A 72,089-nucleotide genomic window follows, 5' to 3' on the forward strand; every position below is an offset into this window, starting at 1 on the left:
ACAAAGACTAAGATTAGTTGAGAAAATAGCCTATAAACTTATGAAATGACCCACATACAATATGCAATGAATATGACACAACCTATGGTCAATCTAGGGTCATCCATACCTATTTGTGAGTTGGAACAATTGAAACATCATTTGCTTCAGAACCTTGATTACTTGTGATACGTAAAGCTTGAATTCGATCTCTTGAACTTGAGCTTGAGTTCTTGAGTCTTTAGCGTACAGTAGTTGAATTTCAAACTCGAACTTGAGTTCTTAAGCCTTAGTTCTTGAATTTGAGCTTGAAATCATAAACTTCAACAATCTTCACTTCAACTTGAAAATGTAGGCAAGTTCGACGAAGATCTAGACAACTTTAAAATGCACGAACCTGATCACTTCACAACTCAAAGCATGATACAAATACTAAATGGTTTGACACAAACAAATTTGACAACTCTACGGGTGCTAGATTTACACAATAACATTTACACCGTCTCGCTCATATGCCCTAACTTCATATGCCACATATTAGTGTCATCTATGCAAGATTCTTTGTGTGAGGTGGTAGCGGCCTCACCTATAATCATGCTTCCATCTAACTTGTACAAAATTTCAACATTTTGTCCCTTCATCAACACTATTGCACCTCTAGTGACCTTGATTACACCACCTGTTGCAGTGAATGTGCAATCGTTCGTATTTAAAATCCTTAAGGATATTAATTTTTTTTTCAGATATAGAACATGCATAATATCACCTAGAGTCCGTATGACTCTATCAAACATCGTTACCTTAATGGTTCCTATTCCGATGGCCTTGCATGTATGAAACATTATTCTCTATCAGAACACTTTCATTATCATAGGACTTGTCGAAATTGAACCAAGTCATATTTGGACACATGTGATATGAACATCCTGAATTTAGAATCCATACTTGAAGAGACCGAGAGGTCTCCTTCTAAGCTCTCTTCCGCTACACAAGTTGATTCACCCGTGTTTCCTTTTTTTTTTTTGCTTTCCAGGTCATCATTCCATTTCTGGCAGTCTCTCTTGAAGTGCCTTTTAATGCCATAGTAGAAGCATCCGTCCTTTATCTTGGGCTTCGATATAAACTTTTTCTTCCTATTAGACCGAGATCGCTCCATGGATCGCCTACGTCCCTGACCTCCTTTTGCAACTAGCTCTTTCGCCTGAGAGTCTTCATCACTCAACTTCTTGCTAATCTCGTTAGAAACAAGAGCCACTGTGATCTCTTCTAGCTTCACTGTATTCTTTCCATATAACAGAGTAGTGACGAGATGATCGTATGATGTGGGAAGCGATGCTAGAAGTGTAACACCACTTTGTTTTCTTCATCGACTGTCACTCCGAGCCTTAATAATTCACTACATAACTTTGTAAACAGGTTCATGTGCTCCATGAGATCTGATCATTCCTTCATCTACAACCCGAAGAGTTGTTTCATCAGAGACAACTTATTTGTTAGGGACTTCGACATGTATAGATCTTATAGTTTCTTCCACGTCTTCCGAGGAGATTCCTCATCCAAGACATTGTACATGACCTCATATAATAGATATAAACGAATAGTGCTCATGGCTTTCTCTTCGAGATCATTGCAATCATCATCAGACACATTTCTGGTTTAGTCTCTAACAATGCCTTGATCAACCCTTGTGAGACTAAAATATCATTTACCTTCCGCGGCCACAAATTGAAATTGTTATTCCCATCGAATTTCGACCTTGACATTTTCATCGAATTTTTAAATGTCTTTAAGCCTGACGCTTTGATACCACTTTGTTGGGATTCAGACCCCCAACAAACTCATATCCACTATAATCAAAACCTTAGACTTTCAAGACTCACCTTCTTTGATTATAGATGTACCCATTCTCCCCTTGTGATGTGTAACCCCTTGAGAAACCCTTCCAAAGCCCTTATAAACATTGAAAATCCTCTCACCTTGCAAACCCTTGCATGCAGAGAAAATGTTTGTAATGGTCATTGTGCCCTAATCCTAGATTAGGCATAAATAGCCTGATTTGCACAACTCTACACAACAGATCCGGTGAAACCGGACATAACCTTCGATTAGATCAAATCAACAAGGACAGATTTTTGGTTGAATTGAAATCGACCAAAACATCACATCGAGCAACCTGCGAATTCTCTAATTTTGGTCAAACCAAAAATAGCTTTGGTGTAATCGAACCTGAACTTTTTTGGACAACAAATTTGGCAGAATCAAGGCATCTTACACAATAAATGTCAGCCATATGAATGTTTCAATTGTCATTATACCCACCGATTTTGTGGTGTGCTGCACTTGAGCTTTGGGTATACTTCAATTTTGGGTTCATGCCTAGAATGAGCTGGAAAGGTGGATGGATGGCTCATTGTCATTATCCCCACTGTTTTGTGGTGTGCTCCACTTGAGCTTTAGGTATACTTCAATTTTGGGTTCATGCTTAGAATGAGCTGGAAAAGTGGATGGATGGCATAGATAAAACATAAACATAACGTGGACCATGATATGCTATAACTTGTGAGCTCCTCACCAAACAATCCGCGTCGGCGTCCACGTTCACGTTCACATTCAGCATGCCTGTGTGACCCATTGGAGGAGACAAAATGCATGATCTGGACCTGGGTCTGACATGACGACCAGCTTGGATCCTATACCCATATACCATGTTGTCAAACCGTGAGTGAAGGGTACCGAAAAAAGTCCCTAGATGTAGGACTCGGATTCGGTAGTGACCCCTCCAGTACCCAACTCCATGTTGGTCGGTGCTGGAAAAAACACTGGGCCCCACCATGATGTATGTGTTTTATTCATACTGTCCATCCATTTTTCCAAGTCATTTTATAGCATCACACCAAAAGTGAGACAGATCCAAATCTCAGGTGGGCCACACCACAGAAAACAGCGGTGATTAAATGCCAACCATTAAAAGCTTCTTTGGGGCCAGACAAGTTTTGGATGAAGCTGATATTTCTGTTTTCCCTTCATCCAGGTCCGTGTGACCTAATTAACAGGTTGGATGGCAAATAAACCTTACAGTGGGCCCTAGGAAGTTTTTAATAGCGGGCTTTCAATCAACACTTTCCTGAGGTATGATCCACCTGAGATTTGGATCTACCTCATTTTTAGGCTCATGCCCTAAAATGGGCTGCCAAAATGAATGGACGGTGGATAAGACACATACACCGTGGTGTGGCCCACAACTTTTCCAGTTGGGCTCCAGTAGCAAAGGAGGGTCTCACTTTGTATTGTGTGGCTTGAAAAATCAATAACGATGGTTATGATGATGGATGTAGATGACGTCATGTGTTTAACTTTTATCTTGTGTGTCATGTTTAAAAATGTTTGGGACATCTCAACTATCTATAATTTTATATGTTAAAGGGAGACTTTCAACCCTTGTCCTAGGGAAATGTAAATTTGGATTTATTGGCCTTTGGACAATCTCGTTATACTAAATTTCATTGTTATAGCGGCATGATGCAATTCATGAAAGGTAAAATGGTACACGAGAGAATTAGTGAAGGTTAGGATGGAAGGTCTCCACCATCAGGCTCCAGGGTGAATTGATGTTAATGCCTTACTTAAATAAGAGTGCTAAGTATTCACGGATGCAGGTTCTTGTGTCTCAAGCCTAGCCAAACACTTGTATTCAAGGATTGTATCAAGTCTATGCTCTAAGAAATTCATCATGTTCAAGTCATATCGAATTGATCATGCACTATTTTTGACTAGTCCTTAGACAATGTTGGGATTCCATGGTCTCTGGTCTGAGAGGCTCATCATGCTTAGATCGGATTGACTTGATTATGCATTACCTTTTATTAGTCTATATACTTGAGGCCATGTTGGGAATTCATGGACTTAAGTGTTGTGTGCTTTGCCTCACCTTGTGAGATTACATTAGTGAATGATATACACGTGTGTTTAGGTGTCAATTAGGATTCAATATAAAAAGCCTATTTGCTCCAATATAGGATGCACTGGTTACCTTGAGGGGTTTATTGGTGGTTCAGATCTCAAGTAGTTTTCTAATTGGGCATTAGTGTGATTTTTGGGCCCATGTCCAGATGAAGGCCGCCACATATGATGGTAAGAGTGGATGCCATCGGACAAGTGACTCAATGGAAACATCTTCCCCATAATTTGGGAGAAAACATTGCATTGAATCATTGAAACATTAGTAATGTTTTGTTTGGGCCCAACTTCTAAGCCAATGGCCAAACATGCCAGAGCGCATTAGATGGATAGGTTGAATGTCATCAGCTCATCATGGTAGGGCCCATAAGAAACGTTATCACCGCAATTATGGTGGTAACATTATCATATATATATATATATATATATATATATATATATATATATATATGAGAAATGCTCACACATAAGTAGTTGTATGTCCAACTAATTTTCTAATTTAATGACTAATTAATGTTAATAAATGGTGCCTAGAGAAAAGTTAATTCAAAGAAGAAAAGGAATTGCCGACTTAGGTGGGCCCACCGCGAGGAAAAGGTGGGCAACATCTAATTTATCCAATAAGTTGGACCCACCTTGAGGGTTTTCATATGAAAAAATCAGCCTCATCCACTCATTAAGCGGACCACACTTGTATTTTGTTGTTTATTAATGGATATTATTGGTTTTCTTTATTGTGACCCATCTGATGAGTAGATATGGATTTTTGTACCACATGAACCTAATGGTGTGCCCAACCAATTGGAAGGGTTGGATGTCGTATTCACTTGATAGTTTGGAAATTATCCTTGGGGTGGACCATAACTTGTAGTCCAATTAGTTGGACTTGAGACCTTCTCATATGTGTGTGTGTGTGTGTGTGTGTGTGTGTGTGTGTGTGTGTGTGTACTATATGTGACATGTTGAACTAGAATTTGCAGAATTGAAAAGAATCATGCAATGCATCAGAGATGGAGATCGAAAGAACCCTAATTAAAATTCATACTTGATTGGGATGCCATCGTAGTAGGCTTGATGCCGCAGTCTTCCCCACCTTATACCCTTTTGAGAAGCACCGGGATGAGAATGGAAGCTTCAGTTGTATGTTGGTTTGGGGACCCAGCCCTGCTTTTATAGTTTAAAGGGTTGAGGAGTTTGAAACCTATCGAAATTCGTTTCCCTTAGGCTCCACACGAATTTGACAAACCTAGTCTAATTGGAACACTATGTGTGTGACATAGTTGTAGCATGCCACCCCTTACATGATTTTAGATGAATCACAACTTTGTGGGGTCCACTGGTATCTTCGATCACATCATCTAACCCTTAGGAAAATCCAGACCGTTGACCAATAAGGCCCACCTTTTAAAATTCTTACATTCTCCCACTTGAGCTACATTAATCAATGTCAACGTTTAATTTTAAAGAAAACATCCGAATGGTTAATCGATGCATATGTTGGATAATATAGATAATGCTTTTACAATCCAGTCTATCAAGACTACTAGTATCAGATCGCAATAACCTTTTACAACATTTAATGTAGGCAAAGGGAGGCTAAGCATATTGACAAATACTATAAGTCTTAACGACATATATCAGGAACTAGGAAGTGTGGTATAATGATTACACACTTAGTGTGATCATATGTGTCTATCCTTAAGAAGTCCTAGAACTTTCACGTCTCCAATGAAACATAATTTTAATTTCGCTTACTCAAAAATAAATTGCACATGCATGGAGAGTGTTGATGCAGAAATTTGGTTAGCCCCTTTCAGATCGTCGTATACCTGCACAAGGAACGGACGAGGAAGACCTTGACTCGTGTAGGGGACCCTCCGATGTCAAAGTTAGGAAAAAGATCTGAGTCTAGCCAAGTATTGAAGGTTTATGGCTAAAGATAGTGCATACTTTTCACCATTAGAAGTATCTTTATTTATAGTTTTAGGAGAGGCGGTGGCGCAGAGGAGATTTTCATACTTGGTAGGCGTGTATTGTAGATGGATTCGGATCTCGAACTAGTAGGAGGATCTTCAGAGATCCTTGGCGAAGATCTCGAGGTTCTGAGCATGTCGCAGGTATCCTCGGAAATCTTTGGAGAAGACCTTGGTTGGATCTCTCTTGGATAAGATCTGATTACATGAGACTAGCGGAGACGTGCGATAGGAGGCCGAGATGGCCTTGGCCAACCCGACCTGAGAGTGGTACGCTACTTTGAGCCATGCTAACCTGGGTCACGCCAATGTGGACTATGCCGATCTGTCTCTTTAGTTGAGCAAGGGACGAGATATTCTCGACAAACTCTGGAGATCTTGAAATCATCGGAGGTGGTGCTCTTGTGGGCATGTTCCTTTGTCATGAACTCTGAGTATGAAGTGGGCTCTCGACGGAGCTTCTCGTCGTCGCTTGTTTGGTCGAGTGTATAAGGTTCCGACCTGACCTTCTTCTATGGGTTGATTCCTTTTTTCCCATAACTGAGAGAAGCATAAATTAAATTTATATCAGAATAATCAAAACTTTATAAATGAAATCTCTTTGATGTCTATGAAGATATATGACACTTAACTCCCACTAACTGAATACAATTGTGGAATCGATGACTTCCATGGATTTTACATACTCTTGAAATGGCGTGGTAGGGAGCCCTTTAGTGAGCAGATCCGCAATCATCTACTTAGTGCTGATGAACTTCACAAACATTAGATGACTTTGAAGTCTTTCTTTCACAATAATAAAGGTTAGAGGTGAACCTGATTTAGAACTTTTGAGATCGTGAAATTCAGTACACTCGAGGAGAGTGTGTCCACCCGGAGTAGAGTAGGCAAGTAGCCGAACCACTATATATATATTTGTGTTTACAATTGTCATTTGTGCACACTTCTATTAATGATTATGAGTTTAATTGTTTGAATTATATGAATGATTGAATGGATAGAATGCTAGGCCTTTAATTGATTGCATATGCACACACAAAATATCTATCTCGCACATATACTAGTTGCTCAATTGGTTACATTAATTGTAGTCTATGAGAATTAGACCATTATGGCTTAATTGTCATTAATTGGTAAATTAGTTAATTAAGCAAAGAATTTTTAAGTGGTCATATTTACACACCCCCTCCCTAGGATTTAGCCATAATTCCAAGTTCCTCCATACTTCCACGTGTCGTGGTAGACAATGCACGCAATTTCAAAAGTCATCTGTAAGCCTGGCTTTGTTGAGATTGCAGAAGTAGAACCTTATTGTCCTTCTTTGGCATAGATACAAATGTAATTATTTCAGGCCATGATAATTTTCTCTTGAATCTTCAATATCCACTCTTGTCTCATTCTTCCCAGCTTCTATTCAATAGGCTTGAATTTGGGCTTCTTTGACAGATGATATACAACGAGATCTTTGTTGAGTCCAGACATATCTTTGTAAAAAAAATTAAAGTTAAACAATCGCAATTTTAAGAACTTTACATCTTTTATTTGTTCTCTTGGGATAATGATTTTATGATGCAAACTTTCCTAGGGATTTTGGATGCCCTATATTCATGATTTCAAAATCTTTTGAAATCAGAGTAGCTTTAGTTTTGAACTTTTGAAGAAATCCTCTAGCTCAGGAATCGAATCAACATTCTCTTCATCGTCAACTTTACTCAAACTCACGAGTTCGAAGTCTACCTCAACGTTGAAATCTAAGTGTTGACTTCAAATCCATGCGCACCCACAAGCAATTTTAAAAACATTGTATGTATTTTTAGGGTTTTGCATTTTTTTTTTTCCTCTTCTTCCTTCTTCTTCTTCTTCTTCCTCTTCTTCTTCTTTTTTAAAAAAATATTATTATTTCGAGTTTTGTGGATTTTCTAATGTTTTGGAGTTTTTGCAAATATTTTATTTTTCTGCATATTTTAAAATATCTGATGTTTTTATATTTTCTATAGTACTATAATTTTTTGCATTTTTAGATTTGTCTATTGTTTTAAGGGATATTTGATGTTTTTCTTATGGTTTTGTATTTTTAAGGGCTTAAGCAAGACAACTCTGGTTCACAGGGACCGTCTTAGCCCAACTTAGGGATCCAAAAGCTATTTACATATATCTTTTTTAGGTTGTTATCCTTAGACGATTTATAAGCTAATTCTGCCTCCAGGGAATCATAGTATAGCCATGGTCCTAAACTCCCTTCTCCTCAGGGGGTGTTCGGATTGTAAGTTACTTATGCCATAAGTAGCTCATCTAGGTTTCTATTCAATCAGCAATAAGTATGTTTGATAAATAACATACTTATCATCCAAAAAGTAAACATGTTTTGTTTCATAAGAAATTATCTTGAAAGTTTGTTTGGTCCCCCTCACATCCACCATCCATCATGTGGGGCTAAACTTTGATGTGGATCATTCATTGTGTGGGCCCCACTTTTGATGTGGGCCGCCCATCATTTAGGGCTGACCTTGATTATGGGTCATTCATCATTAGAGGTCGATCTTTAATGTGCATAGTTCATTAGGTAGGGCTCACCTTTTATGTTAGTCATCCATCATGTGGGGCCTATCGTCAATGTTATTACCCATCATGTGGGGCCATCTTCAATATCTATTGCCCATCTTGTGGGACCTACCTTGGTATGGGCCACTCATCATTAGGCTGACCTTTGTTGTGGATTGTCCATTATGTGGGACCTACCTTGATGTGGACCATCCATCATGTGGGGGCCACAATTTTTAATTGCCCATCAACTGGAGCCCACCTTTGATGTGGGTTGCCCATCATACCGGGCTTGCCTTGGATGTGGGTCATTCATAATTAGGGACGGACATTTGATGTGGATCGTCCATCGGGTCGGGCCACCTTGATATTGACCATCATCATGTGGGGCCCACTAGATCATCTGCACATTTATTGGATTATTTTCCAATCTCATGAACTTAGGAGGGGTTCATGGCCACATAGAGCTGTTCCCTTAAATAATTTACTTTGTTGTGTCACCAATAAAAATAAAGAAAATAAGTTACTTTTCGAAGTTAAAAAGTAATAAAAAAAATAACTTTTGAAAATAAATTACTTCTTCAAAATAGCTACTTATTTAGTAGTATCCAAACGAGCGATTAGAGTAAGGTCCAGATCCAGCAAGAGGGTCCTCGGAGTTCTTTAGGTTTGCCCTTGTCTGCTGGGCCTGGACTTTCATTCAGTTAATTGGAGGCAATTCTTGTCCCTTCTCCCAGTTACCCTTTCGTTCACTAGTTCCGAGAGCCTCAGCTCTTACAAGTCCTCCAGGGCGCTCTCCAGCTTCCCATCCCCTAACTTTTTGAATGCCGCGTGGAACACCCAATCGATCTCAATCAGGTTCATTCAATAGTACCATTGAGTGCAAGCCAAGGTACAAGAATCATGCAAATAAGATGATCCTAACCTTCGAACATGGCCCATTTTTTTTGAACCATCTGTTGTTTAAAATCCATAGGTCATCTCGTCAGTATCATCAAACCAAAGTGCTACTTTGTAACCATAAGCAATACACAGTGGGATCTATCAAATAGATGCTTCAAAACGATGATTAGTCTTATTTTGTTTCTCCACTCAATATTGGCTGTCCATTGCCATCTATTGATATGATGTTTAGTATCATCTGATGGATAAGAAAGAGTGAATAGTTCAGATTGATTACTAGACATCCCACGTGTCAATTAGAAGCTGTGGGGACATTGCTAACATCCCCACGAATGTGGAGACATTAGCAAAACCCTATACTCATTAATTTATAAAAATAGTTTTACATTTATTTTATTACTGACTTCCCAATGACATAGCAATAAAAGAAAACATCAAAATCTGAAAAATCTCCCAAGATATTCCCATGCAGAGAAATTGCTGAGATGGAGATTCATAACTAATATGTCACTATGCTACAAACCAAGGTGATGGAGAGATCAGACTTCGATTTTTGACTCTCTTTTTTTCTTCTGCTTCAAATAAGTTTGTCTGGTTTTATTCCAAATAATTCATTTACTTTATTAAAATGGCAAACCAAAACACAACAACTATGCTCTTACTCATGGAAATCAACTAAAATGAGATGAACACATTTTTTACATGATGACTAAACAGGCTGGAAAACTTGCCATAAAATACAAACGACTCGAATTGACTTAACTTTCAGTTTCATCGTGTTGGGTGCCAGAATCCGACCCTTAAATGACTACCACTGCATTCCATATGGGTCCAATGGGAATCCTCTCCATTTACAGAAGTATGGCCCCAGTTAATGCTCCGCGTGCAACCAAGTTATCATCAAAGGTAAAATATTAACACAGCTAAAGGAGAAAATTTCAAACATTTACACCATTACTACATGGTTATACAACTGATTTTTAATCCTTAACATGTGGGGATGAAATGGGCAAAGTCGAACCTCATTGTTAGAATAAAATGAGATGACACCAAACAACAGATGCTGCCCATATTCAAATAAGCAAACTCTGATGTACTGCCGTGCCATAACTTTACCGAAGAAAAAAAGAAAAAAGAAAGGGAAATTAAAAAAAAAAAAGAAAAAGGGCGGGCTTTTACAAAATAGATTTTCTTAGCTGAGTCCTTTCTCGGTGACCTATTCACAAAGTATGAAAGTCGGTGGAGGAACCATGAATCAAAATTTCTTCAAAGCTTCCCCTGGGATGGGTTCTATGGTGGGCCTGGTTGTTTGGCAGACTGCATAAATGTAAGATATGTTATCATAGAAACAGCAAGGCAACCAACAGAAGAAGTGGTTACAGATGCAGCAGCATATTAGTACTTACCATCATTTCATGGTCCCCCATAATCTCTTCCATCACCTCTCCCAGCGGTTTATTTGCACTGTTAGGAACAAGAGCTGCAAAAACAGCTGGTTTCAGCCCTGCACAGAAGGATGGTCAGTACACAGAAATTCAATGGTTTCTATAATGTATCAGTGTGGTAGTGAATGGATCACGCAACATAATCCTTTTTTATAATCTTCCATGTGACTTGATGCATGGCTAAACACCAACGTATACTAGTAATCAGACATGGAGGAATTATATGATCCTTGACTCAAGGATATGAACACAGTATTGTCAGGCTAACAGTTTGTATGAGTGGGGCCTGCAGTTCGCTGATTCACACTTTTTGGCACGCCCTGCAATGGATGGACCATTCCCTAAAATGCTCCCAGATTGGAGGTCGTAGCAATTTAATCATGGCCTTTATTCTGTTGAAAGTTCTATTTGCAAGCCACAAATCATTGGGCTGACGAGATAGTCTCGTCTAGCAGATTTTAGACGATGGTCGATCAGATCATTTTTTTTCCAAACCTCAGGCCCCCAACTTGGAAAAACCAAGGAATCAGGAACACGTGCATATCCACAAGTCGAGGATCATAAAATTCCTCTAAGATTATAATCTTCATTAGATGATTGGCAAGAACAAACAAATATGCTTTGCCATAATAAAAATGCAGCAGGTATATCCTCATATTTAATTTAACTGTAAACATGAAAAGATAGAATGTAGTTTACCAGTTTCTGGAAAAGCATCAATGAACATCATCATTTCCTCCCCAGTTAGACCAGACAAAAAGCAGATCCTGGGCAATGATTTTGCAATCTGCAAACCAATAAATTCTCATTAGACAAACTATAGTGGGGGTTAAAACTAGCAGTTTATGATATTAATTCACTGATATGAGCTCCCTAAAGCAAATACATATTCCAAGATTATATATATATATATAGATAGATGGATAGATAGATAGATAGATAGAAAACTGAAGTGAACTTCATGAAGATGAAGACAGTGGCGGCAGCACGATGATGAAGATGATGGCATGATTAACTCAATCCTGCTCAGAAACCATCTTCAGTTACATGGCGAATGCAGGGAAAGAGAATATAGAGAGAATGAAAGATGAAGGAAAAATGAGGGGAGAGATTTCATACTCCTTTCTTAGGTTCTCTTCTTATTTATTGCATTGCCATTAGCAGCCATTACAATAAAAAGTCAACTCTCATCAAGTAGTAAGAAGACAGCAAGAGAAAAAGTTGAATACCCTTGGTATGTATGGTATATCATACGCCAAAGGGGTAGAACAAGTCTACAACTACTACATTCTTTCTCTACAAGTACTATATAAATACTTTACCTAGTTTTCTTCCTATGTGCTCATTATAATTATTTAGATTATTTCTTTATACTAAAGCCATCACTATTCATCCCCAGCACATGCTTTTCTCAACACAAAAAATCATCAAGTGCACAATTTTGTAATAGAGATATAGGACAATGGAAAGTATGTAAACCACAAAAAAGTTGAAAATTCTAACCTTCACCACTTCTAAATCTGGTTGCTGAGCATGCATTGCTTCCCAAAGTGAGCAGTCAATCATGTCCTCTGTACAATGAATAACCTATGAAAATGGAAATTTTAGAGGCAGTATCCTTTAAAATTACAAGAGGGAACTAGAAAAAATAAAATCCTTGCCAATTCATGTACCGTTTCTCCCACCTGCCATATAGATTGAACCAATGCATAGGAAACTTCTAGGTGAAAATTAGTTAATATGAAAGGTAAGTAATATCAAAAGATATATATCAAAGTAATGAAGGAATTATTGAAATGTGTATAACGAAAATATTCTTAATGGCCATCCTATTAATGGGAACAAGATAAACAACAAGACTTAAATAAACAAATAGACGTTTGTCAGTGTACTATTTTAATGACCTCCAAGAATATAACCAAAAACATCTACACATTGTATGCATGCATATAATGTAAACACATTGACATTTGGTATATTGTTATTTCATCATGTGTTGCAATATTCCTATATATAGATCATCGTATTTCTTCATTGGTCGTCAGTAAATGATATGTGGTAAAAAGCACCAAAAGAAAGTCTGCAAACCATTAAAATCCATCTATGTACTGAAGTAATCTTCAAGGTGGTGGTACATGAGGCTCCACTTAACCATCACCACCTTTGGGTTCATAATGAGTAAAAAAAGGTTTAGAAAATCTTTCCAAATACTATTTCTTTATATAAATAAAATCCTGTCAACTGGTAATGATATTCGATTATTAATGATGACTAAAGATTGGCTTTTCTCGAACTTTGATACGAAAAATCTTGGTGAAGCCAGCTTTATTCTCGGTGCGAAGATCATCCAGGACCAATCTAATAAGTTATTGGGCATAACTCAAGTTACCTATATACAAAAAATCTTAAAATGGTCTAGGATGGAAAACTCGAAACCTATTGGAAACTTTATACAAAAGATGGAAGCCAGATACGAAGTCGTGTCCCCAAACTGACGCTGAGAAATCATTTATATTCTCAGTATCTTATGAAAGTGCAGTAGGTAGATTAATATATGCCATGCTTTGCACTAGACCAAATATTTGTTATGATGTTGGCATAGTTAGCCATTACTAAAGTGACTTGAGATGGTCACATTGGCAAGTTTGTTAAATGTATATTCCACAATCTCAGAGGAACCAAGGATTGATGCTATGTTATGAAGGCTTGAACCTCGAGCTTTAAGGATTCTCTGATACTATTTAGGGTAATGACCACCATTTACTTGGCGAGGGACCCTAAACACCATTAAAAGCCTAAGGACATTGAGATCGACAATCATTATGTTCATGATCAAGTAAGAGATAAAAAGGTTCTCCTTAACTATATTACCACCAAAGAAATATTGGCGGATCCCATGACGAAACCTATAGCTAGACATATTCCCAATTCATGTCAGGCAGATGGGATCAGTGTTTTCAGTAGCGCTAGAGCGTAGCGTACACTATGTACCATATGCAAGTAGCGTAACTCACTGGTAACATAAGCTACAGTGCATGTAACATATGTTACATGTAGCGTAGTGTAGTGTGTAGCGTAGATAGCGTAGGCTACCTGAAATCTCATTTTTTAAATGTTTTTTCTACATTAGTTTAACACCTATTTTAAAATGGTGATGACTTATACCTATGACACGTGGCACTACATTAAACTAATTTGAATCATCCAAATTGTGGTCCATATCGCGGATAGAGCACTTAGATCAATCTCGACCATCCAAATTGTGGCCTATATGATGAATTTGCGACGTTTCAATAAATGAAAAATAAGAAAGAAAAGAGGTCACACTTAGAGATGTCTAAAGACAGAGAGAGAGAGAGAGAGAGAGAGAGAGAGAGAGAGAGAGAGAGAATTTCCATGAAAATAAGTGGATGATGATCCAGATTCGTAGTTCTTTAAATTATGCATTTTGTAAATATGAACATATTTTCTATTATTTTAATTAAAAAATATTAAGGATTGTGTAGCTTACGCTACACGCTACGTGGCTTATGCTATATGTTAGAGGGCCAAACGCTACGCTATACACTACATGCTATTTAAAAGACTGGACAGGATTAAGAGCTTGAGTGATGTAATTGTTTGTTACCTTTATCTTTTATGATGTACCTTTTATCTCTCATTAACAAATGGTCACTTCTGTCTTGTATTGCACAGTATTTTTTATATGTGTAGATTATCAACATTTGTCTAGACATCCTGAGAGATCTCTATCTTTGTCGGCAAGTAAGTGACCCACTCGTATGGGTAGACCAACCCTAAATGTACAAGAGGTACATTTAGTTGCGATGTTCATACATTTAGGTGTAAACCACCCTCTACTGTGAAGAATAGAGGGTGAGGATACTAGTGATGACATGTAGTATCCGCCTTCATCTTAAGAAACTAAAAATGAGACCAATAAAAGTTGAAATAACATAATCACTCCATTGCTCTTCTATGCAATTAATGTTATGAGTTGATTAAAAAGCCAAGTCGTGAGGATATGAGACGAGTCATACCACACATGTGATGAGATACATATTATATTATAGACTCGACATATGCCTAGTATTATCTACTTTACAACTAGGATTGTAGCCATGTCGGTAGACCTATTGCCTACAGAATGCTTTAATTCGATATAATCATTTCATTGCGCGAGTAGTCAGTCTAGTAGATGACTCTTCATGTCATTTAGCTATCCTTATCTTGTGTATAGGAGGATAAGATTGGTGTGGCTACTTTAGTGTAAAATGACAAAGGTCCCTAGATTGGCCAGACTTCGGTTACATTAGGAAGCAGCTTAATCGATTCTGAATTACACATCTATGTGGATCTTGTGACAACTACACCAGGTTTTCAGAACTATAATACAACTTAAAGACTTATCTAAGTAAAAGTATTGAGTTATGATAAGGTTTTACAAACAATATTCTTTTGAAAAGCATATATAGTATACTATATTACCTTAAAAAGGGGTTTTTTTAATTGATGTTTACGAAAAACTGACTTTTCTCCTTCTACTCTTTGATGGGGACATCAGAGGACCTACTCGGGTGTACTAGAGATGGAGAGTGGAGACGACTATCCATATCAGAGCAGCTTTCATTGTGAATGGGAGACGAATTCCAGATGGGGCCCGTTGGTCCATTTTGAAGACTCCACATGCATTGGACATGCATAAGGAAGACCCCACTTTGAGATGATGCATATAGGCTGCTTAGGAGACGATTTTAGTCATGGAATTTTTATTTCGTGTCGATCTGACCATTGAATCTTGTCAATCAAGCCATCGGGCCACCAAATCTTCCAGATCTGGGCTCCTTGGACTCTGATCTTGCTTCCTTTATGCTTTTATTTTTATTTTTTTTAAGGATTTATTTTATGGTTGAGATTGATACTAAATGTTTTAGTTTTCTTATTTTGGATGATGAATTATTTCATTTAAGTGACTGACATAGTTGTAATTATTTTGAATTTTTAATTATAAAATGAAAGGGGGCCACTCTTTCACGTGGTTGTTGCACTACCCACGCTAAATTGGAAATCTCAACTTCTACGTGGGCCATTCTTGAATTATTTTGTATTTTTGTGCACCGCGTATGTAATAACTTAGGACCTTCGTATTACAAATCTGAAATTTGAATCCATTATATGATTATGTTTGATTTTACATGCTGATTGTTTAAATTAATATGTAAATTGATCTCTCATATTGCATCCTAGGGCAGTTTCCATCATCCTACATCACTCTCTTTTCCCACTATTTCCCAGCAACTCCAGCCCCTCTTTCCCATCATTGTCGGACGGGGAGATAATCTCCATGCTTGAATCATACTTCCAGTTATCCTTGTTGAAGCAGGAAACAATTCAATTCACTGTGGTAGCTATGAAAGATGGCAATGAATGTTTAATCCCTCATCAGTTCCATGCAGCCTCATTTTGTTGTTGAAGTTCTAATCAAAGCAGAAAGACATGAAGTTGCATCTCTAGCAGAAGGCTTCCATGGTGTGAATGTTGAAGCTTTTCATAGAGCTGTAAGATCTGAATGGATCCAAATCATAGCAGATGCCATTATTTCCCAAAAGGGCCATCAGTTGCCTATCGATGTTGATTTGGAGCTCATTATAGCTACTTGAACATTGCTTCACTCTTGGAAGGAAGCTCCTTCTCCATCCTTGTCTGCTAGAAACAATGGTGCTTCCCCTTCTCTCTCATCTCTGGTTGAACAGAGCTTGTTGCCAGAAAATAAGGTCTTGACGGAGACCCCTAATGCTCGTTGATTTTGTAGATCTGGAGAACCTGTTGCCTTGTTGACTAGCTCGACATCTCAAGGGGGCAGAAGGAACTTCTCCCAGGCAAGAAATTCCCCTCTTATCGTCATGTCCAACTTTTCCATGCCGACTAGAATGGATGTCATTGAACACACTTCCTCAACAGTTTTGCCGGTTGCTTCATGTCGCTCCAACCCCTAGCAATGACACTTGACATTGCTCCTTCCAGCTAGTGTTCTCCATTGATTTCGGTAACAACAATAAGAAATATGACTATTGGAGGAGAGATTTCAAATAATACAACTTTTGGGATCTCTCTATCTGTTGGGCCGAAAAGGGGTTCCCATGATTATGTTAGACCTCCTGTAGATTCTGAGCCTGGTCTATCTAGTGGGCTTGGTCTGTGGTGGGCTTTCCTTGTCTACTGGGCCAAATGACGCATATGGGTCTCCTTTGGCAGCTGGACCTAGAATGACTAAGAGGGCTAAATGGTGGATGACCTTCGTTGGTTGGGCCTGGCCCGTTGGTTAAGCTAGCTGTGGTTGGTGGGCCTGCAATATTGCTGGCCTCTCCAGGTGCCGAGCCTACTATGTTGTTGGCCTCTTCAAGCGCTAGGCCTACTGGGATGATGGCTAGGCCTTTTTTTGGGTTCTCAGGCCTAAATAGCCAATAATGGCAATTTAGGATTCAGGCTCATGGCCCATCCCATCTTCTTAAGCTAAGAGGTGGGGCTCCCCCACCTCACACCACATTGGTTAACCCACTATGTGATTCAGAGATCAGACCACAAGGTGGCCCACCTCTAACTGGAAATTCATTGAACAGCCACCCTAGCCAAGGTGAGGAAGGGCAGCCTATGCCCCAGACATCGGAAGACGACTCAAGCCCACCCCTAAGTAACACTATAATTTTAATCAATGACCAACTTTGGGTTAAAGTCATTCCACTTGTGAGGGACCCACCCCTCCCCATTGCATTCCAAATGTTGAGCTAGGCTCTTCAAAGCCCCCAAACAAACACTAACCTCTCCTTAGAATATGTTCCCTCGTCCTCTTCTATGCTGAATACGATTACCGGTACAAAAGAAGAGATGGTAGGTGTGGAGAACGACTGGGGCAATTCCTTTGTTGGGTACTTCATGAGGAAGAAGCCTTATTTCTTTAAAATGAAGGCCGGCTTGGAGAGGACCTGGAAGGCCCAACATGGAGTAGAATTTTATTCATTAGATGATGGATTCTTCCTCTTCAATTTTATAAATTTTGATGAAAGTCAAGATATCTTGGAAACAGGATCATGGTTTGTAAGTGGTCTCGTCTTGACAAGATGGACGCGCAACCTCTCCCTCCAAAGGGAAGAGATTGCCACTATCCCTATCTGGATTGAACTTCCAAATATAAACTTTAATCTCTGATGCAAACCAATTTGAACAAAATAGCTAGTGCTATTGGGAAACTTTTTTCATGGATAGGCACATTGTAATCAGGTCCTGCCCATCCTTCGCTCGATTTGTGTGGTAGGTTGATGTAAATTCTCAATTTTCATAGCATATTAAGATTATACGTGAGGATATGAAAATCAGACAGAGAATTGAATGTCTGAACACCTTCTGCGTGCAAGCATTGCTCCTCATTCAACCACATGGATAAAAATTGCCCACAATCAATTCCAACTTCCACCCAAATTATTCCTCCTCAAGGGGCTCCTCCAAGAAAGGTTTGGGTTGAAAAGGCCAACAATTACCAACCCCAATGAATAATCCCCCTCAAACTTGGGGCAAATTGTGCCCTCACAAGATAGTCACATGCAACATGCATCAAATCCAAATGACCCCCTGATAAATAAGAAAAATAATGAAGTGTCCAATCCAATGCCTAGGGGAATCTCGCCTCAAAGAGTAAAGAAAAAAAAGGGCCACTATGTTGAGCTCAAGAGATATGGGGAGGTCTCACCAAAGGAATTACTAGACTCCAAAGCCCCCCCAAATCAAACCAAGGGTTTGTAACCCCAAATGAAAATCCTACGACAAACTAATTCCTTGTCCTATTTGACTTGGATGGGAACCTGGGTGTGGATGACCTTATTATATTTGATCATAATGATGGCATAATTGGGACGATGAATGAGAATCTATCCTCATTAAGAAACGCCGCAGCTCAACATCCTCATGGGGCATCCCCTACCTCAATGTCTTAAAAATGAAGGCTCTCTTTTGGAATGTTAGGGGTCTCAATAAGCCTTCACGCATAAAGAAATAAAGGACACAACGTCCAGTTTTAGGCTGTCTCTCCTTTGTGTTCTTGAGTCATGGGTCCTCAAGTTGAATATCTACACTCTGTAATTCCATTTTCCTGTCTTCATGGAATTACTCCACTAATGTTGACTGTAGCACAAATTGTAGGATAATCATTGATGGCACAAATCCATATTGACCAATGTCCTGAGCTGTTCTGACCAAATTATGCACTGCACCATCACACCGTACTCAACTATAGTGCAAATCCATTTTACCGGGTCTATGGTTCAAATAATGCAGCCCGTAGAGTCCTGTGGAGAGACATTGTCAGAATTGACTCCGGCATTTCCTCCCCTTGACAAGTGGGAGACTTAAATTGCATTAGATTCTCAAGGACGAGGGAAGAACAGACCCCAAGGCTAAGAACCTTGATGCTTTTAATGATTACCTTAGGGGGCGTTTGGCGCATGGTATTAGATGAGATTAGGTGGGATGGAATTGCATTTGGTCCCGTGCCAATTCCACTCAATGTTTGGAAAGAATGGAAAAGCTTGGAATTAGATTAGATGGAATTGCATTTGGTCCCGTGCCAATTCCACTCAATGTTTGGAAAGAATGGAAAAGCTTGGAATTAAATTAGATGGAATTGCATTTGGTCCCGTGCCAATTCCACTCGATGTTAGCAAGTTGTGTAGGTACCACCATGATGTGTGGGCTATATCCACACCGCCCACCCATTTTTCGAGATCATTTTAGAGCATGGGCCAAAAAATCAGGTAGATCTAACGCTCAAGTGGACCCCACCATAGAAAGCAACGAGGATTGAACACCTACCGTTGAAAACTTCTTTGGGGCAACATAAGTTTTGGATCTGCCTCATTTTTAGGCCCATGCCATAAAATGAGGTTACAAAATAGATGAACGGTTTGAATATAACACATATGTATTGTTCTCAATAGTTTCAAATGATGGTGGGTATATCTATTCAATGCACAACAAACTAAAGAGTGAATCCCACCATATTACAAACATACCATGGAATTAGGCTTATCCCATGGTAACAGGGGACAATCCTTGTCATATGTAATAATTACATTTTTTAAATCCCATCCCACCTAATCCTTCCCAATACCATGCGCCAAACACCCCCTTAGTTTGGCTACAATTAATGACATTCCTATGATGGGTTATCTCTTCTCTTGGTCGTGCCCCTGAAAAGGTTGAGTGTAGGCTAGTCAGTATTCTTGTGAATTCATTTTTCCTTGCCAATTTTGCTTGTTTAAGGGCCTCCTATTTGAGTCCTGGGTTATCCGATCACTCCCCCATCCTTCTAGACCTCTCAAACGGAACATTTTCAAAGAAGACCCCGTTTTGTTTGTTCAACCACCAGTGCAAGCTGGATGGTTTTTTTCAGACTGTTGTTGAAGCTTGGAGTAGGCCCATTTATGGGTCTCCTATTTTTGTTGTTACTTCCAAGCTTAGCAATGTTAAATGTGCTCTAAGAGGGTGGATTAGCAACAAACCTAGGTTATCCACCAAGGCTTTGGAGGGAAAACGCAAGCTTGATGCAATTCAATCCATTGTCCTCTTTGATCCGTCAAGCAGCAACGTCCAATTAGAAAAGTGCTAAGGAAGATCTGGATCGCCAGCAAGCTCTTGAGAAGTCCATGCTCGAGCAAAAGGTTATGTAGTCGAAGTTAAACCTGGGTGATTCAAATACCAATTTCCTTTATGCCCAAATTTAAGGCCAATTAAGCCTCTTCTAAGATATGGGAGATCAAAGAAAGTAATGGTGTGGCCACCAATGATCAAGAAGAGGTTAAGCAAATCCTGATTAATCACTTTCGAAAAATTCTCATTGTGAAAGGCCTGCCTCCCAAAGTAGATCTAAGGCTCATTGACACGAATGAGGTTTGGAGCTTTGCAAACCTGTTTCCATTTCCAAAATCCAGGAGGCCAGAAAGTATGCAAATCCTAAGAAAGCCCTTGGGCAAAATGGTTTTAATGCCCATTTCTATAAGGACTTCTAGCCTATTATATGGACAGCCATTCGTAAAGCTATCCAAAGTTTCTTCAACGCTAAAAAGCTGTTCAAGCAAATAAATACCACTTTTGTCGCCTTGGTCCTGAAGGGTGATTATGTCTCATCCCCCAATGACCTTTAGGCCAATCTGTCTCATAAATGAGCTCTACAAGATCATTACTTGTATAACAGTCAATCGGATATCATGCCCCCACATAATAGGTCATTATCAATCAACCTTCATGCCTGGGCATGACATCTCAAGCAATATTCTTCTTAGCCAAATTTCCTTCATGGCATTCATCCAAGTATGGGGCCTCCTAGGATGTTTTTAAAGATTGATTTGCGGAAGGCCTTTGATTCGGTCAGTTGGGATTTCCTTCTAAAAGCTTTAAAAGTCTTCAACTTCCCAAGTGAAATGATCGAGTGGATTGTTGCCTGCATTTCTATCCCTACTTCAGTTATTATGAATGGGGAAGTATGTGGGTTTTTCAACAACAGTTGGGGTCTTCGTCATGGTGACTCTTTGGCCCCTTTCCTATTCTCTATAGGCATGGAGATGTTTTCAGCCTTGTTATCTAAATGTGTGGAGAATGGCTTGATTAAGACACGTTTTCTAAAGGCCAGCTATTCATCTCTCACCTTCTTTTTGCTAATGATATCATGGTCTTCGCCAATGCGGGTCCCTCAACAGCAATGGATCTTAGGAGCTTCTTCTTAAACTTCAGTGCCAACTCAAGTATGGAATGTCATTATTTTCTCATTCTCTTGTACCTGCAAAAGCATTATTAATGGCATTTTGGGCATTTAGGAAGGAAGTCTCCTAATAAAATACTTGGGGCTTCCTTTATTCTCTGCCCATATGCACCTTAGGGATTGCATATTAGTGACATTTTGGGCATTTAGGAATGAAGTTTCCCAATAAAATACTTGGGGCTTCTTTTCTTCTTTGCGCGCCTGCACCTTAGGGATTGCAAATCCCTTTTAGACAAAGTCATTAAGCGCCTTGATGGATGGAAGTCCTCCCTTTTTTCCTTTGCTGGAAGGCTTAAGGTGATTAGATATATCTTGTCTAGGCTGGATTTGTTCTGGTCAAATGGCTTCCCATTAGCCAAATTTTGTTTCTCTATGATAGAAAGTGTATGATGAGTTTTCTTTGGGTAACTCTCTTCATTATGTTGGTTGGGACTTGGTCTATAAGCCAAAGGATGATGGGCGTTTGGGCATCTAGAAAATCCTCTTAAAAGACAAAAGCCTATGGTGTAGTTGGGTTGATGAAAAGTATATTAAAGATGCTTCTATTTGGAATGTCTGCCTCCTAGCCTAGGCTTCTTGGGCATGGAGTAATATTTTAGGGCCCCAAGATCTTATCAAATCCCACACTCAATTTCTTATTGGGAATGGGAAATTGACTAGTTTCTAGTTCAACCCCCTGATAAGGCCTTCCTCCTTACATGATCAATACAAAAGTCGCATCATCTACCAACTCAAAATGGGCAAAGACTTTAATATCAGTGCTTTTATTGGCGAGAATGAATTGTGCTTTCCCCCTCCATCTTCAATCCCCTTTGTTGAAAATTTCAATGAATCTCTACAGCTCAGCCTTTTCTAGTTGGATGGTGAATTTGTATGGACTTTGGTTCCTCGGGATGACTTTGTTTGGTTTAAAGGTAATATTCCTAAACACTCGATTATAGCATGGATGGCTTTCTTGGGCAAGTTCAAGACCAAGGATAGGCTTCTGAGGTTAAATTTGATTTCTAAGGGAGATTACTCCTTTTGATCTCACAACCCCGAATCGGCTGACCATCTTTTCTTTGTTTGTTCCATATTGTTGGATTTGGAAAAGCATGCTTTCCAAATTTTCCCTTTCACATCTTTTGGGCACCTCTCTCCTTCAATCCATTCAACAGCTTGTTGATTCTGCAATGGACAGGGTCAATAATATTATCAGTCAGCTCTGCTTTCCTACCCGCATGGCACTGCTAGAGGGAAAGAAATAACCATATCGTTAATCATGCCATTCCCTAAAGTAGTGCTTAGGAATAACCCCAGGGAGGCAGATCAAGGGTGATTTGCATCATTGGTCCGCAAATAGGTAGGATCTCTCCCATGGTCTCTAGACTCTATCAGGATTTCTCTGGTTTCCCTTTATTCCCGCTTGAATGACCTTAATTTGCACTCTATCACTAACATTTGGCACCTTTTTTGTGTTGATATAAATAACGGAAAAGTGAGTCTTCTTTATTTTCCCCCTAACTCGATAATTGTTTGGGGGGCAATTTGTGAGGAAGATGTCCGTAGTCCTCAAGACGAGTCTTAGAATCTTCAGTTCAGCCTCTCAAGACTCTGCTCCTCTAACATTCTAAATATTGCCCTTGACCTTAGCAATGAGGATTGCCTCGCTACTGTTAGAAATCCAATCTTTTCTTCTTGGGTGATGTGCCTTCATGCCCATGCTATACATGTTCTCATTGTCGAAAGAAGAATCCATGAGAGTATCAATGAAGTCGCAGCAAAAACAATTGTTGAAGCTTGTTAATATTCCCTCATCTCATTATATCATGCTCCCATCCTCTAATAAGGTGGCAAGCTTGTTTTAGTTTTCCCCGGCCCTAGGTGTGAGTTCTCATCTTGCTTTCTCTAGCCCAAGGTGTGGGCTTTCTTTTTGGCCCATGGTGTGGGCTCTTTTTTAGTTCTCTACTGGCTTGGGGTGTGGGCTTCCCTTCCAGCTTAGCTCCTTAGCCGGGGGTGTGGGATTCTTCTCTTTTCTTTTCTTTTACTTTCTCCCCTGCTTGGAGCATGGGTTTATGACTCCTTTGCTTTTGTTCTTTGGCTTGGGGTGTGGGCTTTCATCTTTCCTTATTTTAGCCCCTTGTATCTTATGATGTTGTTTTCGAGGTCTTTGGCCTCGTGGTTCGCAATAAAAACTCGATGAGTTGGATAAGCGCGGACATTGGCCGAGTACTACAGATTGGGAGTTAACTCCATCTGGTATAGTCAATGACTAGGATAGACATAACAAGGTTTGAGTTATTGGGTGCGAGTCACGTGGTCACTTGGTACTCAAACACTTGTAAGAAGACAACAGTGTTCAAGCTAGTCCCACACATCTCATTCTTATGATCACAATCTTTTGGTTTTGATTATTATGAGATGAGCTAGATAGCCAATCTATATTGTACCCCTCCCACAACGTGATTGAATGGGAGATATTATATATGACCCATGGAGCCCACTTATGGCCAGTCACTAGTGGGTGGGTCCTACACAACTAACACTCGGAACATTCCTAATTGGATATCCCTTTTCCAACCCACTTCAATTGAAATTCTATTTCAAATGTGAGAAAGGATTATGATAAATGAGAGAGATCAGATCTTTTAGGGATAAGCCCCCTATTGCATTCGAATCCCTCAGTCCTCTCGAGAAGGGAGGCATCCCATCCAAGAGATTCCCCAATGAGAAAATAGAGAGGAAGAATGAGAGAATCCATCCTCTCTTAGGCCATCTCTAGATGATCTAAACCGTCGATCATGTCTAAATGCCATTCTATTAGTAGGATTAGATAGATGATTAGATCTTTTATGCTCCCGTAGTAGTTAAGCAGATTGCTGAAGTGGGCTGCCCATATTTGACTTTGTGCGAAGGTCCCTAAGATCGTGAAGATACCATATGATCCTGTAGGCCCACCCATCTGAGCCTTTCAATATGCCCTGATGGAAGAAGAGGCAAAATATTTAAATATTAATCATGAGATCGTGCATTTCAGTGATGTAAGTAGTTATTAGTGAGCACTAAAAAAGATAAAATGCAAATCAAAACTCACTAATAGGTTTGATAGAAGTAGAGCGGATATTGGTTCCCTTGATATGTGACAATGATCCATGGTAAAAGAAAAGTTAGAGAGGAGAAGAAAGCAAAGAAAAAAGGGGGCCATCAATACTCTTGAGTTACCTTTAGAAATTCACCATCCAACACTTGTAGAAGATTTTGTATCTGCATAAAAAATGTTTTAAAAAAACTAATAAATTATGTGCATTTAATTGGAGTGGCATAGGCCTTTTTGAAGAGCAGTGTAGCAAATTGACCATCTTGATCACATACAAGTCTACAATTTGTTGAGCAATGATTCAATAGTACTAGTGACACCATTAAGTAATAATGGCACTGGATTATTGTGGGCCCCTCATTGTGTGTGGACGAGCCTCCAATTCATCCAACAGGTTCGTCCCACAATCATGTACACCCAGCTAAAAATAGCCCAATTCAATCACCAGGTGGGCCACACAATAAAATACAATGTATGACTGCCCAAAATCCCCCCAAAATCAAGTGGTGAAATGCACATGGTATGTGCATTGAATCCAACTCAACCAAAAGGTGCGGCTCACCATGATGATGAGACACCCAAAAATCATGTCAATCCAGTGGTCAGGTGGGCCCCCTCCACTTTTTTCTAGTGTTTTTTCATTATTTTGTATCGTGGCCCACCTGATGGTCGGATTGCTCCAATTGGGGGCATCTGGTCTTCACGATGATATGCACTTTTTGGATTGGTTGGATATCATCCACACACCACATGGGGCCCAGAATAGCCCACCACGACATGTTACTGGTGGTGGTAAAGTGTTCCCATGATTTATTAACATGCTAAGAAATTCAGTAACAAGTATTATGATCAGTTAACACAATAAAAGTTGCATAGTAATATGATTATTTTAAAGAACCAGCTATCAATTATCTATTAGCTGACTTTTAAACAGAACCTATACAAAAGTAAATATTGCCTTTATTTAAATTTTAGTTGTAGCAATAAGAAGTAGAAATTTATAGACAGAAACTACCTTTATAGTTTCCTCTGTTTCAAATCCCAGCAGTAATAAAGCCTATAACATGAAATTTGAATTTTTCACAAACATGTTAAAACACAGGTTATTAAAATTATCCACAGACAGGTAAAATATAATATAAAACACCATGAATGAGGGAAAACAAAACACAAACCAGGAACCCTTTTTCCTCGTAGGGCCCTAACCCTAGATTATAGGGGACCCTTCTAAAAATTCTCTATGGCACAGGGCTGGGCCCAAGTCAAAGAGAAGATTTTGAAATAGTTTCAACCAGCAATTGACGTGCCTAGATTATAACCACACTAGCTGCGTCATTGCCCCAAGAGGAAAGATACAAACCAGGAACTTATAGTCATTTGCCCAAAGAATATGCAGCAATGATAGAATCAGCAAAGTGCAACTGATGTGCAAAACATTTCGGTCAAGGATATTCTAAGAGATTAAATAGAAAGAGTTTGAAATGGCATATGAATTTCACAAATATATTCCAAATACCAAAGGGCAAGACCAATCAATAAAGCAAAATATCTTGATCATGAATATTCAAATAAATAGGCGAATTATTTATTAAACATAAGCGTTTAAGAAAGCATATGTGCATTAAGAAAAAACAAGAGGACCATATTATATAACCAATGAATAGTTTCAATAGAACCAACACAATTGAAGAGATAGCAAAAGGCATATTGATGTTACAAAACCAAGAGGTCTTCTTGAAATTGCAATAGAAGAAAAACCTAAGGGCCTGTTTGGTAGACACCTAAAAATGAGTTCATCTCATTGTAGTTAACAGTAATTATGTAATGGGTTCATGTTAACAGTAATTAAGTATTACAGATCTACACGATTACTGTTAACTAAAATCAGATGAACTCATTTTTAGGTGTCTACCAAACAGGGACAAATCATTTCACTTGATCCTCTATTTTTTTTTTCCCTAAAGAAGTGTAAAAGGATGATGGTAATGAAGTGCAGTATTTTAACCAGTGAGATAATGGCCATTGGATTAGATTTGACATGCAGGCATTTGGATCAATGCTTAGGAACCATTTAGCGCTGGACCCTGATCGTGGACTGTCAGATCTTGGGGATATACTTGACAGACAACTGAAGGGACTACCCGGTGTTTTTTAGGTTGTAGGACCCTCATTGATGGATAGTGTTGGATGGCGAGTTTCTAGAGATGGCTCACAACTGGGACACCGCATTTAGAAGAAATGCTCCATGTGCTTGCATGCCTGAGTGCATGTGGAAGAGTGTAAGTGCGGAAAATGGTTATTATATGATTTCAAAGGAGATGAGCAGTGCGGAGTACAAGGACATTGACTAAGTGGCCATTTGACTTAGACCAATTAGATTGCGCCATGTGGCACTCCTTAGTGGAAGACAACTGTCTATTAACCTTAAGTGAGCCAATAGAAGAATGACACGTGGCAAAGCTCCCTCTCTCCATTGTCTAAAAGTAAGAAAGCTTTCTTTCATTTCAAACGATCTTTCCTTCCCTCCTTCACTTTCTCCTTTTCTCTCTCTTCCTTTGCTCCTTTCCTCATTATCAAAATTTTCATCTTGCAAATCCGATTCTCCATCTTCGAGATATGATTCTCCACTCCCAGCAGATAATCTCTATTTCCAGTAGATCATCTCCGACAATCCAAACAGGGCAAGTGCAGATCAGATCGTCCTTTGTCTAGATCAACTATGCACCATCCAGATTATCTAGGAGTTGTCCATGATCAAATAACAAGCAAAGCCATCCATCAGATGGGCCACAATTAAAGAACCAAAGCTTGGTTTATAAATTATAAATGTCCACCAACTGGCCATGGATGATGTCTTCGCTCGGCTGCATGGCAACATCTTCATCTATCTCCTCTCTTTCTCATCTTAGTTCATTCATCTTCATTTCTTCTTCTTAATTTACTATGAGAACCAAGGTATTCCGTAACGGTAACAGTGGCCATAACAGCCACCACTATTACCTTTACGATATGGACGGTAATGGCTGCTACAGGGGCTGTAACGGCCATTACGGACTCCTTTTTTATTTTTTAAAAAAATGAAAAACCTATATTGGGCCATCAACCTTGTAATGGCCTGTTATAGGGCCATTATGGCCTTTATGGGGTGCGTAACAGACCGATACGGGGGGCACAACGGTCTTTACGGGTCATTTTTTTTTTTCTTTTCTGCAATGACTATTACAACTAGAGGTGTACATGAGTCGAACAAAGTCGAGCTTGGCACAGCTCGACTCAGCTTGGCCGCTAGCTGACCCCAGCTCAAACTAGGCTTGGCTTGGTCCTTAAGCCTGACTGGCCAGCTCGGCTCGGCTCGGCTCGGTCAACAGCTTGGGCTAGTTCGAGCCGAGTTCGCCCATGCAGCATTTTCACAAACACATGGACTGCACCTTCAAATTCCTACTGTATGTAAAACAGCGGCAACAATTTTACAGGTATTTCAACAAACACCTTGTAGGCAACATCAAAATAAAGAAAAAAGGGATTTGTTTCATATACTACCTTCCCTGCCACCAGCCAACACTTCATTGAGTCATTTCATCAAACACTTGGTGAGCAACATCAATATCAAAGTAACCGAGTCACTGAACTGGTTCGATCCGAGTTCGATTTGAGTTAGGGTTCGATCCGAGTCGAGTCGAGTCGAGCTCGAGCAAGCTCAAACTCGGTTCGAAGGAATCGAGCTTTTTCGAGTCGAGTCGAGCGAGCTAACCGAGTTAACTCGGTTCATGTACAGCCCTAATTACAACCTTTACAACCCGTAACGTGTAACAGTTACCACTGTTACCTTTATGTAACAGCCTTTAGAGCCTCGTAACTGCCTTTATGGCATGCCATGAGAACCCATCTTTAGAGCTATACTTTTGTACCTCCATGACAGCATCGTGTTCATCTCTGCCATTAGCAATTGAAGTCGAACGGGCTGTGATCATTCCATCTACCGAATAAATGAGGTGGACCACACCTGCATTTGGATTATAAAAGGAGCATCCAAAGATCATTGATCAAATGGGCCATAATCAGTGTTTTATCCTACACCGTTCATCATGCCTAAACCCAACAATTGCCTACACAACAGTCAGCTGTCTAAGGCTGGTAGCTGTACCTGTCACGTAAGGCAGCCCTCCCTCCATTTACAACAGTCAACAGCTGCTATCCATCCATAAACACTAGCGGTCCAAAGCATGTCCAGGTCAGGTACGTGTCTACCATACCTCACAACCAGAACCATTCATCTGGCTTTGCCATCACACAGCCCATTTATTATATCTCAGGGTTGTTTTTGGTGTTGATTATCATGTGGGCCCAGTTGAATCAATTCACGGCCCATCTTGTTGGCCCGTGGCCTGTTTCATCAGTCCATGGCCCCTGTGATATCCAGAGCATGGTCTAGATTGTGGGCCCACTGAATGTCCAGATTGTAGGCCATCTGGTAGTCTGGATAATGATTAGCATGTTTCCCTTATTATGGTCCATTTCGTTAGCTTATGGCTTGTTCCTTTGACATGTGGCCAGTTTGATTGGCACATGGCCCATTCGAATAGCTTCAAGCCCACTTGACTGGGCCGTAGCTCGCTTCACTACTTCACAGCCCACTGAATGACCAGACTTAGGCCCAATCCACGACCCACCAGATCATGGGCCATTTTCACCAGATTGTTGTTCAAATCTAGGTACATTGCATGACTAGATCTAGGCCCATTCACAGTCCACATTAAGGCCTGGTTATTGTTCACATTTAAACTATTTGTTGGCCTTTGATGAAGCCCATTACATCAGACCACGACCCACTTGAATGATCCATAGCCCACTTAAATGGTCCACAGCCCATTCCATTGGGCCATGGCCCATTCCACTAGCTTGTGGCCTATTCACATATTCATGGCCCAAGGCCCATTTCACATAGTCATGGCCCATTCAGTTTTAACTCACGATCTATTTAATTAGCTAAGTGGCCAAATAGATATTTACTACAACTGCTATGATTAATTGATTATCACTCTATTTGATAGCATGGCTCTCTAATTGATACTAATGCACTCCATTTCATCAATACTCATCATAGGCATTATAATGCATCTCATGAGCATCACAATGCTTTTACTTAAAGACGATGCTTCCTGAGGAACCATACTTGTACTCTTAATTTCTTTATTATAATAAAAGCTCAGTGCTACTCCGTGGACATAGGAAAATTGTTGAATCACGTAAATCTCTGTCTTGTGGATGTTGATTGGTTTTCTTCTTTATTTCTTTTATTTATTTTTGTATATTTTACCTTAGAATCATGGATGATTCCCTAGAATGTAATTAAGTGCTTATGGTATGTCACGGCCTGGAATGTAATAAGAAATCAAATGATAATGAAAGCCTTCCAATTGCATGCGCTTGTCTTTCTTGTGTGAATAGGGTAATGTTGTAAGAATGTCTTGTGAATAATGGCAATAAATGAAATCCCTGATGCAATATTTATACTTATTCCAAAATCACATCAAGAAAATAGCGACTCTGTTGGGGATGGAGAATCAGATCTAGAAGATGAAAAATTCAATCCGGAGGAAAGGAGCGAAGGAAGAGAGAAAGAGAAAAGGAGGAGAGAAGGAAAAAGGGGAGAGAGATGAAGGAAAAGAGAGATCTTGCCACCTGTCATTCTTTTATTGGTTTACGTAAGGCCAATGGACAATTATCTTCCACTAATGAGTGCCACATGACACAATCTAATTGATCCAATTCAAATGGTCACTCAATTAGTGTTCTTTGCATTGTGTGTCTCCGGAAAAACGGTCATAACTCTCTCGATACTTATCTGTCCAGGATAATCTTGTACTCATTGGAAAGATAATTCAGTGATCTATCATCCAGGCTTGCAATCAGGTCAAGTAGACACCATTTAACCCACCAGTGAGGCCTATAAGATGGTTGAGGCGTCCTTCACTATGGCTCGCTGATCAACGGCGTACATCTTCGATAATCAGGGCAGATATCTCTTGATATAGCTCAAATAGAGGTGAAACAAATTTTGGATGAAAGCTTTTTCGATAAGCTTTCCAATGGCTCAGGAATCACTCAGATCGGACATCGTTTGCCTCTTCATTCACTGTCTCGAACTCAGCCCATGCACGCTATCCACTTTTCTGCAATATTGGAAAAGGAGATTTTCCACACCTCAACAGACTCCATCCTAGCCCCACATACACTTTTCTTCTTCTTCTTCTTCTTCTTTTTTCTTTTCTTTCTTTCTTTCTTTTTTTTTTTTTTTGGTTAAATTTGAAGAAGAAAAATCTCCATCTCAGACCTGAGGGGAAGGGGGGCACCGTAATGATTGCTACGGCCCATTTTTTCGGGGTGCCCAAATCATATAACAAGGCGTGCCAATGCCGTTACGTAACCATTTCGGCACACCTTGGTGTACAACATCAAAACCTTCCAATTGGTTGGACCCACAATGAGGATCACCATGTGTAAAAATCAGCCTCAGCCACTTATCAAGTGGACCACATTTGTATTTTGTTATTTATTAAAAGATACGTTATTTTATATTATACGGCATGCCTGATGAGTGAAGGGGGAGATTGATTTTAACATAAGGTGATCCTCAAGGTGAGGCCAACCTAATGGACGGGAAGGATGTTGCACACAAATGATAGGTTGAAAATTATCCACTAGGTGGGCAGCAACTTATTTTCCTACTGGTTGGATGCCCCGTGTGTGTGTGTGTGTGTGTGTGAGGCATAGATATATACACTTTATGTATGAATGTATGCATGCATAGGGAATATCTCACATTATTTTCTAACCTGATAAGACCATTCGCAAGTCATCTACAAGTAGTTGCGTCTCTCTCACACACACACACACACACAGAGTTAAAATATTAATCGTTTAAAAGACAAACAACAATATGATCGAATCTCCCCTGATCAAAGATACCACATGATCAAAGATAAGCAAAGATCCTTTTTCTTCAACAATATGATCGAATCTCTCCTGATCGAGTATCCCAAGCAAGCTCTAATGCTTGCACCACAAAATGGATGTATAATCAACCCCCCCCCTTTGTAATAATATATAATAAATACCATCATAGTATAATAGTGTTCATCTACATCGCTGAACGAAGATTTGACAAAATCATATATCAAACAATTCATTAAACAAAGAAAGAATAGCTGAACTACTGACAGTGACAGGAACTTACAGGTGGACCATATACAGGATCATCAGCATTCAAGGGAACAAATTTTGGATCTTCAATTGACTCACTTGTAGTCCCTGAAACATGTTGCTCCATTATCATATTTTACAACAGATGAAAAAACTGCATGTGCTCAAAAACAAAACAAAATAAAAACTACATTAGAAGGGTAACTCTATTCACAAACATAATTCCAGACCAACAAAGAAATGGTATATAGGCACTAGAGGAATGTATATATAGTACGAAATAATCATCCAGAATTCAAAGCCGAAAACAGGTTGCACTTCTTTTTTCTCCGTGAGAAATAAAAAACAAAGAGATTAGCATGCTCTTGCAGAGAATATTGGGGCAACCTTCGACCAAATCCTCTATTGTAGTTTGAATTTTTTCCTTAGTTACTATCCATTTTAGTTCGCTTTTTTGCATGTATGCACATATCAAGGGTATTACAGGAAAGGGCATTTCCACAAGGAGATAGTTTAGGTGATTCTTCAAATACTTCACGTGAACTAGTTGCAATTATGATTCTCTTGTTCAAACTACCCTCCCTCCCTCCCTCACACACACAAACACACACACACACACACACGGCCCCTTCAACCTAGCCACTGATCGGATGGTTATGATCACCTAATCAAAGTGATTTCATGAGGGATTAACAATCAAAGATGGGTCACACATTATAGACGGGATTGCTGGGTGACTCCTAGCTCTACCTACCTACAGGTATCGTAGCGCCTACTCTCACTCGTGAACATAGGCTCCCCTAGCACGAGGCGCTAGAGTATTAGTGCATGCCCATCTTGAAACTACTAGGAGATAGCTGGACATGATAGTTCCTGACGTTATCTGATAGAACAGCTAGTGGACAAAGCAAGGTCCATATCCTTAAGTGTTGTCTGTGTCCTTAAAGAGCAAAGGCATGAGCAGGGCTCCAACATAGTACCACCACAATTCAGGGCTTAGCACACTAGGTGCAAATGGAAGAGCGGTTGGTTTCCAATCCATTGCGGTGCTAGGTTGTAGCGCCCAAGGCACAATGAAAGAGTATGGCTCCAGTCAATTGCATCGCTAGGTGCAACTGTTGGAGATCAAGCTAGGCAGAGAGCTCACCAAAATACCATCCTGTGCTGGTGCCTGAGAGTCCAAAATGTAGATTTTCAAATGAGCTCTGATGAGGGGTTTTTATATAGTCTTGATTTCCTGCTTGAATGGTGGTCATTTCCTGCCTATTTCTAGTGGAGGTCAGAAGGAACATGGCACCTCTTAATTTAATGATCCAATGAGTTCCATCAAAGTGTAATAATCAATGTGTGGCGTTATTGGTGTTGAAGCAAGTGTAACAGCTAAGTTATGGCGCCACAGGCATTGAGGCCTTGAGATGCCTTCTTAGAGATAGTGCAGTGTATTTAAGAGACTGGCTCTTGTTGATTCTGAACTTCTTTTAGGAGACCCAGCACATAAGCGCCAAGGCTTTTCTTGAGCTTCTTTTGGGAGATCTTGCACTGGAGCACTGACATGTAGGGCAGTTGCACTACTCATCTTGCCAGTACATAGGCGCTGAAGCCTTAACTTCATCAGCATTGAGGACATAAGTCCGTAGGCTCTGAGGCGTTATGGCTGAAATCAGTGTATTTAGAGATAGACACTGGAACTAAATCGATCCATTTGGGCTGAGCACTGGCACTGGATGGGATGTACTCTAATCCATATCAACAACCTCGAAAGTCAATCAAACATCAGTTTTAGCCCAATTCACGCCACATGTTTTTACGGTTATTGAATCATAGATATTAACTATAAATATATATAATATTGGTTCTCATCCTACCTTTGTGCATCTTATGGGTTGTGCTATGTCACATGGGTTGGTTTAATCCAAGGAGTCCACTAATGAAATTTTAGCGAGCCAAAGTGCACTGGTTTGGCCAGTGACATGGAGGGATTTGGAATTGCAGTCAACATCAGAAAAGGGTTCACAACTAGTGGTGAACTTGGGAAACACATCAAGAAGGTTGCCATGGTACTGGAAGACTGCTGTAAAAGTGGTTGTCTAAATCTCAGTCTCACATTAGTACATGAGTGTGCACAACATGTTTAGTAGGCACATTGAACCAGAATTACAATGAAGGAATGTTCTTTTGTATTAATAAGGGAACATACACTTCCATTATATTCAGTCCCCTAACTGAAGTGCACGGTGTGGAGACTTTTATCTCCTAGGGAGGCTTTGATGCATAAAAGTGAGCTCCAATAAGGGCCAATAACTACACATAATTAGGTTGTCCGAAAGAGAAGCTATGTTCGCTCACACTTCCCAAGAATGGGATCCACAAGGAAGCTTCTTTATGAAGATTGTTGCTATTCTCTAAAACCTTATTCATGACCATACTTCAAACCTGGCCTTAACCCTTTTCCAGCCCTAATTTTTGCCCTTAAACCAGTACCTAACCTCAAGCTCAAATTATTAAACATTACAACAGCCCCTAAAGGCATGTTTGGTTGCTACCCAAAAATGGGTGTAATCAGTTTTTCTTCAAAAGGAGTGACAAGTGGTGTTAGCGCATGTTGAAAATTGTACAAACAGTTGACATTGCATCCATAATTGTGACCACCAATTTATCCAATGAGCTTAATTTTTACAATGCCCTTCCTCATGATGGTGCTTCCTGTGTATAATTTTGACCTCACATGAACATATGTGGGAGACAGTAAATCAACACTTTGCTGAAATGATTATTATTTTTTTTTCAAAATTAGGGTGAGGGCTTTTGTCAGCTTATCAACCTAACTGGCAGAAATTAAACCACTCGATTTTAATTCAGTACCCAAACACACCCTAAGTTCCTCAAAATACTGTACTGCCCTGGCTGGCCCAAAATTTTCCTATAACCACCACCTAATTCAGTCTCAATCTGGCCCACTGCTATCCCACTAAAACAGCTCTGTTGTCCCTCCAAATCCATAATGAACCCATAAACCGTCCCTGCACCTTCCCGCAGTCAATTACCATCCCTAAATCTCAACACCGAAATTCATCCCCACAGTATGCCCCCAAAACAGTCATGTCCAGTCCAAAAGCAGCTATATCTTACCTTTTCCTTAGACTTTCCAGTAGTCGTGCTTGTTGAGATGACGTCAAGAAAAGATATTCATATGCCTTGCACAATTACTTCCCTCTTCCTGTTATCATGATGGAACTTTTTTTTAAAAAGCCCTAATTGAGCTACACTGAGCATCATTCACCATCATTCTCCCTAAGATATTATCCTAACCCACCTTTGCACAATTATGGGAATTGGCAAACCATATCGATATCCATCTTCTTGCTATAAACATACACCCCAATATGCTGGTTATTCGAAGCGCTGACTCATAGTGAATGGCCGCATGGGAATCAAAGAAGCATGAAAGGAATATCAATGAAAAGATGACAGAGTTGTAGAGGGAGGCAAATCAAATGGTATGATAAATTTGAGAGAATGGCTCCAAGACTACTTTGATCACCCGTGATAAAAGGAAGATCATGTTGGATCTCAATATATTAAAACCGACAATCGAATGAGAGGCATGCTAGAAAGCATTGCTATCTAACAGGAATACACCGTTGAATTGCTCAATGGATCCAAGGATAGATCCAGCGAAGGATTGAATGGAACGAAAGATGAATAGATTTGAACCAGCACTTGAATTCACTGGTGTATCAAACTATGCATGCATCAATTGATGGGTGGACCATTCAAGCCACGTTTACGTTGACATACCGGTAGATGAGTCCCAACATCCACATTAATGCACCTTCGGAAACAATGATTGTGGCACACAAATCAAGGCACATTTCAAGATCAAAGGAGAAATTAAACTTACAACAGAAGATTTGGCATCCACAGAAATGCAAGGGAAGAGAAGTCACCTAAGGAAGACTCTAGCAAACATTGTGGCAGGCTGACATGTAGGATTTCAACATCAACTTCCACCAAGGCAGAAGAAGATTCAACACGAAGTAGCACCAAGTTCAAGGATCAACACCAGTTTCCAATTCGAGGATGGATTTTTCCAAAGATATGGGGAATTGACGCATCCAAGACCACACATGATAAATGAAAAGATGTATCCAGGCAGCACAAGTAGGCCGATTGAAGAAGAGTCCAATCCAAGTGTCCTGATTAAAGATCCAACCCTCTAGATCGAAGATATAGACCAACTGCCTCTCCAGATTGAATGCAGAAACATTTTGGGGGTCCAAATTGATTTGATGATAGAAGGGGACCCAAATCAATGGCGCCAGCTGGACCATGAGGTCCAGAAGTTGTCAGGATTTACAATTTAGTTAGTTGTTCAATTAGGGTTGGTGATGACTTGTTGATTAAGTTTCCCAAAGTATTTTCATCACTAATTTTGAGGGCCACTTAGGCTATCAAACAATGTCAGAATGACATGAAGTTGGTCATGTTTGAAAGCTTATTGTGTTAGCTTTCGAACAAGACCAAAATTATGCATTATCGATATAATTCGATAGAGTTAATGGTGGATTTACGGAAGGCATGTATGCTTGTGACAAGATTCAAGGATATTGTGGTCACTTTCAATGTTCTACTCGGATATATGGTTAGGATTAGAAGCAATGGATGTTCATAATTATGTTAGGCTTTCTTTTTCTTTAGTGCTTATTTGGATTCGTTGAAATATAAATTTAGGAAACTTCATTTCCATGAAATTGGCATTTCTGTTGGTTGTTTTATTTTTTAACTTTTTGGAAACGTCGTTTCCATTTCTCTCTCATTTCCCAAAAAGTATTCCTTTTTTGTTTCCTTGCCTAGACTTAGGAAATGTCAATTCCAAGAAACTGAGGGGAATAGAGGAAATAACCCCCACCCCAAAGTACTCCACATGGTTGTCACACATGACACAAACCATCTTCTAATTAATCTGCATGTGCAACCGCCTATATTCAAGCACCCCACATGTACAGTATGTACCATCCATCTTAAAGCCTCACACATGCGTAGCACGTACCGTCCATCTTAAAGACACATATGTGACATCACCCATATTTTAGTGACCCACATTTCAATGTGCCACACACCCAATGTGCCATCTACAACATGTGCCACCCTCATCTTCAAACGCCCTACATGTGCCACGTGTTATTAAGCCACACGTGTTGGATGCTGCCATCCATCTTTAAGCGTTTAACATGCGCAACATGTGCCAATGTGCAACATATGCAAGATATGCCATCAACTATCTTCATGTGCCCCACCTAAGAGAATGTTCATTCAAGTGCCCCACGTGTCAATTTGCCACAATCCATCTCCCATACACGCGCCACTATGTCACGTATGCGACATGTAAAGCCACCCATCATCAAGTGTACCAACATGCCACACGCCATAGTGTGCCACTTGCAACATGGGTGATGCAGGACACGGAAATTAAACATGATATGCAAGATTTTAGACTTTAGATCATACTAATTTAGAAACATTCACAAAACTTCCACATCCCGCATAAAGTCAAGCATTCAATCAAGGGGAATCTACAAGGGTCCAAGCCTACACATGCTAGGGCTAGATCAATTAAAATTAAGACTAAACAATGATCAAAGGAGAGTAGATTCATCCACACATGCAAAGGATTATTTCCCCAATTAAAGGGATTCACATGTTTCAATTCGGGAAATCCTGGGGTTGAAAAATGGGAATAGAAATTGAGATTTAGGATAATCTAGGGTTAGGGCTAGGGAAATATGGTGAGAGAGGAGTGAAAGAGAGAACCTGAGATCAGTCCACGCATGTGAGCAGCAAGCGGGCCTGACGCACGTGCATGGATTATGGCCCACACCCACGAACCCAAAAAGGGTCAGCAAGGGTTTGGTCGGCCAGGGATGCGCCACCCACACACCAATTTTCATATGGAACAGATGACTGGTTTCAGCACGGTGCTCTGCCAAAGTTTCAGCCCTCCTGCAGGGCCTGATTCTGGAAATCTGTCGTAGAGAATGATTGACTGCAAACTAAAGGTGGATTTAAAGAGTGGATGGCTGTGAGAGATGATGATTATGGATGGTAGGAGATGGGGGCGATTTGAGATGGGTGTGGCTTCGCACCATGGTAGTTAGCCCTTCAAAGAAGGGAGGGTTTCGTACCCAATTGGATTTTCACAACTCAGAGAATTAGAGAAGCAGGAAAACGCAGAATTTTATTCATCATCTTCACTGAAAAAAAAAAAACCTATAAGGGTTGCCTATTTATAAGAAAAACCTATACCCCAAAAGCCGCGATATGTGTGCACCCTATTACTTAGAGACGAAGTAACAAAAATAACAACTAATCAAAACAATTTAAACCGTCCATGATATTCGTAATAACAATAATAAGCAAAACTCAAAGTATTAGATCATCCAGAGTAGTGGGCCACGATCATAAGATCCAATGGTGGGATCCACAAGATGATCGGGTCCACTCCAAGGAACCAAAACACGGTCCTCTAACTAGGAGGCCCTCCCTGGACGTCGTCATCGATCCAGATCGATGGTAGGGCCATCCTCCTCCTTGCATATATGCTTGGGGGGGTGCGCGTGTGCGCGAGATGTCCCCATCAATAGGCCACCCTCATCTTCAAGCGCCCTACATGGGCAAATGCACCGCATGTGGTATTGTGACACATGTGCCACCCCGCCTCCGTCTTTAAGCACTCTACCTGCGCCATGTGTCAACATGCAACATGTGCTACAATCCATCTCAGCATTACACACATGCCAATGTCCTACTCGTGCCAATGTGTCACTTGTAACAATGTAACACGTGCCACAATCCATCTTTAACACACACATATGTCACCTTTTATCTTCGAGTAAAATTTTCATAAAAAATTCCTTCTTTCCAAACAATAGATTTGGAAATTAAGAAATTTTTTTCAATAAAACCTTGATGAAAAACAATAAAGGGAAATATGGCTTTTCATTTCTCATTGTCTTTTTAAAAATAGTGTTTCTTGAAAAAGCACCCCAAGAAGCATCACGGCCGTCAATAAAGGCCATCTACACTCTAAAAGTTGCGGGCACATGTCGTTTGACCAACCAATCACTCAGGAGCATGCATTAAAGTCATCAAACATGCTCAAAACATTCTTAGGCCCCGATATCCCTTAAAAGATGAGAGAGAGAAAAAAAAAGGACGCCTAAAATGGAGTTTCAAGCAGCACAGTGCACTAGTTGAGATCCCAAGCAACCAACTGTGTAAACAGCGAGATGCGCAACCAATAATTCCAACTACGTGGCCTTTTAGCTGCACAATTACAACGTAGTTTCGACAGTTTTTCCAACAGCTCCAGATCATGTAAAAGTGATAGTAGTGCAGTTAGAGGTGTTCAAACTACTAAAACTAGCTCAAAATGAAGGAGAAATCAATAAGACCATTTATACTCTGTTGGAACAAATACTTGAACTTTTCAAGATTGAAGCTCAGTGGACAAATCATTTAGGGCCTGTTTGGATCATAAGTCGTTCTACCTAAGCTCCTTATGCCTCAGGTAGCTCATCTTCTTTTTTACTTACATGTTGATGTTGACCAGCTACCATGCATCTCTCATTCTCCCCTTTCTCTCTTCCCTTACTCTCTCCCTACAACCCACAATAAAAGCCCCAAATCGAAACCCTGTTTCTAACACAAAAAAATAAAAATAAAAATAAAAATCAAAGAAAGGGAGTATGGGAGGAATGAGGGAGGAATGAGAAGGAAGAGAGAATAGAGGGAATCACCTTGTTCAAATTGAAGAGAAGGACATCGTTGGAGTTTCTTAGATGTGTACTGTTGGAGCATTCTCTTCTCTTCAGCAACTTTTCCAAAAGCTAAAAAGCAATTATTTTTTACGAAGGGTTAAATGTAACTTTAAGCTAGTAAGGGAATTCTACAAAGGTGCTTAACAAACTAACTTTTATTAAAAAGTAACTTATTTGCTGCCATAAGTAAAATAAGCTACTTTGGGGGTATATCCAAATAGGCCCTTAAAATCTCAAACTCCACCAAGATTAAACACTGAAGAATCGAAGATTAGAACTTCAACACACTTGTATTCTGATTTCAAAGTCTTATAATCTCTATACTAATTTGAGTCAGTAAAGAACCCACCATTATAGAACGGGTTAGCTTATCTCCTGTAGGCTTTTGTTTCTTCTTCTTCTTTTTGTTTTTCAAATTTGTAACAATTAGGAAAGTAAGAATCACCAAATCTCCCATGCATCAAAACAGCCTGTGTTGCCTTTTTAGCATGTTTTTTTACCATTCCAGCATTAATTGTTGGAATATTATCCTAGAATGTGTTTCATCATCATCATCAACGCCTTATCCCAAGTAAATGGGGTCAACTCCATGAATGCTATTACACCATTACACTCTATCCTAGACCATATCCTCACTTAAATCATAGGTTCAATATCGTAACATGTGTTTCTTATCTTTATTCTGGCACAACTATCATTCTTGAGGTTTCAATTGAAAAGTGTGACTTCTAAAAGTGGTGTGTATTTCAGTTTTGGGTAATTAACTCAAAATTTCAGTTTTAGTTGAATCAATCTTCCACAAGTATTTGAATTCTTTGTTAGGTTTCCTTCATCTTAGTTATTTTCCTTTATTTAGTGCAACTTCGATAGGAGTATTTAGAAAGTTGTATGTCTAGAAACTTTGATGTCATTAAAAAAAAAAAAAAAAGTGTATTTCGAGATAATTTATGGATGGGTTATATACTCATATGGACCAATAGGATATTAGCCAAGGCGTTTTACCATTAATCGTGATTTTGTACACAAGGCTATATATGTAGCCATGTGTATGAATAAAACAGAGATGCTATGAATAATTAGTTCAATGGATTTATTTTCTTTTATTTCTTGTGATTAGAAGCATCCAATAGAAGTGAGTCTTCTAGGAAACCCTAGAGGTGATGCTCTTCAGGCCTTTCAACTCTTCATGATCAGAATTCACATATTTTTTTTCCTCTATTTTCATATATTTTCTTTATCATCTGTTGTAATTGAAGAGATTGAGAAGTTTTGAAGCATCTAAATGTGGAGTCTGATCTTGAAGTTTGATACGTATTCTCTTCTTCTTCTTTTTTCCCAACTTTTCAATTCCATCCTAGCTGCTCCATCACATTGCTTGGGGAAAGACTTTGCAGCCTGGTCCCAGTTAAAGTCTTTCTAAAATGGATTTAACTGAAAATAGAAAGAGATAGAGAACTTGTGGTTAGGCGGCTTGTACGAGTTTTGCACAGATAATATAGGTGAATGCATACACACATTGCTCATGTTCCTCGTCATCTATCTTATCCCAATTAATTGGGGTCAGCTACATGAATCATGTTCCTCCATTCCACTCTATCACGGACCATATCCTCAGAAGCAATGCTCATGTTATAATGTACGATAAGAAAAAGAGAGTTTACTTGGGGGGGAATCCATACAAGTCCTATGTAGGAGGAGGTTTCCCACAAATTTGATATTAAGTTCCTAAGTGAGAAAGCTCAACTATAAAACCTCTAATTTTGAGGCCATTGATACTCTCTCATCCTCAAGGACATACACATACACTATCATATGCTGAAATGCAAAAAGGGAGTTCTAGGTTTCTAGCTTTGATGCTTCGCATCATCTATCAAATAGTATTCTATAGTAGGCCCCGGTATTCAACAGTGAAAATACATCCAAGAAATAACATATTACATGAAAATCTTGAGAAGGAATTATAGGATCCATGACCCATTAGCTGAGAATTTATTTATTTTCTTGACAAATGGGGCAGACCCATGATTCAGCAATCCAACCACTGGTCTGTTGCATCCTGCCGTGGATGGACCATGCCGCAAAAATATCCCAGATTGGAATATCCCGGCCACCAATATTGGGCGTTTTTCAGTTGAATGTGGACTGTTTCTGTATTTAACTTCTTAGCCATTAGTTTATATCCCTGAGAGAAGATATTATAGGAGTGGTGGATCAAATGTGGGACCCATAGATCAATGGTCTAGGTTAGAGAACCTTGGGCCCCACATGTCCGAACTGAAAGCTTGAGTGATGCTATGCAGCCTCTGGCCGACTTTCCTACAATTCCTAAATTCCCAAATGCATGCAGAAAGAGAGAGAGAGAGAGAGAGAGAGAGAGAGAGAGAGAGAGAGAGTGCCTTCTGAGTTTACTCTGTAAAGATGGTTGAAATGATAATAGTTTGTTTTTGGTGGAGAGAATGAAGCTTGGAGAGAGTTTGAACATGGGCAGAGGGAAGTTGAAGAGATTGAGATGCGATGACGTCTCAAAACAGGATATGAAGGGAGCATAAAACAGAAGCTTTGGAATGCCATTATGGAAGAAGCCATTCTTTTCTTTTTCTTCTACCCCTTTCTTTAATCAAACTTAAATCATTCCATCACTCCCTTCGGCTCCGGATATGAGGGAGGGAGCATATCTTGCCAGACCCGCATCTTTGCACCTTACACGTGTCTTTCGATTCCCACGAAGTGGGACCGCTCGTTCCATAATCCGGGCCGTTGGTTTGTTCCGTCTCACCGTGGATGATTCCCATTTAAAACATCTTCCATGCTGGAAGATTCCTACGACCAATATTGACACTCCTAATCCCAACGACCAATCACGAAGGATCACGATTCCTGTTGTCTTGTCCGTGCTGTCCATCCATTTTAGCTGATTATTATTTTAGTGCACGAGCCCAAAATTAAAACATATCCAAAACTCAAGTGGATGGGATAGAAATACGATTCTAATTAAATTTATATTGAATTAATGAATGAAATATCCTAATTTCTACAAAAGTATTCATGCATATTTAGTATTTTATTTATTTGTTCTAAGATCATTTTATCTAGCCGTTGAATTGAAAACTCATATAAACATTTAATGTTATATTATTCTAGATTGTGTTCCCCATTCTTTAAGGATTCGACCTCGGTCTCACCGAGTTATTACTGCATTACAATCCTGTACTTGGGGTTGTCAACTCTTGAGTTCAATCACTTGTTACTAAGTAAATCGGTTTTTATCTACACCATTAGTTATAAAATTCCAAAGGAAGTATAAAGTGATCATAATGTAGATTACTTAAGGCTGTGAATATTTGGTTGTGATGCTTACTCTCATGTATCGTCAATTAAAAAAAATAAGCTAGACCAAAAGACAAAAAAGTATACCTTTGTAGGCTATGGTGATAGTGTAAAAGGATACAGGTTGTATGATCGGGTAATATGAAAGATCACTATAAGTCGTGACGTCAAGCTCGATGAGGATTCCTTTTTCTACAAGGATGAACACAAAAAAATGGGAAAGTCAACAGCAATTGACATTAAAATTGAAAAAGGTGAGATACAAGTAGAGGTCGAACCGCTGAAAAAGATACAGGAGCAAGTGGAGCAACCACCTGTGAGGAGAAATCCATTGAGAGATTATAGATTACCGGAAAGATACAGAGATGATTCGAATGTTGCATTCGCTCTCATTATGGATGAGTAGGATCCGTCTACCTTCCAAGAAGCATTGGATGATACGGATGCTGAAAAAGTGAATAGCGGCGATGCAAGATGAGATGAATTCTTTATACAAGAATGTGATGTCAAGCTCAAAACTCGGGTACTGAACTCACATAATTCTTAGCTGTCAAATCCGGTGCCGACAGCCTCCATAGTACCCCAATCTCGGATCCTAGCTCTCATACGCAAAGTTCTGATCTTGGGATCCTACAAGGAGGATTTTCAAGGTGAATTTTGTCTATACATCAGCATAACCATAAGTATACGTAAGTCACAAAAACATCATCACCACATATCCACTAATAAAATCTTTAAGTATAGTGTTGTAAAGGAAATACAAGATATAACCAAAACTCAAAAGATCAGGCTCGTGCTCCAGGCTCAATGCTTCTGATACGCCCTAGCATCATCTACAATGTAAACAAACGCGCATAAGCTTCCTACGAAGTTCAGTAGAGTGCGTGTGTATATGCACAATGCATATGACAATAATACAGATATCAGAGTATGCAGAAGATGATGAAGGGCTAAAATGATAAGTCCATAAATGTCGTTAGCCATACTAAGGCTATGCAATGCAAGGCCTACATGGCTAAATGTTATATACTAGAGATGCAATGCAAACATGCTGATCCTCAACTAGTCCACATATCAGAATAGTTCGTCACTGGAAACATCACCAGGATCTAGTACATTCCAACAATGGATGCTGCCCCATCGCGCACATGACTAAGTGAGTGGAAAAAACCTTACTATCTTCCTTATTAGCGGTATGCTAATGCCTACCTGGCTCGTCGATAGCGGACCCATTTACGAGCTGGTCAGATTCAACTTAACTTACAGCCCCCTACCCTCGGGCGGATAAGGTCACACCCCTTTTTAACCAACCTCGACATAATGAGAGACGATGCCTATTGATATCTGACACTCAGGCGCTCATATTTTCCACTTGTTATCGATGTTGAAGCATCCTACTGGTACCACAAGGGTTTATGGACTTTCACTCAAGGACATCCATAGCGTCCTAATGTTAGAACAAATATTTTTGGTATTCAATCCGTCCATCCACGATATGTCTGTGGAGGCTACAACCCCGATGTCGCTAGGGTGTAAAAGTGATCGTGACATATAGAATGCATGAGTCATACTGTCCAAGTCATGCACCAAACCTGCCCATACTGTGCGATCATGTGGGGCAACCCTCTCATATGGGATCCCCTAAGTATCTCAAGTAGAAAGGTGTATGATATGATTAATCATTCTTCATAACGGGCATACAAATGATATGTATGGGCATGCAAATGGGCATGATATCCATTATACTAGACATGTTATCAATGTGTCCTATCAAGCTTATGCACCATCATATTATCGGACAGATAATGAGATAATCTACCTTAATTGGCATATCATAAACAAAGAGTGGGAACCGAATGACAGGCCCCACTAGAAATATAGAAGTCTATGTGATGTGCCCCATATTAGACTAACATCGACTTCTCATGTAGCCTGTAAGGCATGAATAAAATACATATACTAAGGCGGGATCCACTGAGAGTCACCAAGATAGACACCCACATGTACAACATGTGTGCCATTAGGGTACCAATATATCTGGGCACATGGCCCATTGATGATATCCCAAAACAATCAGATCATCAACGACATCACTATAATTACTTTATTACGATGATCTGCACCGTCTGGACATTTTTGACATAAACCAATGGTTATAGATCGCTGGTTAGTCACTAGGATGTGATCCTATGCTTATGACCCATCTTAGTATTGGGATTTCATCATTTTAGGCAAAGCATATGCCTCCTTGTATGATCCGAAGATCGGAACCTGGTGTATGGGAGCTAGGATCCGAGAATGAGGTACTACGGAGGCAGTCAACACCGGATTCGACGGTCAGAAATTTTGTGAGCCCGGTTCCCGAGTTTGGGGTGTGACATTTGTTGGTATTAGAGCATAACTTGGGAAAACTTGCAGATGACACCACATATCTACTAATAGCATTAGGTTAACTATCCTTCACTATATGATGATTGTGAACATAGAATGATTAGAGTCCCAATCTCGAAAATTTATAAACACACCCTAGGTTTCCATTACAACTTAGTCTAAACTAGTATTCCCATTTGAGAACTTAGAAATTTTTAACATAACACTCTAGCAAGTGTGTTTTATGTAAGGTTTGGTTGTTGAGAAATTTCAAGGATGAATTTTTTTTAGGAGAGTAGAGTTATAAGACCTGTAACCCTGTGAGATCGACCGTACGCTTCATTTTCAGTGCCAGCATGTTCCTGATGCACAAAATCGATGAGTTTTGATTGAGATCCTATTTCAGTACCGCAACACCCTGAGATTTATACCTTAGCGATCGCACGAGCGCTGTGATTCCAACGCCACGCGGCATACCCCATTGCGACCCCTAGATTAGAAGTTGCAGTTTTGGCACAATCTGATGTGGGCCATGCAATGCACGCGGGCCCCGCTTATACAAATCCCATGGTTTTCCAATCAATCAATCTATCAATCCATTAATCAATCAATCAAACCATTACTTCTCTCTCCCCATTAGTCAAAGTAACCCATGCCTCCCGTCATGCAATCCATGCATTGCCCATGCTTAGCCATCCTTCTCTCTTTCTTTCTATCCCCATTCTACCCCTCTATCTTCTTTAATTCCCTCCCTATCTTAAAAGTTCTATCACAAAATCCCCAACTCCCTCTCATCTCTACCATTTGCTAGCAACTTAGTAGAAACATATTAAAAAGAATTGAGAGATTGAGAGAGAAAAGAAAGAAAAATTAGGGATATGGCTTAAGAGAAGAGAGAACTTGAGAGAGAATTAGGAGGGATCAATAGGCTAAGAGAGAGAGAAGAAAAAAGAGAGATTAGAAGAGATTAAGAGTGGAGAGGAGCTTGGTGGACCGTTCGATCGTCGATCTGATATGATCCAATCATTCATTTGTTGTTGTGAGTGCATGGGAGGATCAAAACTGTCACGCCCTAAACCTGGAAATCGGATTCACAAGAATCCCGATCGCCAAATCCGATGCCGACAGCCTCCATAGTACCCCATTCTCGGCTCCTAGCGTCCATACGCCAGATTCCGATCCTGTGATCCTATAAGGATGATTTTTTTTTGTACATTTACATTTAACTCGTAATAAGCATAACCACAAGATTACCCAATTCACAAAGGGAACATCATCATCACATAACAACTAATATAATTATTTGAGTACAATGCTGAAAGGAAAATACATCAATCGAAAATCAAGCTCGAGAAGACCGTTGCACGCTCCAAGCTCAACACTGCTGCAACCTAACATAACTTGCACGCATCTATCGTACATAAGCTTATAGAAAACTTAGAGGGTGGTGTAAGTATGTGCACGAGGTAAGCGTTAAGTATTCAACGCAATGTCATAATCATACAATGTCGAAATAGGCGCAAGGTCATGAATCATACGTTATCAGAGTAAGCGAAAATACGTATTGACAAGTCCATGAGTCAAATAATATAAAAATACGCAATATAGATCAACTATACAAATGAGGAAAAATATCAGAATACGCGATACAGATCAACTATACAAATGAGGAACAATATCAGAATACGTGATACAGATCAACTATACAAATGAGGAGTTATAAAGAGTCAAATATCAGATGCCGTATCTAAACCATATAAATGTAGAAACACAGGTAACCCAAAATGCAATATGCGGTACGAATGGAATGACCATGCTGGAGTGTGAAGTCGGGATGATAATACGTAATATCGCAGGCTATGGGGTCCATCACAAGGGACTTCTATCCAAACCAGTCTCATACCTAAATTTAGATAGTCAGACTCAATGTGGTAAACTCCTGATCTCAAGTCAGTCGCGCGCCCCAACCGAAATCTTGGCCATTGCGAAGGTACACATAACAAATAGTTACGCACCACCAGCTCGAGTGGATAGTGAATGAATGAATGAATGAGTATGCAACTCCTACTCAATAAGTCCACATATCAGTACTGTTCATCTTCGGGATCATCACCGGGGTTTAGTATACTCCAAATGGCACTACCGCTCTCCCAGCCGCATAGTCCAAGTGAGCGTAAGAAACCTCACTATTCGCTTGGCCAATTGTCTGTCAATACTTATCCAGCACATCGATAGCGGACCCATTCACGAGCTGGTCAAACTTAGCCTAACGATGCCTCCTGCTCTCGGGTGGGTAAGGCCACACCCCCTCTCAACCGACCACGACACAGTGAGAGACGGGGCCTCCTAGTATTCGGCACTCGAGCGCTCATATATCCACTCGGTCTCGACATTGGGGCGTCATCTGGTACCAAGAGGGTTTAGGAATTTGCACCCAGGGCCATTGATGACAGCCCGATGCTAGAACAAATTTCCAGTGTCCCGTCTGGCCATCCACGATATGCCTGTGGAGGCTATGACCCTGATGTCGCTAGAGCGTACAGTAATCATAATGCAAGGTGCATAAGTCATACAATCCAGTCATGCATCAATCTTGCGCATACCGTGCGCTCATGCGAGATAACCTCCACCTATCAGGGAGTCTCATAACAACCTGCTCAATGACATATGCAATGATCAGTCACATCTCATAACAAGCATGCAGATGATGCGTATGGGCATGTATCATGATGCTATGCTATCATATACTCATAATCGGTATCAATAACCGGCATCGACAATCGATCTCAATAATGTGGACTTTAACCAACATTGCCCCCAAGGAATGACCCACATAGATCCTAACATATAGTGGAACCATGACCTCATAAGAGGGCCAAAAAAATATAACACCATGGGCCTCACTCAAGAGCTTAATACACATCATGATGGGCCTTTCACATGGGTCTAACATACATCACAATGAGCTTCATAGCCTAGCCCTCAAATATACCACAATGGGCCTCGTACAATCATAATGGGCCGCGTCACATGGGTCTAATACGCATCACATGGGCTGTATCACATGGGCCTATATACATCGGATGGGCCACGTCTCATGAGCCCCGAATACATCACAATGGGCCACATATACATCACAATAGGCCTATAAGACGGGTCACACATACATCACAATGGGCCTCTAACATGGGCTTAATATACATCACAAAGGGCTCATAGCCTTATATACATTACATTAGGCCTCGACAATCTAACCCGGCCAAGATTCTTAGCCTTGACAATTGAGATCGACCTATACAATCGGCCTCGATAGATCGGACTCGATACTCGTTCTCGACAATCGGAATCAGCCCATACAATCGGCCTCGACAAATCGGAATCGGCCTCAATACTTGGCCTCAACAATCGGAATCGAAAAATCGGTCACGTCAACCAGAATCGGCAATCTGCCACGACATTCGAGATCGATCGATAATCAAAATCGGCAAATTGGTCACGTCAATCGAAATTGGCAATTGGCCATGACAATCGGAATCGATTGATAATCAAAATCGGCAAATCGGTCATGTCAATCGGAGTCGGCAGTTGGTCACGACAATCGAAATCGATCAATAATCAGAATCGGTAAATCGGTCACCTCAATCGGAATCGGCAATCGATCATGACAATCAGAATCGATCAATAATCAAAATCGGTAAATCGGTCACGCCAATCGGAATTGGCAATCAGCCATGACAATCGGAATCGATCGATAATCAAAATCGGTAAATCAGTCACGTCAATCGAAATTGGCAGTTGGTCACGACAATCGGAATCGATCGATAATCAGAATCGACAAATCGGTCACATCAATCGGAATCGGCAATTGGTCATGACAATCAGAATTGATCGATAATCAGAATCGACAAATCGATCACGTCAATCAGAATCGACAATCGGTCATGACAATCAGAATCGATCAATAATCAAAATCGGCAAATCAGTCACATCAATTGGAGTTGGCAGTCGGTCACGACAATCGGAATTGATTGATAATAAGAATTGGCAAATCGGCATAAAAAAATAATGCGGGGTTCATAGATGGACGACCGATCAACTATAATATAAAGATCGGCCCACGGCCGTGGTTATATCAAATCTGATGGCATGGAGCCATTAGTCTATGGCAAATGGGGCCCGCTTATTTGGGTTAACCCACTTAGAGAGTGGTGCGAATGGGCCTAACAAGGCCTATGGGAAGGTCACAATGTGGACATTCAACCACCATTACCCATCAATGTGGACATTCAACCAACATTGCTCCCAAGGAGTGGTCCACATAGGGCTAAACATACATCATGACAAAATCACATATCTTAACGGGCCTTGAATATACAACAGGTGGGCCCTGCACTTGGGCCTCAAATACATCACATTGGCTCTCATTCCAGGGCCACATATACAACTCGATGGGCCGCACATATGGATCGAAAATACATCACTATAGGCCGCATCACATTGGTCAAATGTAAATTACAGTGAGTCTCATATTTGGGCTACATATACACCACAATGGGCTGCATCTCATGAGCCTAACATATGGTACGTGGGCCGCATCCATGGGTCGCACCAATGGGCCTCATATACATCAAGTGGGCTACATTAATGGGCCTCACCAAATGGATCACGAATACACCACAATGGGCCTCAAATATAAAACAAGTGGGCCCCATACATGGGCCAAAAATACATCATGATGGGCCCCATGGATAGGCTGCACTAATGGGCCTCAAATGGGCTTGGACCACACTAAAAATCATTTCACTAGTTGCAGGTGCAACATGTGTATCACTATACACTATTAGTCCATGGGCACATAGCCCACTAATGATGATCAATACGGTCCAAACATTGCCCAATTAAATCAGCACCAACCAAACATTTTCCAAGTAAATCAGCACCACCCAAATATTGTCCATGAAACCTGGCACCATCCAAACATTATCCAATAGCGGCATGACGGCTGGGACATACGTGTACATCACGTGGGACCCACAGAACTTATGACGTCAATGGGACAGATGGGCCCCACCATCAAAACAAAATGGATGGACGGCAGGATGAAACACGCCAAGGGGAGGGGCTGTGCATGGCATCCATGCCGCTGAGCAGATGTACGCTATGGATACTACACATGTATCATGGTGGGGATCCATAGATCTTGGTGATGTCACTGCATCCCACCATCCAGATGGACGGTGGAGATGAAACACATATTCAGTGGGGTCCACAGAACTTGCTGACGACACCACGCCAGCTATATTGCTGGTGCATGCGTACACCAGCCAATCTTATTTATATCAGGTGGGTCCCACATAGGGGTGGCCCAACATAATAATATATATTAAACAATATTAAAGTATTATATACTATACACTTAAATATAATATAATATAATATATATTCGATATATATATATATATATACTCTATATCCACCGTCCAGTTACATCTGGATCTATCTATATATATATATATATATATATATATATATATATATATATATATATATATATATATAAGTATATATATATATACTCTATATTCACCGTCCAGTTACATCTGGACGATCTAGATTATGTAATTAAAGGTGGGTCCCACGTAGAAGTGGCCCACCATCTTCATTCATATATAATATTAAAATAATATTAATATATTATATCTACATATACAATATATATATATTATATCATCCAGCCAGCGTTCAGCAACAGGGATGCTGGACAGACTGGATATAAAATAAGTACATCAAGGTGGAATACACATGCACGCTGTGGGTTACACACACGGCGTAAATCACACGTGTCAGTGGGCTCCACCGTCCAGAAAATGCTGGATGGTGTAGATATATCACATGCCTTATGATCAGGCCCACTTGTTGTAATCATAGCGGTAGCTATACAGCCGGTGGGACCTACACAGCTTGCTGACGTACAACAGTTATATAGCTGGTGTGAGGTATCCCAGCCAAACCACTTCCATTTCAGGTGGTTCCCACATATGGCCCACCAAAGTTTTGAATCAAACTGATAGTTGTATTTCCCTTCGTCAGGGTCCGTCTAAAACGGATGGCCAAGGTGGGTTGGTCCACTGGACGTCGGCAAGGTGGGTCACACGGCGACCAACATGGATATAAAGCACACATCACATGGGTCCACAACATATGGGAAAGAGAGAGAGATAGAGAGAAAGAGAGAGCGATTGGTGGAGATGGGAGGAGCTCCGCCACTATGAGCTCCTCCATATACGTGCATACATCGAGATGGGTCCCACCACAGGTGGGCCCTCAAATAGAGATTAATGATAGAAATTTCAAGATCACCCACCTTTGATCTCCCATTCCTTCTTCCGCCAATGCATGTTAGAGCTCCAAAGGTACAATTTCAACGGTTGGGATCAAATTTGGAGGGTGGGATTGGGTGGTAGGAAGGTGGGCCACACTAGCTCTTCTCATGGTGAGCCATGAACGTTGGGTGCTTCTCTTAGGGTTGGAGAGATAGAAATGAGATAGAGAAAAATCATGAATGAAAAGGGATGGATGGATGGTTGTTGTAAGGGAGGGGATGGGAAGGCATGGTTTGGTTTGAATTTTTTGTAAAAGAGAGATGGGTAGGGGAAAGAGAGAGTTGACTTGTGAAAAAAGAGTGATGGGTGCTTGTACTTAGGGTATGGGTTGTACTTGACTTGGGTGGTTGATTGATTAATGGGACACATTGTAGAGATTCCCTCGAAATTCAAAATGCGCAGCATTTCTCTCGAAATGAACATGGGCCTACATCTTCTAGCATGGGTATCGGTTCGGTGCACGAGTCACGGTGTTGGAACCGCGGCAATGACGCGATCGCTAGGGTACTAGTTTCGAGTCGAGTCGACTACGACATGCAGGACTCGACTTAGGATCGCGCGTAAACATCGAATACAGGTCAAGGGTCGCCGAAATTTGACCGGGAGGACCGCGGAAGCCTACGGAACAGTACGAGCTAGGATACGAGTCTCACAAAAACTCTCCATTTCCTTGTGATTTTTCCATCTTAGTGGGCCCATAAGGGTGGGACCTACCTTGATCATGTATGGAGTGTATGGTGGACTCCATAATGGCAGAGCCCACCCCAATGGCCGGATCTCCTTCCTCTGCCTTCTTTCCATTTCATTTCCCTTTCTTTTCTTACTTTGAAATTATTGTGGGGCCCACAAGTGGGCCACACTGTTGGAGAGAGTGTCCCGCACGCTATCATAGTGTGGACTACCTTATGAGGCTTACCATGATGTTTATTTTTTATTTAACATGTCAATAGGTTTATGCAGATTTGGATGGTGGAAAACCTTCCAAATTTTGGTTGATCCTAAGTTCCTTAGCCCATCATGAGTTGGTCGATCCAATGGACAGAGTGGATTTCCTAAGTTAGCCCCAACACCCTTTAAAAACATAAGACAGAGAGAGGGGGGGCAACATCCACCTTCCCAAGGCCATTGTGTGGGCTCCACTCGTGGGCCCCACCATGATGTGTATGTTGCATCCATGCCATTCATTCGCTTTGCCAAATCATTGTGGGAGTTGAGCCCAAAAATGAAACCGATTCACATTTCAGGTGGGTCACACCGCAAGCTGTAAGGGGGCTGGTGAGCCCAAGCGTCAGTGACGCTGCTTCCATTGGCAGTTGGGGAGTGGTTCCCACTCGTGGGACCCACCTTGATGTATATCTTAGATCCACACCATCCATCTGTCTTGCAAGCTCATTTAAGGTGTTAAGCCTAAAAATCAGGATGATTTAACCATCAAGTGGACCACATTACAGGGAACAATGGGCTAAGAGCCACTCCATGTCAGCGTCTGCACATGCAGGCATGGGGAGTGGCCTCCCACTCACTCCACCATGATGTATATATTAAATCCATGTCGTCCACTTGTTTCTCCATATCATTTTAGGCCATGAGCCAAAAAATGAGGCAGATCCGAGTCTTGAGTGGGTAACATTAAGGAAAACAAATTCTTGCTGTTGAAATATTTCAAGGCCCGCCGTGGACTCCTTATTTGTCGAAACCAGTCCAAGTCATGGCCCATTGGACCCCATTCGAGCTGGCCAAGAAGTTGGATGGAGTAGATCGTCCACTTGGGGCCCACCTTAATATTATGTCCAATCACAAAAAAATATAATAAAAATTTAGAGCGCCAGCAACTGGTGCTGCTGCCAGCACCCATGGGCGGGAGGACGCCCAACATGGAGTGGGACCCACTCGTTGGACACTCCATGATGTATGTGCCTTATCCACTCAATTCATCCATTTGGACATATCATTTTAAGTTAGGAGTCCAAAAATCAGGCTGATCCGAATCTCAGGCGGACCACAGTGAGGGAAACATGGGCAGGGGGTGATTACCCCTTTTTCAAGGACCGAGGTCCCACATCTTGATGTTTATGTGCCATCCACGCCGTTCATCCTTTTCTTCAGATCATGTTGGGCCAGGCGTCCAAAGTTCAAGAAGATCCAAATCTTAGGTGGGCCGCACCACAGGGAACTGTGGGGGGTGGAAACCCCTTGGACTTAGAAAACCCCAGATATGGAATCCCTTGGATTTGGGGCTCTCTTGGACTTGGGATTCCTGGATTTTTGGAATCCCTTGGCTATGTTTGGTACCTTGGATTCAAAATCCCTATAATCGTAATTTAAATGCACGGTGTATCTACAAGGGTTTAAAATTAATTATTAAATCAATTTTAAAATCCCTGATTAGTGTATGTATGTAATGTTGACACCATGGTTGTAATAAATCTGTTGAGGCATATATTTTGCCTGAAATGATGAAATCCCAAGACTCAGATGGGCCATAAGCATAAGATCACATCCTAGTAACTAACCAACGATCTATAACCATCAGTTTACGTCAGAAATGTTCAGACGGTGCGGATCATCCTAATAAAGTAATTATAGTGATGTCATTGAAAATCTGATTGTTTTAGGATATCATCAGTAGGCCATGTGCCTAGATATATTGGTAGCCTAGTGGCACACATGTCATACATGTGGGTGTTCATCCGGGTCACTCAGTGGATCCTGCCTTGGTATATGTATTTTATCCATGCCTTACGGGCTACATGAGGAGCTAATGTTAGTCTAACATGGGCCACACTACATAGACTTCTATATTTCTAGTAGGGCCTACTGTTCGGTTCCCACTCTCTGTATATGATGTGCCAATTAAGGCCGACTATCTCATGATATGTTTGATAACATGCTGGTGTATTTAGCCTAATAGGATGCACTGATAAGATATTTAGTATAATGGATATCATGCCCATTTGTATGCCCATACACATCATTTATATGCATGTTGTGAAGAACTATTGATTATAGCATACACCTTTTGGCTTAAGATACTTAGGGGACCCCAAATAAGATAGGGTTGCCTCACATGATCATGCGGTATGCGCAAGTTTGGTGCATGATTTGGATAGTATGACTCATGTATTATGTATGTCACGATCACTTTTATACCATAGCAACATTGGGGTTGTGGCCTCCACAAGCATATTGTGGATGGCTATTGAAAATATTTGTTCTAGCATTATGGCGTTATGAATGTCCTTGAGTGAAAGTCCCTAAACCCTTGTGGTACTAGTAGGATGCTTCAACGTCAAGACCGAGTGAAAAACATGAGCACCCAAGTGCCAAATACCAGTAGGTCGCGTCTCCCACTGTGTTGAGGTCTATTGAAAAGAGGTGTGACCTTATTCGCCCTAAGATAGGTGGTTGTAAGCTAGGTTGAGATTGACCAGCTCGTAAATGGGTTTGCTATCGATGAGCTGAGTAGGCATTGGTATAGCACTGGTAAGGCGGATAGTGAGGTCTTTTCCACTTGGTCATGTGCGCGATGAGACGTGCCGCGCAGCGTTGCAATCGTAGCACCCACACAATTGCTAAGGTATAAGTCTCGGGGTGTCACGGTACTGAAATAAGATCACAATCAAAACTCGTCGTTCTAATCCACCAGGAACATGCCAATACTAAAAACGAAGCATACAATCGAACTCGTAGGTTTACGGGTCTTACATGAGACATGGGAGCTGGTGGAGCTTTCCGTTGGGCGTAAAGTAATCGGATGTAAGTGAATCTATCGAAAAAATAGGATATATATAAGGCCAGACTGGCAGCGAAGGGTTATGTGCAGAACGAGGGTATCGACTAAAAGTGCCCTTGTTTGTCAATATATGTGAGTGATGAGTCAGTCTGTCAAGTGAGCCCCAAACTGAAGACTACATGATTAAAGGCTCATCAATTGAAGAAAGTTTAAGTGCTCCACACAGGTAAACAGAGCCTCACTTCCCTAACCAAACCCTTGAGGTATATGACCCCATCCATAAGAACCTAAACTTACCCACAACTATTTTTAAAAAACCCTTGGTATGCTTAGTTTAGAGTATTTGGAGTATTGGAGGAAATGAGAACTATATAGGTAAACTTCATGTCTTGACGATTGCATCGATACACAATTGAGGAACGGAGGCTAAATAGTCTAGCAACAAATTGAATATATGTTGGGGATTGACGATGGCATAGAGAAATGTTCGATGGCATTGAACCATAAGTTTTGATGGCATCGACCTTGGCCTCTTCTCTCTACCATATTTGAAATACTCTAAGTGTTCTTCAATGCCACCGAACTCTTGTTGATGACATCGATGTAAGCTCTTGATGGTATCGAAGACGGTTTGATAACATCGAAATATGGACCAGTTTGTTCGGCGAGATTTCAAGGAAAATCTTTTATCTTCATTTACATCGACGGCCGTTCGATGCAATCGAAATTCAAATTCTGATAGTATTAAAGGTCTGATCGATGACATCGAAACATGGGACAAACAGTCCAGAGAGTTTTTATAGGTAAATCATTTTTTCTCTTGACGACATTGAATCAAAATCGATAACATCCTCGATGGCATCGAAACACTGGTCGATGACATCGAAAATGACTTCAATTAGTCCAGCAACCAAAGTGTATTCTTCAAGGAAATCCCGATGGCATCGAACCATCCCTCAATGACATTGAAGTACATGTCAATGACATCAAAGGTTGCTCCATGAGAATGGACAAATCTGTCTTGCACCCAACTGGATATCTTAGTGTAGGAAGTCGATGCAATCGGAGAAGGTTTGATGACATCGAATACCATTCGATGACATCGACAATGTCAGAATTTTTGCCCGTTTTTTTACCATTGGGATTTGTCTTTATATACCACATGGGTTGCTTCTTAGACTTTTGAGCTTAGATTGAAGAGAGTTTTGAGAGAGTAATTGCTATAGTTAATACCCTCATCCTCAAGATCTCTTTCCCATAGGAGTTCCTTATTCAATCCATTGTTCAAGCATTTATTGATATATTTAATAACTTGGATTGAACTATAAACTCCAGCATTTATTGATCTTTCAGGAGCACTCTTTATTATCAAATCATTGTACTGGAATTCTTGAATGCTAAGCTCATGGGAATCTTCTCTAGGTCTTAATTGCATATCGTTTATTAGAGAAGATTATACTGAACCCTAAACCCAACAACCTCACATCACTGATTGAAGCATCGACAGGTGGGTGCAATTCAAGAGAGCTGAAGACTCTTCATCAACAGAAGATCTTTAACAACAAGTGCTAAACGGGGCTCACTCACTTATTAGTAAGTATATAGAGTACATTGAGTTTAAAGCCCTTTTCTTGTGTAGGATTGGGATTTAGAGTTTGAGTTTTAAACTCGCCAAGACCTTTCGTAGGCCTCTGATGGGAGAATACATATAGGCCCTTGTGTAGGACCTTGGCTTGTGTGGCCTAAAACCTTAGGCCCTTGTGTAGGACCTTGGCCTATATGGCCTAAATCGTCAGGTCCTTGTGTAGGACATAAATTTAGAGTCCTTGTGTAGGGCTGTGAAGGTTCATGGCTAACCTGATTTAAAACCAATGGATAGTGAAATCCGGTACACTCTACGAGAGAATGCGTTCACCGGGAGTTGAGTAGGCAAATAGTCGAATCACTATATATCGTTGTGTTTGTAATGCTTGCCTTTTCTCATATATGTTGATTTGTAATATGCTTACTTTTTTTCTGCATCAAAACCTTTTAAAAAAACTGGGATTTCTATTCCTGATAATGAACTATACGGGGCTAGACAATTCGGGCTACCACCTGATTTGAACCAAATAGCGACAATCGATCGTATCCATTTACATCAGCGAATGGAAATCAAATGCTGCCTTTCCCACCCTAGATTCTCTAATCGATCCCAACCCTACCTTATTTAGCACAACTAGCCCCGGATGAGCCGAGGGATATCCACGGGGTCCTTGAATTCTCGGTTCCCCTGATTCCTACCCCCCACTCGGGCCAGCCCATCAGCCGGTCCATTACCTTCTCTTAGTATGTGCGTAATACAGGTGCAAGCTTTCTTTTGCAAGCGCCCAATTCTAGCAAGCTTTCTTCTGTATGTATGTTGATTTGTAATATGCTTACTTCATACATACTACACGTTTGACACAACATAGCACATTTATATGTTTTGCTATCCTTACAGTTGAAGGTGAATGGTTTTATGATAATCTTGCTTTATTTTGTATAACTCAATTGCATTAATTTTTAAGTACAATTAAAACCTTAAAACTCTTATTCACCCCCCTCTAGGACACTTGGATAATTTTTCGTACTTCTACTATAGCGGTTTAATCGACTTTAGTGAGATTTTCGCACATGTGTTTAAGCATGTATTTATCAGATTTATGTTGCCGTTAGTTGCCAAATACAATCTGTAACTGGAACAAATGGATGTGAAGACTGATTTCCTACATGGGGAATTAAAAGAGCAGATCTAAATGAAACAATCAGAAGGGTTCGAGATACAGGGGTCAGAGAATAATGTTTTGTAGGTTGAGGAGGTCATTGTACATCCTAGCATAATCGCCTAGGCATCGGTATAAAAGATTTGATTCTTTCATGGTGAGTCAGAGGTTTACCAGAAGTGAGTATGATTATTATGTCTACTTTAAGGCACTGAGTGTGGAGAATTCGTTATACTGATATTATATGTTGATGACATGGTTATTGCTAGCCATAGCGTCTGAGATCAATATATTGAAGATTCAGTTATCAGGGACATTCGAAATGAAAGATCTGGGGGCTATAAAGAGGATTCTTGGCATTGATATACATAGAGATAGGGAGAGGAACATGTTACAATTGTCTCAGGCAGAATACCTTGAAAATGAGTTAGTCAAGTTTGAGATGGACAAGGCTCAAACAGTTAACATATAGTTAGCACACCCCATACTCACTTTCAGCTTTTTTAAGAATAATGTCCCACTACAGATGAAGAAAAGCAATTTATATCTTGTGTGCCCTACTCAAGCACGGTTTCATAGTTTAATGTATGTCATAGTCTCTATAAGATTAGATATTTCACATGCAGTCGGTGTTGTAAGCAGATATATGTTAAACCTTGACAAGCAACATTGGAAGGTAGTGAAATGGTTACTTTGATATCTATGATGTACAACGGACTACGTCTTAACATTTGAAAATTCAAATGGAAAACTTTTAGGCTATGTGGATTTAGACTACACAGGAAACGTGGACAATAGAATGTTAACATTTGGTTACTTGTTTGTGCTAGTAGGTTGAGCAATTAGTTGGATGTGGAAGCTTCAATTTGTGGTTGCTCTTTCTAAGATCGAAACTGAATATGGCAGTGACGGAGGCATTTAAGGAACGTGTTTGGGTGAGAGAAATGATGAATGAATTGGGGCTTTAGTAGGAGGTCATGCCAGTTAATTATGACAACGAAAGCACGATCAATTTAGAAAAGAATTCGGTATATCATTCTCGTACTAAGTATTTAATATTCGTTATCATTTTATCCAATAGGTGTTTGAGGAAGGAGGTGTTACTCTTGAGAAGATCCACACGAGCGTGTATCCGACAGATATGCTTATGAAGGTGGTTCATGCAAAGAAGTTCAGATTTTGCTCTACTTCCCAGGGATTGACAAATGTTTGATGAAGACGGAGTGTGCACGAGAAGCAATAATAGTGAAGCTATGATGGAGATGATTATAGATGGAGCTTGGAGTTATGGATCATAATTATTGAAGCCATGGTGGATATTATTTTTTAGATGTCTTCAATCTATGTATAAACAAGGGAGTTCGATCGATCAAACAGGTTGGTCGATCAATCGAGTGAACCCTAGATTAAACAGATTGGTCTCTAGACAGTTTTGGACAAGTTCGATTGATCAACCTTGGAGGTTCAAGCAATCAACATAATTCAAAAAATTCATGCTAACTCTCTGGACACTTTTGAGCATGTTCGATTGATCAAATATGTGGGCTCGATCGATCAAGGGATTGTTCAATTGATGTCGATCGATCGATGCTTAAATTGACGACGTGCGCAGTTTTGTATAATTATACTAATGATTTCCTATTCCGAGTGTAACACTATATATATGGGTGTAATATGAGATTTGGGTATGATTAAGGGAGAGCTTAATCATTTTTAGGTTTTTGAAGGGAGAAAACTTGGGTTTTTGCATATGTAAGTTGATCTATCTCTTGTACTTTCGTTTTCATAGCGGATTACTTGTCACTTTGTGTCGTGGTTTATTCTCGCAAGGGTTTTTCCACATAAAATTGTGTTCTCTGGATTGCTTTGTTTGTGTTTATCTTTCATTTATGTGATTCAAATTCGGGGTTTGCTTCTGCGGCTTCCAATAAGAGTTTCTTTCCATGTTGACAAAAAAAGTTGTATTTTAGCATCTCTTAAGTATATTGAAAAATTCCACCATTTTCCCATATTTCTCTAATGTTTCCTTGAGGGATAACAACATGCTTGACCCTATGGTAAGCTACACTAGGGTCAACTTTATAGGATATTTTCTATAAAAGTAATAAGAATGCATAAAATCTACATAGATTATTAATTGAACTCATATATTAGATAGCCTAAACACTCATGTTTAAAAGGCCAAATTAATCAAATAATCTTAACTAAGACTTTTTGAAGCATGGTGCTAGACTTTCAGCCCATCCAGGGTGGATGAAAAAGCCAATTGTTTGGATTAGGCCCTACTTGGATTCCTAAACATTCAAATCCCTAATTTTTAGTTCAAGAAAAAAAAAGGCATAATGCATCGATGTGTGGTTTGCTAAATGCGATGGGTGTGCTTGTTGGACGATGGGCGACTTTGATTAAAGATACATAATGAGACTTAGGGCTCGTTTGGCATCTCTACTCTAATTCAATAAAAACTACTCTAAAAAGCTCTTTTTGTTATAGCTATTGTTTTAAATAAGCTTGTTTGATAAAATCACGTTTTCGAGTTAAAGAAAAGCTCTTATTTAATATAAACACATTTGGTAAAACCTTCATATAAGAGTGTGTGTGTGTGTGTGTGTGTGTGTGTGTGTGTGTGTGTGTATATATTGACATTGTTTTTAAAGATTACAACAACTCTATTATAAGAGCAATCCAAATGGTTGTTTTGGTGGATCTCACCATAAATGAATCATGCCCCCAAATGAAAAAAAATGATTGAATATAATATTCATATTTTAAGACATTTGGACCATCCATTATGTCGTATATTAGATGTGGATCAACCATCATATGGAGCCCACCTTTGATGTGGACCATCCATTGTGTGAGTTAAACCTTCAAAGTGGGCCGTCCATCATATAAGGCCCGTCTTGGATAGGTACCATTCATCATTAGGGGCCCACCTTGATGCAGGTCATCCATCATGTGGGCTCCACACCATCAATGTCAATTGTCCTTTATGTGGGGCCCCTTAATGTCCACTACCCATCACCCATCATGTGGAGTCCACATTTGATGTGTGCATAGTGTGGGCCCTACCTTCGAAGTGGATTGTCCACCATGTGGGGGCCAATTTTAACATCCACCATTCATCGTGTGGGGTGCACCCTCTATGTGGATCATCCATCACGTGGCCTACTTTGGATATGGGTCATCCATCATGCGAGACCTTGGATGTGGATTGTCCATTAGGTGGGGCCCACTTGATGTGGATTGTCCATTATGAGGGGCCACACTTTAATGTTGGTCATCCATCATGTAAAGCCCACTCCGTCCACTATGTGGGCCCACCTAAATGTGGACCATTCATTGTGTGGGGCATGTTGAATGTTAAATATTGCATATTTTCCCATGTTTATATCTTGGTTTTATGAACATAATAATGCTTAATGGGTATATTTTATACATGTTTGTATTACGAGGTGAATCTGAGAGCTTGGAATAAAATGAATATTAAAGGCATGGATTTGATGCTCAAGAATCACCAAGGTAAGAGATAGATCTTAGGAAACTAATATTGAAGATCTCAAGACTCCAAGATTCAAGAAAACTAAGTGGAGAAAGAAGGAAGTCACAAGCATAAAGTGCAGAAAAATAGAAACTGCTGAACTCATTGTCGATGACATCGAACACCCTTCGATCTCATCAAAGTAAGTGTTCGATGCCATCAAAGCTTGTTTGATTACATCAAGATTTACATGAATTTCAAGTTTGGTTGCTAGACTAATAAGAACAATTCTTCAATCCATTAAAGAGCAATTCGATTCATCGAAGATTAGTTCGATTGCATCGAAACCTGTTCGATGGCATCGAGAATTTTAAGGATTTATAAAGCAACTCGTTGGACAATTTCTAGACATTTTTCGAGTCATTGAATGCCCTTCAATGCAATCTAAGGTATCTTCCATTACATCGAAGTATGTTCGATGACATTGATAATTTACGTAGTGTGAAAGGGCGCGACTTCCGAATTCGATTCAGACTGGGATTCCACCTTTGATGCTATCGAAAGTTGTTCGATGACATCAAAGGCGTTATGCAGAGTGCATAGAATTGAGGCGGTTTTCAAAGTCAGCCAAACAAAGCCTTTATATTTGGGTTCTCCAAGGAGTTCTGAACACGAATTAGGGTTCAAGGAGCAGAGTAAAAGGGTGGAGCAGCCTCCTAAGAGTTTTTCTTTTTTTTTTAATTTATTTTTAATGTTTTAAAGGTTTAAGTTTTAATCATGTCTATGGTTAACTAAACCTCTTAGCTAGGGCTAAGAGGTGAAACTTGTAGTTTGTTGGGATGTTTATCTTACTTCGATTCATGTTTATATTGAACTTCATTAATTTCTAGTTTGAATTAAAGAATATTTTTAGTTTTCTATGATTTATTGTGACTCAAATTACAATAGATGTTGTGATGGCTTTGAATATCTTCTTATTTGTTTTGATATTGTTGGGATTGGTAAAATTCAGGATTCACCATTGTCTCTTGGGCATGGTGGATGGTTGAATTCCCCTCCAATCATCACAATGGTTCTTCATGTGTGAACCATTTTGAGAAGTTCAGATTGTGCTTCAATTATTTTATCTTCCAACTGGATAAGATGAGACTCCGATTTCAGTTGTGTTTGTTGAATCAAGTAAGATAACTTCTTAACAGCTACAAGTGGATCCTTGGCGTTCTAGTTCCCTCTTTAATTAATAATCCATTCACAATTATTCTCAACTTTTTCATATTTTAGTTTAGTTTTAATTCTAATTCTAGTTCTACTTACTTTTAGAATACGTACATGTATAGTCCCTGTGGATTCGACCTCGGTCTCACCGAGTTATTACTATATCGCGACCCTGCAATTGGGGTTGTGAACAAGTTTTTGGAGTCGTTGTCGGGGACTTCGGCTTCATTTTTCTAAGATTAATTAGTATTGGAATTATTTTAGGATTAGGGTTAAGTTTTTGTTAGGGTTTTTGGAATTTATCTTAGAGAACTAACTTTGCTTTTTGTTTTGTAGGATCCTAACATAGAAACTCCAAATTGGGTAACTTCTCTCCGACTCTCACTTATTTTTAGATTTCTTAATTGCTGTAGTTTTTTTAGTTTTCATTTTCTTAGGTTTTAATTGTTTAGAATTTTAGGACTGTGAGTGTTTCATGCTCAAGTGGGTTCGTGATAACACTCTTCGTCTCTTGAGTGAAGGAGGATTAGTTGAAGGGTTCCCTATCCATCACCGGATTAGACACCACTTGAGATCCTTTGAATTAATTGAAGTTATGGCTGCAAATCAACCTCATCATCCAGTTGAGGAAGTTCAAGATGAGAATGAGGTGCATCATGCACCTCGCCTCGTACTCTATGAGATTATTTACAACTGGCAGGGGTGAGTACACCTTCCTGGATGATATTCCCATTGAATGTAGCTAGGAAATGTGGATGTTAAACCTGGGGAGATACAACTTCTTCCTAAGTCTCATGGACTAGAATATGAAAGTCCATACTTGCACATCAAAGAGTTTGACAAGATAGTTGCCACATTACACTTTCCAAATGTGTCTGAAGACACAATGTGACTCAAATTGTTTCCCTTCTCATTAAAGGAGAAGGCTAAGACGTGGATGCACTCCTTAAAGCCGTGATCTATCGGTACATAGGCCAAGATGACCCAATAATTTCTCAAAAAGTTTTTCTCATTTCATAAAACTAACACTTTAATGAAGGAAATCATGAAATTCGCCCAGAAAGAGGAAAAGACCTTCTTTCAATGCTGGGAAAGATTCAAAGATCTCACGAATTCATGTCCACATCATTGCTACAAAATGTGGCAAATAATAAGCTTTTTCTATAACATATTAACTTCACCAATGAGCTAATTTGTAGAGATGATGTGAAATGGTGAATTCATGAATAAGGAGGCTGATGATGCGTGGGATTACTTTCAGCAATTAGCACAAAATGCGCAATCATGGGACACCTCCCCAAGACCCACCACTTCTAAGCTTACTTAATCAAAGGAAAGGAGAGAAATTTTTGTTTTAAAACAAGAAGATGATATGAATGCAATGGTGGCCAATTTAATAAGGAAAGTCGAAGCCATGGAACTTAAAAAGGTAAAAACTATCAAACCTAGGGAAGTCATGGAAGTTGTTTGTGATATTTGTGCCAGCAACATACATGTGACGTAGGATTGTCCCACAATCCCTGCCTTTCAGGATTTATTAAGTGAGTAATCAAATGCCATAAATACTTACCAACGACCATTCAGTGGTCTCACGTCAAATATATACAATCCCAGCTAGAGGAACCATCCAAATTTTAGTTGGAGGAATGGATAAACGACTACTCCTCGAGTGGCCATTACTCAACTTCTTAATCAAAGAAAACCTCAAGAGGATCCAGTTTTAAAAGACATCTAAAACCAAGAGCTTTTCAATCAAGGCACATTACAAGCCTTTCAAGACCTTACCAAGGTCATTCAACGGATTAAGTCACACTTAGCAATTGGAGAGAAAGGGACTCTTCTAGCCTAACCTCTACCAAATCCAAAATGCAATGGGAAATTAGTGACCTAAGATCTTTAAATCAAATAGAGCAAGACATGTCTATCACCACTCTTAGGAGTGGAAAGGCAATTGACAAATCTATTCCAGTGAGGTCTGAAAAGCCTAAGGATTTAGAAGAAGATGAGAATGATAGACCTAGCATTGCTCCACTAGAGGAAGAACCAGAAAGAGTGTGTAAGCTAATTGCGGCATTCCCTCAGTGATTGATTGCACCAAAACCTCCAACTAACTCTCAGGACATTCTAAAGGTGCTTAAGCAAGTGAAGGTTAATATCCCTCTACTGGATGCCATTGAACAAATCCCTTTATATGCCAAATTTCTAAAAGATTTATGCACTACTAAAAGGCAGCAAAATACTCAAAAGAAAATCTTCTTGACGAAAAAAGTGAGTGTAATCCTCAAGCAAGATGTACCACAAAAATACAAGGATCTCGGTAGCCTAACCATCACTTGTGTAATTGGGAACCATCGGATTGACCAAGAACTTCTTGACTTAAGGGTGAGTGTTAATTTATTCCCCTTCTTGGTTTATGAATAATTGGGTTTAGGTGAATTAAAATCCACCTGGACCACATTATAACTTGTCGATCGGTCGGTCCGTGTACCGAGAGGGATGATTAAGGATGTGTTAGTCCAGGTTGATAAATTCTACTATCTAGTAGATTTTATTGTTCTGGATACTCAACCCATTATGGCTGTGAACAATTAGATTCTCGTCATTCTCAGTCACCCATTCCTTGCTACATCAAATGCCATTATTAATTATAGAAATGGAATTATGAATTTATCTTTCGGAAATATGACATTGGAACTCAATATCTTTTTCAATATGAGCAAATAACTAGAGGATGATGACGATATCCATGATATTAATATGATCAATTCTTTTATGGATGATAGAGCACTTTTAACTCTATACTCTGACCCTCTAGAGATGTGGTTGGCTCACTACCCTGATTTAGATGATGACATGATTTGGGAGATGGATGCCTTGCTTAATGTTGCGTCGGTATTTGAAGTTAATCGGTAGAGGCCATAATTTGAAACTTTGTCCCAAACCGATGTAGTGTCTCTACTGTCTAGCCTCAACGCATCGAATCTTGACCTAAAACCTTTGCTTGCTGATCTTAAATATGCCTACTTAGGTCAAGATGAGACATACCCTATGGTGATTTCTTCCCACCTTGAGAAAGAACAAGAAAGTGTACTTATTTATACTCTTATCGAGCATAAATGAGCCCTTGGATGGTCGATTGCGGACCTCAAGGGAATTGACCATTTGATTTGTACTCACCACATTCACCTCGAAGATAATGCGAAGACCTCCTGACAATCACAACATCAGCTAAATCCAAATATGAAGTGGTTAAGGGACAGGTCCTTAAGTTGTTGGATGTGGGTATCGTTTACCCTATAGCTGACAGTTAATGGGTGAGTCTAATTCGGGTGGGTCCTAAGAAGTCCGGAATCATCACTGTAGCTAATGCCAAAAATGAACTCGAGCCAATTAGAGTCACCACTGGTTGGAGAATGTGCATTGACTATAGAAAGTTGAATATCGTCATAAGGAAGGACCACTTTCCTTTGCCCTTCATTGATCTAATTTTGGAAAGGCTAGCTAGTCACTCTTACTACTGCTTCCTTGATGGGTATTCGTGCTACAACCAGATAAAGATAGCCTTTGAAGATCAAGAGAAATGTCACGCCCCAAACTCGAAAACCGAGCTCACAAAATTCTTGATCACTGAATTTGGCACCGACAGCTTTCGTAGTACCCCATTCTTGGCTCTTGGCACCCATATACTAGGTTCTGATCTTGGGATCATACAAGGAGGATTTTCAACATAATTTGTTTCATAAGAAGCATAACCATAAGCATAATCCATAATAATACAAGGAACAACACTACATATCCACTAATATAAAAAACTATAAGTACAATGCATAAGCGAAATACAATATCAATATCAAAAGCTCCAGAAGCTCGGGCGCATGCTCCTGCCTCAGCTCGACTATGTCCTAGCATCACCTGCACGTATTTATCGTGTATAAACTCATCGAAAGCTTAGAGGGTGGTGTAGGTGGGTGCACAATATAGGTGCCAGGCATACAATACATGTCCATAAATCATACAATATCAGGAAAATAGAAATATTAACAAGTTCATGAATGTCATAAACCTTGTTCAAAATGCGTAATCACAGTAAACCAAATGCCATATGCGGGGGATACAATATAATATGATGCCATATGCGGAGGATGTAAAGTAATAAGGTGTTATATGTGGAAGATGTAATGTAATAAGATGCTATATGCGGAAGATGTAATGTAATAAGATGCTATATACGGAAGATGCAATGCAATAAGATGCTATATGTGGAAGATGCAATGCAATAAGATGCTATATGCGGTAGATGTAATGTAATAAGATGCCATATGCAGGGGATGTAATGCAATATGCGGTGCTAGAGAGTGAAGTCAGGATGATAGTGCGTAGTATCGCAAGCTGTGGGGTCCACCATAAGGGACTTCTATCCAAACCAGTCCCATACCTAAATTTGGATAGTTAGACTCAATGTGGTAAACTCCTAATCTCAGGTTGGTTGTGTACCCAACCGAAATCGTGGCTATTGCGAATGTACATATAATGGTATAATTGCGCACTACCGGCCTAAGTAGTTAGTGAATGGATGAATGGGTCAATGCTGAACGTGCAACCTCCAGTCAGTAGATCCACATATCAGTACCGCACATCTCTGGGATAACATATAATAGTACAGTTCCTCTCTGGACAATGACTGAGGTCTAATACACTCCACGTTAGCTTGCTGCCCCATCTAAGCATACAACTGGGCGAGTGAAAGAGACCTCACTATCCGCCTATCAATATCGGGCCCGGTTCGTCGATAGTGAACCCATTCCTCAAGCTGGGTCAGACTCAGCCTAGTCATTGCCCCCTCACTCGAACGGGTAAGGCCACACCCCCTGGCCCCTTCCAATCGACCACGACACAGTGGGAGACGTGGCCAACTGGTATTCGGTCCTCATGCGCTCACGCATCCACTCGGTCTAGACATTGGAGCATCGCTTGGCCTTGGGGGTTTAGGGACTTTCACCCACGGACATCTAATGTGCTCATATGTTAGAACCAAACATTTTCGGTGTCCCATCTGACCATCCACGATATGCCTGTGGAGGCCACAACCCTAATGTCACTAAGGCGAATAGTGATTATACCACATAAAATGAGATGCATGAGTCATACCATCCAATCATGCATCAAACCTACACATAACGTGCGATCATGTAGGGCAACTCCATCTCACAGGGAGTCCCATAATCAACCAGCCTAAGGACATATGCTATGGTCAATCACTCATCACAACAAGCATACATATGAAGCGTATGGGCATGTATCATGATGTAATAAAGTACATAAGCATGATATTAAGGTAGACAACAATAATCCACAATCGACCTTTCAATCGACCTTCTTCGGCATGTCACATATGAAAAGTATAAACCAAGCAACATACTCCCTTTACAACTATAGGAGTCCATGCGGCATGTCTAACATTAGCCTTCCAAGGCTCTGCGTAATCCAAGACGGGGATGGTGGGTCTAGCCCATATGTCGAGATATGTTCTATACAATTGATACCACATATTCTTCCATCTACAGCAAGGAGGTGATGATGATGTACTAATGTCAAGGATGAGCCTTATACTCTTCTAAAAAAGGCGGACTATGTGGATGATATATACATAACACGTGGTCTTAACAATCAATCACAAAGGTAGGATACATCCTATGGGGTAAGTCAAGCAGGTACACAACAAGTTGTCCTTCTCACTATCTTTATCGTACAATGACCAGGCTTCTTTATGGGGCCCGATATGAATACAAGGCAGGCCTTGATATGATTCACACGTCCAAGACTGTGTGCCTTTTATAAACGGATGGGGTAGCTCACTCATCATCTAAGTGGGCCTCGGGTTTGGGTCACTAAACTCAGACAAACACATGTATCTAGGTGGTCTACATTTACCATGGAAGGTCTGGTATGAACACAAGGAGGGCTCCAATACTTGGGTAGTCTTACAAGATGTGAGAGACATCATTATCAATGGGGCCCAATGATTTAGGGTAGCCCAACAAGGGAAGGTGGGTATCATAGGAGCCCAATGGTTTGGGATAGCCTAATCATGGCAAGGTATATCTGCCACTCATGTAGGATTTGAGTGAAGGGAGGAAGAACGGGGAATAGGCTTAACAATGGGCCTTAGGGAGACTTAATAGTGCGGTCCACTTGGGATTTCATCTGACTCATGATGGGGCCCCTGGCCCTCAGGCTAGCTGGGAACGTGGATGATTAGCCTGTGCAGAACACTTATGTCAAGGTGGGTAGCCCAAAGCCTAGAAAATGGACAAATAGTGTGCATATACACACAATATGGTGGGCCACACAGGGCAGCCCCATGGTCTAAAATGAATGAGTTACGTGCATATGATACACCCGTCAAGGTGGCCTTCAAGGTTTGGTCAATCATTCTAGCATCAATGGGGACCCAACGGTTTGGGTTAACCCACTAAGAGGAAATGAGAATGGGCCTAACAACGGGCCCTAGGGAGGATTACAATGTGGACATTTAACCACCATTGCTCCTACAATGTAGACATTTAACCATCATTGCTCCTAAGGTTTGACCCATTAGAACTTATCCTATAATGGGGTCCATGGTCTTTGTACCAACTAGGAAAATAAATGGACATCACAAACAGCATCACATACGGCTCATACACATCATAATGGGCTCACTCAAGGGCCTCAATCCATCACAATGGGCCTCACACAAGGGCCTCACATACATCACAAAGGGCCTTACATACATCACATTGGGCCTCACTCAAGGGCCTCATATACATCACATTGGGCCTCATCACATGGACCTCCTATACATCACATTGAGCCTCACACAAGGGCCTCATATACATCACATTGGGCCTCACACAAGGGCCTCATATACATCACATTGGGCGTCATCACAGGGGCCTCCTATACATCACATTGGGCCTGATCACATGGGCCTCATATACATCACATTAGGCCTCACACAAGGGCCTTATATACATTACATTGGGCCTCATCACAAGCCTCATGTATATCACAATGGGCCTCACACAAGGGCCTCATATACATCCCATGATCTAGGCACAATGGGAGGATGATGTGTGTAACACATACATCATAGTGGGCCTTATGGGGCAGCCCATATGTTCCAGAAAATAAATGGACAACATGGATATAGAACATATACAACATGGTGGGCCTGCAGCCCCGCACCGTGTGAATAAAATACATCATGATGGGCTTGCAAGATGGGCCCCACCAAATGGACAGTGTGTATGCAACACACACATCAGGTGGGCCTGAACAATTTAGGTGGGCCCAGATCATACAGCAGGTGGGCCCACCGTCCATGGCCAGACGGTGTGGATATACAACACATACATCATTGTGGGTCACACCATCCAGGGATGGACGGTGTAGATACAACACATACCTCAAGGTAGGCCTCACCCCCACACGTGCAGCACGTGTAGGGTGGGTCCCACGTCCAGAAAATGGACGGACGATGTGAAATAAAACACATATATCATGAGGGTCCCACCGTCTAGCAGGCTGGACAGTGCGGATATACAATACATACATTATAAGGGGCTCCACCGTCCATGGCTAGATGGTGGATGGGATGGATGAATGCATACATCTAGTGGGTCCACATGTGTGGCCCACCATCTTATATCAAGCTGATATCTGTGTTTTCTCTTCATCTGGGCCTATCCAGATGGATAGGCAGGGGGGCCTGTCGCTGGACGTCAGCAAGGTGGGCCCCACAGGTGGACGACATAGATATAATACATGGATCAAGGTGGTGTCCATGTGGTAGGCCACACAGCCTGAGATTAAGCTGATATTTGTATTTTTCCTTCTTTCAGGCTGGCCCAAAAATGGGCAGCAAGGTGAGCTCCACCAATTGGACATCCAGTCCATCTAAAACTTGTTGGAAGTCTAGAAAATTCTGGACGGTGGATGTCCCATACATGCATCATTAGGTGGGCCACACATCACCATGAGAGAGAGAGAGCGACGGCCATGGGAGGGAGGAGCTTCGCCATTATGAGCTCCTCTCCTATCCTTACAACATATACATCAATGGGGCCCAAAATAGGTGGGCCATACATCAGAAAAATCTGGTGGGGAAATCCTATTTCCACCACATAAATCAGGGCCTAGGTGGCCTTCACGCACTAGGAAATCCAATCAAGCATCATGTTGGGGTCCATGGAGAATGGCCCCACCATGGATTCATGCATGCAAGCTAAGGTGGGCTGTTGGCGACACCTAGAGGTCAAGGTAGGATCCTCACCATTGACTGGTGGGTCCTAGTTGCCTCATGTTAGAAAAATTAGAAAATCCATGCAAGAAAACACAAATCTAATCTTTGAAAAGCACCCACCTCTCTAACTTCTCATTCTTCTTCCACCTATAGGTTCTAGAGCTCCAAGAAGGTTGATTTAATGGTTGAGATGGGTTTTTGATGGTTGGTTTGGAAGGTGTTGAGCTTGCAATGGGCTGGAAAATGGAGCTCTCATGGACGGTTGGAGGTTGCTAGCAATGAAAAATGAAGAAGAAGAGAGGGAGGGAGAGAGATAAGAGAGAGAGATAGCTAACATCTCTTAGTTAGGTAATCATTAGTTGTAAGAGGGGTGTAAGAAGGCATGGGGCAAGCAATCGTAGCTTGTAAGAAGCATGGGGAAGCTAAGGGAAGGGGTGTGTCACCCTAGGCTAGGTTAGGTAGCCTAGGATGATGTCTCCCTAGGCTAGGATAGGTTAGGTAGCCTAGGATGATGTCACCATCATGATTACTTTCTAGGGAAATGCACTAGGACACCTTGGGTCCCGCAATCATGCAATCAATGGCCAGGATAATGTCTAGGCCGGATCTCTCAATCTAAGCGTTGCATTGGCGCTAGAGACGCGGCGTTGGAACTGCGGTGATGGCGCGGTCGCAATGGCATATGTATCGGGTTCAGTCGGCTCAGGTTTATAGGATGTGACTTAAGGTCATGAAAAATATTATTTATAGGTCGTGAGTCACCGGAATTTGACCGGGAGGACCACGGGATTCTATGGAATGGAACGGTACTAGGAAACAGGCCTGATAAGAAAACTACGTTCACATGTCCC

At 40.5% G+C, this 72,089-nt stretch overlaps 1 protein-coding gene and 1 non-coding gene across 4 annotated transcripts; both read right to left on the reverse strand.

Moving 5' to 3' along the window:
* Window positions 1-10,526: 10,526 nt before the first annotated feature.
* On the reverse strand, window positions 10,527-42,351 carry LOC131231316 (uncharacterized). Of its 3 annotated transcripts, none has more exons than XM_058227471.1 (8): window positions 42,098-42,351; window positions 31,919-31,992; window positions 25,697-25,738; window positions 24,807-24,848; window positions 12,302-12,385; window positions 11,498-11,585; window positions 10,760-10,857; window positions 10,527-10,670 (listed from the first exon to the last, which is right to left on the reverse strand). In XM_058227471.1, exons 1-8 carry the CDS (start codon window positions 42,285-42,287, stop codon window positions 10,644-10,646), a joined length of 645 nt encoding a protein of 214 aa, XP_058083454.1. In that variant the 5' UTR covers window positions 42,288-42,351; the 3' UTR covers window positions 10,527-10,643. The 3 variants fall into 3 exon arrangements, with proteins under 3 accessions (XP_058083454.1, XP_058083456.1, XP_058083455.1); XM_058227473.1 differs by lacking the exon at window positions 42,098-42,351 and adding an exon at window positions 39,681-39,756; XM_058227472.1 differs by lacking the exon at window positions 24,807-24,848.
* Window positions 25,879-26,035, reverse strand: LOC131232080 (U4 spliceosomal RNA). The gene has a single exon (XR_009164684.1). It is a non-coding gene; the product is annotated as a U4 spliceosomal RNA (small nuclear RNA).
* Window positions 42,352-72,089: the final 29,738 nt, after the last annotated feature.

This window comes from Magnolia sinica, chromosome 17, assembly GCF_029962835.1.
Source record: "Magnolia sinica isolate HGM2019 chromosome 17, MsV1, whole genome shotgun sequence".
In the NCBI taxonomy this organism is placed as follows: Eukaryota; Viridiplantae; Streptophyta; class Magnoliopsida; order Magnoliales; family Magnoliaceae; genus Magnolia; species Magnolia sinica.

What these genes read in the sequence shown, in the direction of transcription:
- LOC131231316 (XM_058227471.1), bottom strand. Translation starts at nt 42,287, where the DNA reads ATGGCTTCTTCCATAATGGCATTCCAAAGCTTCTGTTTTATGCTCCCT. An exon ending in TTACAGAGTAAACTCAGAAG is followed by an intron (nt 31,993 to 42,097) that starts GCACTCTCTCTC and finishes AACATGTTTCAG; the next exon opens with GGACTACAAGTGAGTCAATT. An exon ending in AAACAGAGGAAACTATAAAG is followed by an intron (nt 24,849 to 25,696) that starts GTAGTTTCTGTC and finishes TTTTTTATGCAG; the next exon opens with ATACAAAATCTTCTACAAGT.